Below are 54,641 nucleotides of genomic sequence, written 5' to 3' on the forward strand. Positions count from 1 at the left end.
GCCAGCCTTGTCCATGAGAGGACCACTACATTTGGAATGTGATCTAAGTGATGGAAAGATCCTGGTGAGAACAATACTGAGAAGCCTGTTTCCTTAAGCTTTTTTGCTAACTGGAGCACTTCTGAAGAAGTGGGAGAACCATCTCCTGCCCAGCAGAACTGGGATCTGCTAACCCACCCATCCTCTCGGGATTTTCTTACAGCATCTCTGCTCCCTGACCTAGTACGTGGAAGGTGAATCCAACCAATTGCTGGAAGCATGTTCTCATTGAAAGGACACCTGGAGTGCTACCAGCAAACTGCTTGCAAATGGCCTCTTATTTTGTAGGTCTGTTCTCTGCATGGTTGGGCTGTTCCTTGTGCCTTGCTGAAGTTGTGCCATATGGAGCAAATGCTTCGACGTCTGTCTGTGTGTCTGCCTGACCGTGCAACCCAAGAGCTCTTTTCCTCTCTGTAAGTGATGCTCTAATCTCACTGTCCTCATGATCTGGGGACAGCCCTGACAGAGGCTTTTCTGCGCTTTTCCCAAGACTATTTCCAGCTCTCCCAAGGCATAAGGGGCTATCACCAGAGCCCTGGAACTGGATAGCCACTGAGGGGAGAGAAAGTGGCTGAAATACTTGCAGGGTTACGCTCTGTGCTGCCTCCTCCTCTTGCCTGTATGAAACACTAGAATTTGGTTTAGCTTTGAGCAGTGCAAAGTGTTACAAGAAAGAAAGAAAAAAAAAAAAGTATCTCTCATCTGCCATTTAGGCAGCCTGAGTCTGCTGGCTTCTGGGGGGAGGGGGAAAGGGCAATCGTGGAGGATCTGAAATGAGACCATGGGACTGAGTATCCTTTCCTGCTGTGCTCCTGCTCTGCAGAGTGGAGACCTGGCTTCTGGAGGAAGGGTCAACTTTTTCCCTGTCTTCCTGAGAGAAGCCAAGACAAAATCTGTAGTCCAGATTGCTCCTCAGCACTGGCTTTCCTTACAAGTTGTACGCTTGTGAGCGTCTGCGTGTATGTGCCGGGCTCGTGTCGGTGAGCGTGTGATTCCTGGGTGGGTAACGGCACTCCCAGGGTTGTGCTGTGTGTCAAGTCGCACCTCATCCTCGCTGCCTTGTTTTCCTCAGGCTGATGCGCTCTTGGCTAATAGCAGTCACTGCTTCTTAATCAGAAAGCAATTTAAGGATAACCTTTTTTTAATTAACATTGAGGAGAAGAATGAATAAATAAACTGTGAGGCAGCCAGTTGGCTGCTTTGCCCCTAGCTGAGGGGTCTGTCAGGTGGGAGAAAATGGCGCCTGGGGACAGCGAGGGGTTCATGGCTGCTGCTGGGCGAGAGTTGAAGTAAAAGGTGGGAAGGGATTAAGGCGCTGCCCGGAGACTTTCACTCCAGCTACATTGCTCTGGTCGTCCCAGGGGAATTGTGAATCGAGCTATGCGGGAGGGACAGCTTGCTTGATGTATTTAAGCCCTGTGAATAATTAAACCTCCCGAGAAGCCTTTTTATTCAGAATTTTAAAAAGGATGCAAATAGTTGCTATGTGAATGTACTGCCACTGTTTTCCATGTGGTAACTCATGGACTAATTAATTTCATGCACTAACACATCTAAAAGCGGCACCCTTCTTCCCAGGCCGACCAGACGCAGGGGTGTGAGGACGCTACTGCACACGTGGAGGCCTGAAAGGCTCAAGGAGCGCAGTGAAGGAGTCCTGCCGCAGCCGTGCCGCACCAGGGCAAGGCAAAGGTAGCGTCCCTGCGCCCCGCATACTGGTACGAGCGGAGCCCGGGCGAGACAGGGGTGCTGCAGCCCCAGGCCCAAGCTCTCGGGCCGCGCTGCCCTTCGCGCCCGTAGAGATGGCGCCGGGAGGGAAAGACTACACTTCCCAGCATGCTGAGCGTCCTCCGCCCCCTCGGGCCCCATCTATTTCCCGGCGTGCCGGGCGCGGCGGGGATCTTTGGCCCCCGGAGCGGGGTTTGCTGGGAGTTGCAGTCCGCGCGGCTGCGCGCCATTCGGCGGGGATACGCGGCCTCCGACACCCCGTGGGTGTGCGGGCGTTTAGGGAGGGAGCCAGGCCGCGGCGGGACCCAGGCGGGCTGCAGAGGAGCCTTGCGGCGATGTGGTACACCGCGGCCGGCGGGGTGGACGCCGGGCCCCTGTGAGGTGCGGGGGGAGCGATGTGGGGTGGGCGCTGGGCCCCTGTGGGGTGCGGGGCTGCAGGATGGCGCCAGGCCCCTGTGGCGTGTGTGTGTGTGTGGGGGGGGGCAGGCTGCAGGATGGCGCCTGGCCCCTGCGGCGTGTGTGTGTGTGGGGGGGGCAGGCTGCAGGATGGGCGCCAGGCCCCTGAGGGATGTGTGTGGGGGGTGCAAGTTGTGGGGTGGGTGTTGCGCCCCTGAGGGGTGCGGGGGACCCAGGGTGTGGGCTGCCAAAAATATGAAATGTTTCCCATGCAAATCTGTTTGGAGATTAATTGCTTTGCTTGCATTTGCCTTTATGGGTGTCTCGGTGCTTGGCTGTTTTGCATGAACTGCTAACAGCTGGGATTGGGAAGCAATGGTGCTCCAAGCTGGCTTGTGAGTGCTATGAGGGGGGTTCTCCTTTCCCATATACTTTACCTGTGCAGGACTGCCATGCAAAACCCAGCAGTGGTTGTCAGCATCTGCTTGCTGGTGATGGTTCAGCGTTGGTCTGACGGCTTAACGGTTTTTGTCTAGGATCAGTTACAGTAATACTTGGTCATTAATATTGACAGAATTGAAAGTTCTCTTTTTGCTATATTTTTTGTAGGCTAGCTTCCAATCCTGTAAAGAAGCAATTGCCCTGTGATTAACTACTGATGCAGTTTTGATTCAGGATTATTGTTTGAATTGTTGAAGATGTCGTCAGGCCTTACAGAGGAGCAAAAGAGAAGAATTGAAGAGAACCGCCAGAAGGCCTTGGCTAGGAGAGCAGAGAGACTAGCAGCCCAGAAAGGTGGGCAGGTGGGGAACACTGGACATCAGCTGAGAGAGCACAGTCTACACAATCAGGGAAACGTGAAGCAAGAAAACAATCATGTCAGGTTCATTAGCGAGCACCAATGGAGTCCGAACAGCCCTATGGAACAGAAGAGCTATCTTCATAAAGATCATAATCGTTACACTGCAAACCAACAGATGGCTGGTTTACATGGAGAGCAACAAAAGAATTGTTCAGAGGACTCAGAGCAAGCAAGTGGCATCAAGCAATTCCCTACAACAATCCCAAATTCTCTAAGTTGTTCCTATCAACATAACTCAGATGGTGATGACCAGAAACACAGTCAACAAGCTTTAATTAATCTTGGTACATCCCAGCAGTCCAAGTACTACCCAGCTTTCAAAAACCCTACAGAACCATCCCAGCCTAGATTGATTGGTAACTGGCACCCTGATAATATTAAAGATTTACAAAGTCAGAGCAAATCTGCCATTAAATATGTTTTAACACCAAGCAGCACCACCCTGAGTGATTCAGAAATGCTGATAAACACAGGCAGATCAACAGAAAGAGAGGGGGGAGGTGGTGCCTCTCAGGCCAGTAGTAAGATGCAGAAGCTGACCAGCTCTGCTGGTGCAGGCTGTACATCTGAAGCTGTCTCTCACAAGAAAGCACACAATGTTACGAAAGGAAAGTGTGTGAAATATGGGGAAGACAGATTCCAGGTTGAAATAGGGTATAATGCTGAGCTCATTGCTGTATTTAAGAAGATACCAAGCAAAAGCTATGGTAAGAATTGGTTTTTGGCTTATATCTCTGTTTTACATTGAATCAAAGTTTCAGCATCTGCTGGACCACACTTGATGTATGTTTTTTAGCAGTGGATCTGCTGCTGGGGTAGAATGTGGGATATTAATGGGGAATTGGAAAAGTAAAGGCAGTTGAAACTGGAAAGAAATTCAAGGTCTAAGTAGCTTGAGCTTGGATTTAGCCAAGAAATCAGAAGTACTGCTTTATGAACCATATTCTGAGAAGTTTAGTGGTGCCAGCTGCTCAGGGTCTTTTAGGAATGATGGAAGAGAAGTTATTCATAATTTGGTGTGGGAAGATGGGTCTGTTTGACTTCATCTGTAATTCAGAGTGAATGGGCTGATTCTATTAAGTAGGTTACTGACAGTAGTAAAGCCTGAACCTTTTCTGATTGCTTCTGTTTTTTTCTCCCTGCTATTGTTGTTTTTATTAATTTGTTTTCCCCTCTGCGCATGTTGCTGCTTTCTGTGAATGGCTGCTGTATTCTTGTATTAGTATCCATGTGCTCTCTGGCTTTTTGGGGGACTATGTACCTGTAAACCTGGGCGTACTGTTTTTCTGATGTGTGTGGAAATGTTTGAATGGAAGAATGGAGTGTGTCTTGGTATAAACATTTCACAAGATTACTTTCTTCTACCCTAAGTGGTTCATATTCTGCCCTGTTTTAGATCCTACTACAAAAAGATGGAATTTCAGCCTGGAAGATTACAGCAGTTTCAGTAAGTAAATAGATTACTGAATGATAAAAGGATTCAAGCCTTGCTCCCTACTCTCCCTTACCAGTTACTATTTGGCTTTTTTATTGTCTGAAGTAATAAAAGAGAGAGGCATTCTGGTTTAACACAATGTTATCTTCTAGACATCTGGTTCATATCATTTTTCTGAGTCTTGGTTGTTGAATAAAAATAACTTGAATTTTTTGATCTACATGTCAAACAGATTTAATTCCCCCCCCGCCCTTACTGACTGAATATTTCAAGGTTCAACAAGCCTGATCATAGGAAAAAATCTCTGCTGTGCAGGTGCTTCATAGTTTGTTTAGAGAATTAAGAGTGTTCCAGTGGCTCACGCTTACTTTTCGGTCTGTTTTTTTAAAAGAAAAAAAAGTGCTGTTTAAAAAGAAAATGCTGCAGTTTTTGTTGTTAATTTGGGGTGTCAGAAGAGTTAAAAAGAGTAACTATGTAGGACACTGGATGAGGTTGAAAATGAAGTTGCCTTTGTTTGGCATAAAAAGGGTGGCTTTATATTTTTCTCTCCTGTCATCTTGTTCTGGAAAGATTGAGAGATGATACGAGGCAAATACTTCAAGTAAGCTTTTCAAAAGCCTGTCATATTGAAGCCTGTGATAAATCAATATTGATTTCAGTGGGAACAGGACTAGGCCTGTGTTGAGCACTTTGAAAAACCCGCAGTTGAGTGCTGGTATTTTAGCTTCCCATGTGGGTTGCCACACATTTATAATTTAAATGCTTCTGGATTATTTGAAGTGTACCAAGTACAGATGAGAGCAGAGTCTCTGCACCAAGGAGCTTGCAAATGAAGGGGATGGGTTTTAAAAATTGTGAGGCTTTTTTTTCCCTTAAAGCTATGAAAAGTGTGAGTTCTCTGCAGAAAATCCCTGATGACAAACATAAGACAATGTGATCAACAGTGGCTATCATTATAGCAGGGAAAAAAATTACCTGAGGGAAGGGTACTGATTTAAAAGAGTCTTGATCTGAAGTTCTTGTCAGTCTTTACACGTAAAAGCAATTATTTTTTAACTTCAGGCTGTTAATTTTGTTTCTCTGAGTAGTATCTTCCTATAAATTTATTTTCTTACACTACAGATGAAACATGCAGTCGAGCCTAGAAACAGATAATAAACTGAAAGAGTTAAAAATATGCATTATCCAGTTTCTTTCAGTAATAGCGGTTGTAGAGATGAAATCTAACTACATACTGTTAAAACAGTGTCACTCAAAATCATTTGTTTGGTGCAGTGGAAGTAGAAAATCTACTTCAGTGGTCTGCCAGACCTCTGCTAAAAACAAGACTTTCACTTGATGCTCTGCAACTTATTTTTGCAGTGGGAATTTCAAGTGACTAGGTTCAATCTGAAAGTAGCTTATTTTAAAGTAAGGTTTGATGAAATTCAAATAGTTTATTAACTAGCTAGGAGGAAATTGTCTTTTTCTTTCTTTCTCTTCCCCTCTCTCCGTTCCTTTTCCTCCCTCTTAAACGCTTCACCACTGGACTTAAGTGAATTTGTAAGTTTTTGCTGCATATCAGTAAGTTGAAGTATTTAAGAAGGAGAAGCAGGGTGGATCTTGACATACAATTCAGCCCACAAAGCACTGGATTCATCTGAGTTTTTTCTCATGGATACTTGGAAGGCAAGGTTATCTCTCTCTACAAATGTATGGATGTTGAATGAGTTCAGTGGTTGTCTGTTCTGAGTCTAATGGAATCTGATGATGCTAGTGAATATCTGTGTTACTGTAGTACCTATGAGTTGGAGTCTTGGGGCAGAGCTTCACTGTTTTTATGCTAAAAATACAAGACAAAAATAGTCTTGTTTCTAAGTTATCACAGTTTAGCTGTAAGGATAAAGACAACATATGCATACAGATGACCACAGAAGTGCAAGGAAAAAATGAGAGAACATTTGTTAGCATGGATATCTATGGTCTTCAATTAACAGATGTAAAATGCTGTGTCCCTTCTCTCTCCAAGCCTTAGCATCATGACAGAGGTTGTGTTAGTGATTAATAAGATAGGAATGCAGATGGCTTCTTGGAAGCATAAGTCCGTAACTGTGAGATACAGCAGGCAGGTACATAAAGGGTCATGGACTTATATTGTAACAAAGAAAATTTAGTGTTTGGACTAGTTGCTGCCTTGCAATAGTCCCTTCATCACTGTGAGTACAGGGCATTCCTCCTAGAAGAAATTGTGTGTCAGACACTGGCATGAGACAAGAGGCAAATATTCTAGATCTTTCTCCTTTTCTGCTTACAGAAGCATCTCCAAGCTTTTTTAAGCAACATGCCTTGGATTAGCTTGCCCCTGTGCTGACAACCTTTTAACTGAAAACGTTGTAGTGACTGTGTGCAACTTACTGCTGAATGTGGTTCTGCATATCACCTGCCCTGGCCTAGTGAGCCACAGTTTGGGATTGTTGACAGAGGGAGCGTAACACCAGGATGATCCTGGACAGGCATTTGTTCCCCTACTGTTGTGTGCTCCCCCTGTTCCTGCTATGTTCTCTGTGATGCATCCCACCAGCCTGCTACTGCAGGCCACAACTCTATTTTTTGTCCTTAAGAGCAAAAGCAGAGAATCATTGTTGCATTTAAACTTTGAGGTACATGGCTTGTCTGTTGTCTTCTTGTCCCTTCTCTTCCCAAAGCAGCCTGTGCATCTTTAGTCTGTCCATGCTCTTAGTTGTTCTCTCTTTCTTCCACATCCTGTGTTTTTTTTCTCCCTAGTCAAAGCAGCAAATCAACTTTCCTCGGTAATTCTGGTACCACTGGAAGGAGAAAATGCTGTGGACTTGGTGTCAGGCTCTTGTTTCATCAGCAGTGGGACTGATGTGAAATCCCTCTTGAAGATGTGCAACAACTGGAAGAAACCCTCAGCCCTTGTCAAAGGGAAATGTGTGCTGATCTCCCGCTCCCGGTTTGAGGTTGATATAGGGTATTCTGCAGAAGTGATTGGAGTATTTAAACAGATGAATTCCAGAAATTATGGTGAGTCTGTTGTTCCTTTAATCTAAGGAGGCTGTTTGGGTGCTAGAGTGCTCACTGCTAGAGTGCTGTGAGAGCTACAGAGGAGAGGGGTTGTGAGACCACGTTCATCTTTTGAAGTAGACACAAGAGGATGCGCTCTGGTGAAGGTTGTGATATGGTGCTGCACCTCTGTCTTGCACTTTACTCTATACCAGAACTTGTCCTCTTCTGAGCACACTAGCTGAGATGAAATTTCAGCCCTCAGCATGATTACACTTACTTCAAAAGTGTGATGTGTTGGTAACTGGTCAGCAGTACGAAGGCCAAATTCCTGTCTGTTCACTGTGTTACACTCAATCTTATTTATGGGTGAAGGAAACATGCCTTTATAAATGTGCATATATATGTATAGAGAGAGAGAGAGACATGTAAAAGTGAAGCCAAGAATTTATAGTTACTATAGCAGAAATGTTAACAGTCTAAGTGAAGAACTGTTGTTAGTCTAGATCTAATTATTACAGAAAAGAAAATTAATAAGGTAGTTAAAATATTTACATACTATTATTGCAACCTTTATCTGTAATATTGTAATACACAGACTTCTTAATTTCAACTCTTCTCATGGCATTATGCCCACCCTTCCACTGTTCCTCTTGTTTCTATCTCTCATTTCTAAGGTAGTTTCACTCTGTTGTTGGGGGTTGGGGTATTATGGTGAATTGTCACCACCTGAGCTCTTTGGGAGGGATATGGTGTTCATGTTGATGGTTTCTGCTTTCCCCCTGTCCTAAGATCTACTTGGTCATTTTTATGTTTACTAACACACATCTAAACTTTTCTTTTTCTTTGTTGGTGTGCTGCTCCAGGTTGCATCCAAATTTACATATGTTAGATACTGTTTCTTTTATCTCTTTATTGCCCCTAAAACCAGTTTTGGACACCTGCCTGTCAGTGTGTGCGTGGGTTTTTTTTAATTTTTTAATTTTTTTGTTAAACTAACCAGCAGTGAATTGTTTATGGCCATGGGGTCTCCAGTGCCAAGCCTGCGCCCCATCTGTTATCATCCCATGCCTGTACTCCTCTGTGCTACATTCTGTGTCCCTTCTCTTCAAGGCCTCTTCTATCATACCAGGCCTGTGTTTCTCTACACTATATCATTGTGTTAGTCATAAATATCTCATTCTACATAGAATAACTATAACTACTTGTTACTACTATCTACATAAAACTATGGTTGTACTACACAAAGATAAATTAGCCATAGACAACTAATCAGTTAGAAATTGCAGTTACAGCTAGATCGAGTATAACAAAGCTACAGGCAACTCAGGAAAACTTATGACAGAGCAGGCCTGACAAATCTCAGTCCTGAGGCCTTGCAAACTCAGTACAAAGCTATTACTGGCAATAGCAATGCTGTATTGCAGGGCTTCATAGTTCCAATTGTGCCTCCAGCTGACTCTGGTATCACTTTGCCTTTCCTGGAAATTGCAGGCAGGAGCTATCCAAGCCAAATCTGACCTTGGGTATTGACAGTTTGGGCAATTTCCTCTGTACAATGCTGAGAACATCCTTTATAGGGTATGGAGAAACAACTGAAAGTGATTGTATTACTAACTGTAATCAGAGTTTGTTGAATAATGGATAGGAACCTTCATGTGCGTCTTCGTGCCTTCCCATAGTGAAGAGAAAGTGGTTGCTGAAATCCTTGGGAAGGTAAGTTAATTATAGTGGCTTATTTGGGGAACTGACCTTGGCTTCCTCCAGTAATACCAGCACTTCTAGATGTATATCCATACTTTGTCTTCATCACGCTTTTTGTTTAACATGAAGACAAAGGGAAGAGAATTGATTACTGGACAGGAGAAGAATTATTTTAAAGCAATTCTAAAATGTAGAGGATATGGATGGATAAGTGTATTCTTATGGACAGAAAATTTAGTCTTTTAAAAAACCAGCTTTTGACAATGTTTGTTGTAACTATTGCAGATATGAAGACCAGAAAATGGAGTTTCCTGCTGGAGGACTATCCCAAACTAAGTGCGTAGCTGCTTTTTCCTAGCAAGGGCTACTTTCTGGGTAGAGAAAAAAATTCTAACCTAATTTGAGCTCACTTTTATTGAGCTAAGCGTTTTTACTCTGGGGAGATGAGCTGCTAATGAATCACAGAGCAGAAGTCTTCCCATTTTGTCAAATGTTTACACTGTTTGTCTGGACTCAAAACTTCATAAATGTGTTATTAATGGCAGTCCTTTAGGGCCCTCATCGGGGGATGACTCTGCTGTGTCAGTTTCAGCACAAATATTCATAGACAAGATTCGTGTCAGGGAATTTCTGTTCGATTTCTTAGAGCACATGCATGTATCCTTTTTTAAAAAAAATATTAAAAAAGTAATTTTAATTGCCCATAACTTACTGCAGCTCAAATTGAACTTAAGGGGTTGCAAGAAAACAGACTATTCTCTTCCCGCTTGCCAGATTTGAAGAAGTAGACATGGTGGCTGTCAGGCCTTCATGTCCTTGTAGAAATCCTATCTTACTGTCTCCTCAGTGCCAGGCTGCCTGCAACTTTTTGTTCCCTTCTGTGCATACATCAGTTCTGAAGCTGGCAGAGCCACTTCTTGCTCAGAAGAGAGCACAGTGCAAACACATGTCAGGCAGTTTTATTGCCAATTCATCTTTTAGTTTGCTACAAGATTTTAGTAGTGTGTACAGTTCATGCTGTTTCATTTCACATGCAGCAAACTTTCTTTTTCAAGTCAGGGCACTAGGTTTTCAAGTCTACCGATAGATGAACTGGTTGTTACAGAAATCACAGTTACTCTGTAGGTGCTCACTGCCTAGCTGATTTTGTTCAGCCTTAAGTACTACTGCTAGTAGTAATTGGCTTTGTAGACAGCACACAAGTATTTGGTTTTTAGGTGATGCGTGAGACAGGTTAGAATCAAGGTTGCTTTCCCATAGCTGATCTGATTGTGAGGCAAACAAGAAACACTACTTGTTTGTCTCATTGAAGTGTGCAGATCTGCTTGAAGCAGATGCTCTCTGCAGAATTTCATGTTCTTCTAAAATGCTTCAGTGCTAGGTTGGTAGGTGCTTAAGAAGCTTTGCAAAAAAATCTCTTTAGAGAGCATCATTTTCCCTTTTCAAGTGGAATCAAAGTGCTTAGTGTTGCTACAGTGTTCATTTCAGGGTAGAAGTAGAATAGTAGACTCCTGCCTTTTTGCATCTGTACAGGGCTGGTAAAATTGTGACTTACTGAAGTGAAACGCAGAACTGTGTTATTTTAAAAGATGGACGCCACTTTGCAGAACAATCCAATCTCAGCAGCATGCTCCCAGCACATCTGCTTCTTAGTTTTGTATGTTAAGTTAGTATTGTGCTTTGAGATGATAAGTGTTACATAAGTACTGAGTATTATAATTATTATTTACCATTCCAGCTGGCCTGCTGTGTTTATCTTAGTACTTGTGTGAGGATATGTGGCTGCAGAGTTTGATTGGGATAAACTTCAGAAAGATAATAGGCAAGATACTCTGCACTAGTTCTTAGTGAGCTGAAATGCTGTGGCTTGGAGTAGTATTGCTCCAACATTGGCTTCTGCTTTTATAGGATAATAAAGGGTGTTTAATAATTGAGTATCTGCATGCTCCTATGAGGTGTGCCTTAGGAATGCTAGTAATAGTTGTAGAGCTGAAAGCCATTCCGTGTGGCTCTGTAGAAAAGGCAACTCTATCATGAGGACAAGTGAGTGTGTCTTGGTGGAGACTGTTATGAAACTCCAGGATTAAGGATACTCGTACTCACTAATTTCAGTGAGAATTGATGATCTCATACACTTTGGAATAATGAATTTGTTTCACATGTAGTGGGCCTGATCCAGTAGCACATACTAGGCAGTCTGAGCAAACTTGCATCTCCTAGAGCGTATAACTCTCGGTCCCATTAGTGCAGCATTTTTCACGTTAGAGGAAATACTCAGAATCACACAGGTTTAAGGAAAACAAAAAAAAAAAAATCTCTGTAGATGTTTTTATGCGATCTAGTTGTGAGGGCATTTGAGGCTTCTAGCATGTGCCTTTTTTGAGAAACAGCATTAGCTTTGTGCCTGTTCATTTACCTACTTCAAAATAACATTTTTTAAAGGCTGGTTGCCATTTGCTGCAGTGATACTTGTTAGCTGGGAACTATTTGTAGAGGTTAATGTCTCTGCCTAGTTCTTCAGACATCTTTGTATAAAGGTCACTTCAGTAAAAAATGTCTGCTGGATGATTCATGCTTGTGGCAGATATATCTTAATCACTCTCCGAGCTCATGTACAGAACAATAGCAACAGAATTATCAGTGAGCAAATTGTAGCAATTATGCTAACACATAGCTCAGTCTGTGAGTGTAATAACAAGTTTGTGCTGTACTTCGGGTGGAGAGAGTTCCTGCTATTGAAGAAGTATAAATTAAACTGGAAAGTTTAAAAAGTTTGGACTATTGCCCAGCTACAAATTGAAATCTTCTCATATGTATATTTCTTAGAATTACTTTCCCCCTTCATATAGCAGGGGTCCATTCTACTGCTTTCCTTCTGGAGATAACTAAAATTAAAATATTCAACTGAATTCTGGAGATACGTTTACTGGTGGTGTAGTGAGTCCTTATTTCAGTTTGCATAGCTGTAGTTATTTTTGCAAAATGAGTTCTATCTTTCTAGCTTCATATACAAACTGTGCACTAAATAAAGCAAAGGTGCTTCCCATAGTAAAGGTTCTGCGCACATTCATTGATGTGCCTCGTGTAGAGATGTCTTGTTTCTCCTTCAGCAGCCAAAGATTGCTTACCAAATATGATTTCCTGGTCCCAGCTCACTTACTGCATCTTTTAAACTGGTGTTTGTTTTTGTAGAAACTTCTGTTTGGAGTAAGGAGAAATACTTTCATCCTTCCGGGGTGGGATAGGAAAGCTGTCAGAGGGGACTGAAATAAGATTGTCTAGAAGAAAAATTGCCCTGATGCTTTGCTGCTTATGATAAAAAAGAAAAAACGAGAAGATGAAGGCCCCATGTTTTTGCACAATGGAGATTCCCTTTGGTTTGACTCGAAAAGTTCTGTGCTGCAAATAACGGTGAGGAGCTGCCTGGGTGAAACCTCAGTAGCGGTAAGAGGTTCAGGTGGTTGCCTGTGGGCTGGTTTAGGCCTGTGAACTGATTCCGTCTGAGGGAATCCTGGTTGAGCCAGGAATTGCAGTCAGTGCTACATCCCTGAAGGATGGCGAGGTGGTACAAGAGCAGGTTTTGTAAACTGAGATGCTGCCTGTTTTCTTATCTGAATGTGATGAATAAGGGATGATGCAGTGGACAGTGAAACCTTTGTGAATTTGGGGAAAAATAGGAGAAAAGAGGTTGCAAAGCTGAATATATGTATGGCCTCCTTTAGGTGAATGTCTCAGCTTCTGATCACATGCTCAAGGTTGGTAGAGACATCACAGGTGTTTAATGCAAAATCCCAAGGCCAAGATCAAGATGCCTCTGCCTTCTAGGCACTGGAGAGCTTTTTGTTTAAATCTCTACTTTTATTCCTGAGCAAGTGTGCTCTAAGTTGTGCGCAATGTAAATAATCCAGCTGCAGCTGTACTAGCAGCAGTCATCTTTGAATGATGGTGTCAGATATTTTTAGTTTTTTATAGCTAAGCCTAAATACAAAGGGAGGAGATATGATTCATCGTGTGATGCTGAAATAGACTTCAGGGAAAAGGCCAGACTAACATTTGTGCATGATGCAGTGCTTTCTTGATCTGTTTCAGGATAAGAAATGTGTTGTTGATGAAGTCAATAGATGCACCATGACGCTGGCAATGTAAGCTGTGTTTATGTTGCCCCTTCTGATAATAAGCTGCTCTGTTCTTTGCAGTGGAAGCGGTACAAAGCCTTGTGTCAGTAGAAGTGGAGCCACTGCCCAAGGCAGTAATACAGACTTTCGCTACTCAAATAGAGAGAGTTACATCGCAGATGGTGGACTTTCCTGATGCTGACCTTTCAGTAGTGGACTCCAAAATTGTGACGAGCCTCATGCCCTATCAGCGGGAAGGTGTGAAGTATGTCCTGTGTGCATGCAGAGCTAGTTCTTTGCCTAGAACTTAGTACTCTTCGTTAGTGCATTAGTGCTCTGTTCTCATCCTCTTCTATGGAGGGCTTCACATTTCTACAGTCTCTTGGGTGGTTACACTCTGGGGCTTGGATAAGCTTTTGGTGGCTTTTTTTTTTAACAACATACCTAGTCACTTTTCATTTTATCCAACTGCTTGCTTGCTTATTTATTTATTTATTATTATTTTAATATTAGCTACATGTGGGAAAGTTTCAGGAAGTGGGACCCATGCTTTGAAAGATTTGAAATGATTAATTGCATGCAAAGAAAACACTTTTAGTGTGCTTACAATGTATGTTCAGTAGTTGTACCTACTGATACTAAAATATCATTAATATTATTAGTATTTTCTTAGTCTGACCAGAATGAACTCTAGTACATTCCTTCCATGACATTATTCACAGAAATTCTTAAAGTCTTGAGATTACTCCTTGATCAAAGTTTCTAAGAGCTGGACTGAACCATCCTGTTTAGGAGCTTCCAAGATTTGAGCGAAGACTTGTGTATGTGCATGTGTCTACATGTGTATGTCTGTGTGGCTCGCTTGGTTTAAGACTGAGTGAGAAGGTCCAGGTTAGCTGAAGAATCCAGATCACTTCCAAGAGATCCACAGTGTAGATTTAATCTGCAAAGGCATCTGTAGCTTTCTGGTACAATGGAATGGGCTTGTAGACCTTTACTACAGTTGACACTATTCACTATGGTGTCATCCATGGTTTGCAGAAGGATTTAAGTGTGTTCTTCCTTCCTTAATCACCTGCCTAGAGCAGGCATGGAGCTCCTTCTAGAAGAACTAACTGCAGGAACAGACTTTAAACCATGTCCTGACTCTTTCTTCTCTCTCTTTTTACCAGTTTTGCAATTTTAAGAAATGGACGTTTACTTCTTGCGGATGACATGGGTTTGGGCAAGACTATCCAGGCAATCTGTATTGCTGCTTATTACCGAAAGGAATGGCCTTTGCTGGTGGTGACTCCTTCCTCTGTGAGGTTTACATGGGCAGAGGTACTATCAGCTGAACTGTGTGTGGGTGGCCTGGGAGAGGAGGTGTATGGTAGTCATTCTGTGTTGCACTCTGTGTACAGGTTAAATAAATTTTAAAAAGTATGTTATGAGGCGAAAATAAAATATCTACCCATTTAGAAACTTGAGAGAGGGGGAATTCCTTGACATTGACTATGTGATATATATATATACTTATTGTCTTGTATTGGCTGATTCTTTTTGTGGTCCAACTGATTTGTTGGAAAGGAGGAAAATGGCAGCAAATGTCTCCTTTGACCCAATGCAGTGAAGATTTGCTTTGTTCCTACAAGTCAGCTGGCTTCAAGGAGGCATTTTACTGATCAGTGCCAAAGACAATAGATGCATGCAAGAAATTAGTGGTTGTATCCAAGCCCTTTAGAGCAGGACTTACCAGCACCTCGATGGAATAGAAGCCCTGATGCTGGGATTTTCCCTTCTGTTCAAGAGGCCCCATTATCATCAGTAAGTGTTGTCATGATACGTCTTTTGGCCTGTCCACTCTATGCTGCGAAGTCCTCTCAGTCCTTTATTGCTTTAATCAGAAACCTCAAAGCCCATAAGGATGGGAAATGTATGTTCCTGAAAGAAATCACCATGTCATGGTTTGTACAGTGAGGCTGCTGGGTAGTTTGTTTTGGAAGAAAAAGATGAACTGGAAGTTTTAGGTTAATAATTTCATGCCTGAGCAGGAGAGGATGGAAGATTATCTTTTCCTGGGATGTTGCATTGATGAGAAGTATATTAGTTGGGGGTTTGCTGTTTTTATGCTGTAACCTGGTTGTTAGAGTATCTTGACTTGTGTTTTCACGTCTAGTAATGCAACAAAGCTTTGAGTGACAGAAAAAACGTGAAAATTCCTGCAGTTTCCTGAACAAAGCTAACTATGTTTGAAATGTGAAGGAAAAGAGAGATTTCAAGACCTCTAAATCTCTGGATCAACACCTATACCAGAATTCATGGCTCCTATTGAATACCTACTGGGATCAGCTTGCAGCAGTTTCCCGAAATACCGGACACTTGCAGCTTAACTCCTACATCTTGCTCAAAGAGATTTTAAATAGTCCAAGGTGTTCTTTTTGAACAGTCAATTTTCTTTCCATCTTGCCTGCCCCAGGAGGCTGTTATGGGAAATGTTATGTTAGGACATTTGCTTTAAAATTATTTGTGTTCCTCTGTGGGTTTGTGAAACATGCAAGTCTTAAGTTATAGCGAGGTGGAAGTAGGTGATGTTTGTTATAGGCTGTAATCTGGGGTAATCTGTAGTAGGTTTTGGGAAAGATGTCCTGCTTGTGTGTGGGGAGATGTTGTTTTGAATAACTATCACCATATGTATTTCAGTTGCTGTCACAGAGCGGTTAGCTGTTGAGGTGTCAGCTTGATAGCTTGATTTTTTTTTTTTTTTTATTTATAGCGGGAGGGGTAGTAGATTTTTCTTTTTATTTATTTTTTTTTTAAAAAAAAGACAAAACAGGAAGAGTTGTATTTCACTGTCACTGTGGAGTAAACGCTGCTGCAACGTGAAGTATTTACTGCCTAGAAGTCTGTATCTCACAGCCTGAAGTCCCCTTTTGAATGGAAAAACTGTAAATGTCCCTGCCAGTAGTGGTCATCGCATTCCTATTCTGGCTCTGAGTATTGTGAGTAAAATTGTCAGGAGGTTACGCACATTCCTACTGCAGATCAGAATTCTTTTTTCAGTAAGAAGTAAGAATAAACATTGTTCAAGTCTTCTAGTTTCAAAAGGTGGATTTGGCTTTATAGCTTGGGTTTTGTGCTTGAGCTTCCTGCTACTGATGGTGTTGGTTTAGGAAGACTTTACCCCTTCTGTGCTCCTGGCTGATCTTTAATTGTGGGTAGGGGGCCCCATGTTCCAAGCATTCATCAGGGGGCCAAGTTATAATTTATGAAGGGTTTGGGGATCCTGACAGAGCACATGAGAACTGGAATGCAATTAATCACTCTTTTCTCCTGCAGGCATTTCACAGGTGGCTTCCATCCTTGAGTCCAGGTAGCACCAATGTCATAGTGACTGGCAAAGACAATCTAACAGCAAGCTTGATTAATATTATCAGCTTTGACCTCCTCAGCAAGATGGACAAGCAACTCAAAGGCACTTTCCAAGTAGTTATTATTGTAAGTATTGTACTAGAATCTTTCAGGTTAATTGCATGCTGCATGTGGAGTAACCTTGGTGTTGTACAACAGAGGTGCAAGGAGACCTTGCACAGGACTGAAATTATCTTGTAATTTTGGCTGTGATCACAACTCTGCTCATTACTAGAAGTAGTAGTCTACTCTGAAACCTTTTGAGATAACTAGTAGAGGCTATTTGCCTTTTTGATTTCTGAGGCTGTTCTCTTTTACTGGATATGATGCTTTTCTGATTTCCTTATGGTTGGGCATGTTCTTTGGCTACAGAAGAGAGTGCATCATATGATGTGTCAGTATAATAGTTTTGGAGTTTTATCTGTGTAAGGGGATCATACTTCAGACTGGTTTCAGTGTTTATTTGGTAAACCAGATAGCCACGTGCTTGATATTGAGAGGTTAAAGCATAAAAATCTCCTTTTACCTCTGTCTCACTGACAACATGCGATAAGCTTTATTTGATCTTTTGTATCATTTCTTTTATAAATGACTTTGAAATTCATTTTTAAACTTTTTTAGGAGCCATGGCAATAGGCATTTTTCTGGATATCAGTTAGTAAAGATTCAAGACATCTGGTATTTAAAATCCAGCCTGGATCAATAGAGACCAAAAGGGTCAACATAGTTTCTTGTGAGCATAGAATGTGCTCAGCCTGGTTTTCGGCTCACAGATGCACCTGTCTCCAAAATTATGATAACTGGAACTTAATAGCCCTTTTGTTTCTCAGCAGTGACTGGGACGATGGGAATAGATGTGACCGTGGAAACCAAACTTCTCATGAAGGGATGTTGGTTTTCCCCACCCACTCCCAAGACATTTTGCCAAGAGAGTGGAAGTGCAGATTGCTGTGTTGTGTGTGCTGCTGCTTGGGGTGGAAGAGCTTGGGTTCTGGGACTATTGTTCTGATTCTTCTAACCAGCCCTGAGCTTACAGATGTTCCCTCTGTGTGTTTGTATATTCAGATTTGGACCCTATACTTGGTTTTGATGAGAATAGTCCTATTGAGTGTTGTGCTTTCCTGCTTTTTCTTCCAATCTTTTTTTTGATGATGGGGCCATTAATGTAGCTTATTTGTTAACTGGGAGGGAGAAAGCTGTGCCTGGGAGGCTAAGCAGTTGTACTGTCTTGAATGCATGGTTGCTTGCTCATCCACACGTGGCAAGATGAGAGTGTACCCTTGGAGGGTGCCAATTACTTTTGTGTCTAAGTTCTGCCTAGCTACAGCAGTAGAAGTGGAGTCTGTTTGGGGGTGATGTCTCAAGTAGGAGGCTATTATCCACCTGGTGAGCCCTATCAGGAAAAACAGTTGGATCCTAATTAGATTTCTTTTTCATGTGGTTCTCATTAACCCTTTCATTTAGGGAAGTGGCAGTGTGTAGGCCTCCTGTGTTTGCTGCGTTTAAAGGACATGTAGTGGCAAATGAGTATCAGTGGTGAAAATGGTGTTTCTTTCTCCTCCTTTCTCCTCACCACTCTGCTCACTTGCTGTGATTGTTTGAGATTCATGACTTTAAGGTTTGATTTCCTGTTCTGTTTGCTTGCAGCTGTGGATTTTAGTACAGGAAGCCTGCTGCTCCCCTTGCTGTCTTCACGCTTAATTTGATATAACTGTCCCAGTGCTTGAAACCTCCCCTATGATGATAGACTTGTAATATTAGATATAGAAGGATGCTAGGAATTTGTTCTTTATCCAGGAGCTGGACTGTGGCTCAGAATTCTCTTCATTTTTGTGCCTGTTCTGTTTCAGGATGAATCTCATTTCCTAAAGAACATAAAAACTGCACGATGCCGAGCTGCCATGCCTCTTCTCAAGGTGCGTATGCTGTGTGCCAAACCTTCACTAGTTCATTTCTAAAGGCTCTGTATACCAGGTTTAGGAGTCAGCAGCTCAAATCTATTGTTGTGCCAATGAAAACCCAAGTAGCACTATTGATCCAAGAGTAGAATTTGTCTCTGCCTTAGCTGCCTCTTTCCATATGAATGCTTGATAATAAGGCCCGACAAAAAAGATCCAGAAGCTCCTTTGATCTAATCCTGCTACTGCCACTGACTTGTCTTATGGCACTGGGAGTTTCGTTTCCCCTGGGGAAAAGGGAATGCCAAAACTTACTGGATGTATTCTTGGAGAGTACAAACAATATAGTTGTATCAGCGCAGCTTATTTAAAGCAAGCAATCATCATCAATTATATGCAGTACTCAAATTGCTTCTGTGTATCAAAGTACTTGGGTTCCTTCTGTGACTTTGGGCTTGGGCTCTGCTGTGTTACTGCAAGTTCCAGTATACATGTGTGGCTGGAATTCAGGTGTGTTCCACTGGCTAGATGTACTGAAATGAAGGAGGAAGTGGGAGTAGCAAGACAAGTGGCCCACAGAAGGGTGGTGGAAGAAACAAAAATTTTAATGTTTGCCTGATGTCCAAGGATCGAGGATATAGCAGAGTCTGTACCTTAGAAGAGGATAAATCTAGTTCTTTTTCAGCAACTGCCAGTAAGTGTGCTTAAAAGAGAAGATCTGTCATGGCTTTATAACAACCAACTTTTATTTGGGAGATTGTTAATGTTAAGCCAAAGATGGTCGTCTTTGTAACGATAGCTTCATTGTTCTGTTTAAAGGCCTGATGCTTGTCCTCTGTTGGCTTTGGAGATGCTTCAGGCTTCTAATGTTTGGAAACTGAGTAGGAGGCCCAATTTTATGAGCAATTTGAAGTACGATATCTGGGATATATGTCCTAAAATAGTGGAAGGTAGCAACTTCATCTCACTACAGAATGCTCAGAAAGTAGCCTCATTGTTTCCTATGTGTAGCTTTGTAAGGATCATCTTCCCAAAATCATTTGTAGACTACAAGGTATAAGAGTGAAGGATGGGATCCTATTAAATGGAGGTTAATCACCTTTATGAACCTGCTGAGAATTTAGTTTTATGCTGTCATATCACTGGTCATACAGAATTGAGAGCTGGTACTTCTAAAACTGAGTTTCAATCTCTTGAAACTGTTAAGAGCTTCATGTTTGTGCCATGCATTTTCTCACCTGTAAACAGCATGCAGTAAGAAAGGACTGGAACTTTTTAAGAACATTTGCTATTAGATGTCCAGGAAACTAGGCCATTTGGCAGGTTTCTCCTCAACTACTAGCAATGTAGTACTCACTATTGGCACAGGGCATCACAGCAATACTTTCTTATATGAAAGAACAGCCAAGATGAGAGAAGTTTGTCTGAATGCTGAATTTAACTACTGTGTCATCTGTATCAAGATAGCAGGGCAATGTGACAGTGTAATAAATAGTCATATAGTAAAAATGGGAACACATCAGTGTTTTGCAGGATACTTTGAGGTTGTTGAATAACAGCAATTGATAAATGTACTGCTCTTAATTGTTGCTAAAAGCTTGAGACTTGAGGATAATATTCTTGCTTCTACTTTCCTTTCTTTAAAAGGACTGGAGCAGTACAGAGGAGCACAGGGTAGGAGGTTGGAAGATTCCAGATAAGGCTGTGTCTCAAGACAAGCCCTTCAATAGGGACTAGTATGCCAGAAGCAACATGCCTGCCTTAAAGTTGCAATGTGAAGCTATGCCAGTGCTGTGACCAGTGTCCTTGAGCTGACTCAGGCTGTGTCTGCCTTCCAGGCATTGCCACTCTTAACTGTTGCTGGCCTTAATCTGCTTTAAACTTTCTTAAATTTCCATAGTTGCCATAGTTAGTCCTATGAGATTCCCAACCTCCTAAAGAAATGAAAGCTAAGTCAGGTGCATAAAAGAATTAGTCACAGGAGTTCTGTCTTTTTCCAGGTCCTCACTGATGAAAGCCGTGCAAGTGAAACTAATGTTTTTTGGGTTGATCAAGCCATTTTTATGCCAAAATCTTCTCTAGGCTTAGGAGGTTCAGAACCTTTCCCAGGCTGTGGTCTTCCTGGCTTCAAGCCTCCTTGATTGTTATAATGCAAGCTTTATGAGATACCCCTAAACTCTAACCAAATATCACATGGGATGCTTCAGTAGCTTTCTAAAATAGCAGGTAGTGATGTGTTATTTGAGCTTGAAAGTGTAGTCTTGAACTGCTTATGGGCAGGGAAAAAGAAGAAAAAAATATAAGAAATGTGATCTTTAATCCTTAGTTGCTACAAAGATTTGTAAGTCCATAACAACACTGGCCAGGTTTAAATTGAAATGTTCAAGCCTGATAGTGTCCCTTCTATTGATACTTAATGGACTCTTTTTATTTTGGTAGAATCTAATCTTGTGGCTTCTCCATTTGAATATTAACTGAAATATGAAAAGTGTTATGGGTGTCTGCACAACTGCATAATTATTGGATTAAATCAATAAATTCATAATAAAGATGACTTGATGTGGTTGTTAACTTTGAATCTGCCTTGTTAAATAGCCAGACTGAATCTCCATCACTGAAATATTTAGCCTGTGATTACAGCATTTTAAGCCTAACTTTAATCTTTCATATCTGAAGACATTGATAATTGTTCAAAACAAAATGATATTTTAAACCTCTCAGTTATAATTCATCTTTTCCTGCTGTCTTGCGTATATTGTGGAGGAAGTGCAGTATGGCATTGTCAAGCAGAGCTATGTGTTAAACCTGTGGTCTAAGTCCGTTAGCTGGGGACTCGTAGAGGTTTTGTTTATATTTAACAAAAATGAAACTTCTTAAAATCTGTGTAGCACTCTGACTTATGACAGATTTTGCTACCGACATGACAGAGATTTGGGAAAGTTTTGCCTAAGGACAGTGGGAAGTGAGATCAGAAAGACTTTTTACTGTGTCTATATAACAGCTGCATGTATGCAATGCCATGTTCCCTACTTGGTAGCTTGCCCCAAATTACCATCACTTTAGAATAAGCATATGATGTGTTGTGCCCAATTATTTTTTGACTAAAACTCAGGGCGGGGGGGGGGAGGGGGAGGAACTAACCATTACACAAGCAGTGCAGTAGATTGAGCTGAAATAGCAGCAGCAAGATTTCTTATTCCCTTCAAGTTCCCTGTGGATGTGCAAACTCGTGAGTGTGCCAACTTGTTCTTTGAGGAGAATGCTTCATCTGCCTACGCCAAGTCAGGTGGTAGAGTTTGTACATAGCCTGTATGCATCCCTCCAAAAATATGGAGGTGGATGGATTGAAAGCTGTAGTAGAAAATTGTCCTTTGATGTCTTGGCATGTGTTAAAATCCTGCTTTCAAACTCAGCCAGCTTTCACGCTGGCCAGTCTGTGCCAGCAGCTATGTGAGATCTGTCCCCAGCTTCATCATCTCTGATAGTACTCAAGGGGGAAGAAGTTTGTGTTCAAAGGGGTCCTATTCTCTTGTTTCTATTCGTATCAAAGTGAGTATAGCTTCATGTTGTTGGACAATGGCAGCTCAGCCAGGGTTGTGTCTGCCCTAGTCCCGAGGTGTGACAATCAATAATAAGATCTACTTGTCACCTTGCTGGTTTTCTTCAGTCTCATGGTTGGGACTATGTTCTCTTGGGCTTTTTGTCAATACTGGTTGTTCTCTCTGCCCTGCGTGTCCCCCTCTGAGGCAAAAAATGTCATGGTGTTCCAGCTTTTATACAAGTTTTGGGTTTTTCCTTCAAGATTAGACTGGCCTGCAGACATGAGCATTGAGAGGGATTATGTGTGCTACCAGTATTCAGAAAACAGCAAAGCCCAAGGGGAAGTAGATGAAGAAGAAACAACAAAGTGCAAGTTTTTCACTGATCTGTGAGGAGGTCTCCTGGGGACTTGGGTGAAAAGAATTCTACATCCTGTGACCGGCTAAAATGCTGCATGGTCTTTGTTCTTCTGTAATTGCATGGAGTATCGCAAAGGCAATGGAAACTGGGGAATGTCCCAATGGAACTTGGATGAGATATTGGAAGCCTTATAGTAAGTTTATAGTGTAAAACTGGATTAGAAACTGATAAATAAAAGTAATACCTAATTAAAGGTTCCAGTGGTATAAAATGGACTTACTTCCATTGTATTCTCTATGAGCTTTGTTCAACAGCATTTGGGTAATGTTACTCATGTGAGCATTCCTTTTGAGCTGCTGTTCAGGCTAATAGCATGATGCACGTCCTGATGTAGGCAGGGTTAAGGGTCTTTGTTTCTATTAAAGTCCAAAGAGATTGTGTAACTGGAATCTGATACTCTTTGAATGTACTTGTTTTAACAAAGAGACACTCAAAAAGAGGGAAATAGGTCAATGCTGAAGGTGAAGAGTGAAGGATCTCCCTTTCCAGTGTAAAATAAATAGCTGCTGTCCTTGGACATTAACATTCCATAGGGACTGGATAGAGAAGCCTTTGCTCATTGTCACACCCTGAGAAAAGGAACTCTGTCTGAAATCCTGCACCTTTAGCTCTGTTCTCAATTTCCTATTTCCCTGCCTTCTTGAAATAGAGAAGTCATATAGCTTACTCCAGTTGTAGGTGATCATCACTGGACACACATTCTGTGTTTGTGTTGCTTAAGAAAACAAAAAGGTGTTTATAGTTTTTGGATGCTATGAAATGTGGGTTACTATCTCATCCAAGTGCAGAAATAGACTCTCCAAAACAACTAGAACCCTTTCCCTCTATCAAATCTGCCATTTCATCAAGTGATTCTCTGTTATTAGTGGTCCCTCTCAAATTTTTTGTTTGTCAGGATTATATGTTCTTCTTAGGCTAAGCAGCTCAAAATCACAGGGGAAGCAGAAATTGGGAACACAAGTAATTGTACATCCAGAACCAACCACACTTTTTTTTTTTTTTTTTTTTTTACACTAAATGTGTCAGTCTCTTAGCATATGGCAGAGCTCATGCTGTGAAATTCATTTAAAACAGAAAGAGTCATTGTATGTTAATGTGGCTCTTTGCATGTTTAATTATTTCTTTGTGGCATAACTGCTATAACTCACTCCCCTGGAATCAGCTGAGTGCTGGGTTTTGACCTCTAAAGTAAATGTCACTGGGGGGTACTACCTCATAAATTATTCTTTGACTTTCAAAAGCAACTTTTGTAAATATTGTCACAGCTGGGGAATTAAACCTTGGCTGATGTATTGCATGTGCAAGTGTGGTGCCACAATATCACAATTGTCTTGCATTGCTCCATAAATGAGGGTTACAAAACAGGTATCCACTAATCAAATCATCATCTGAGTTCCCTTAGGTAATCTAAGAAAGTAGCTGTAAGAACAGTCACAGGGATACACGAGGGAGAGGAATGCTGGTGGGGAAGATGGCAGGGCATGCCTAAATGCTGATGGGGAGCTGCTGTTAGTTCTGTGTGGAGATACGTAACTGTTGATGACAGATCAACTCTTGCTAGAAAGTCCGTGCTGGATGCTGAGATCTTATTTTTGCAGCTGCTGTTCCATATTGTTATAAACCTTGGAAGAAAGAGGGTAAACTGTCACTTCTGACACCACAGAAGGTTCAGGAGGAAACAAGAATAAGCAGTGATCAGCAGAGATTTCCCTGCAGAAGCAAATCCTTGTTGGCATCTATTCAAAATGAGTTGCCACTAGCAAAAGAAATGTGATTCAAACCCATGTCTTTCATCCAGGATTCAAATAAGTCTTGAACACTTGAAACCTCGTCTCCATAGGAGTGTTTTACTCTCTTGGACCCCTTCTTTCATGGGTTTTAAGACTGAAAAGGACAACTGGAATAACTAGACAGACCACCTATGCCCAATAGGATTTTTCTGGAATTAATTTGGAATTAATTTTTTTTCAAATTATTCATAGCTTTTGTGAACATAGTGTCTGCTTTTTTTTTTTTAATTTGTTTGATTTTTGTTTTAACTTCACATCTTGATTTTTAAAATGGTTAATTTATAGAAGATGTATCACAATCCTGGTGAAGTTCATGCAGTGGTTAATTACCCTAGCTGTTCAAAAAATTAATTTGCACATAGAGAAGCAGCAACTGGACGAGTATAGAATCCAAACAATATGTAAATAATTCCCTTTTTCGGTGCCTGTTTAGGGATAGGGGAAGAAACAAGAACTTCAACTAATTGTTTTTACTACTGAGGAATCACTATTCGAACCTCATCTCACTTTCCAAGTGGAGGAGCTTTGGAAATGGTATAAGACGTTTTAGTACAGTTGTTTCTTTTTATATTGCATTTAGTATGTCCTGGTCAGTTGTGAGTGAATGCTGCTTGCTTTAGCTTGATCCAGGGTTATCTGAAGTGAGCTGACTTGTTCACTAACTACTAAGCAGGTGTCTGCATCATTGTTGAACTGAATTATTTCGGAATTCAGTCTTCCTCTAACTGCATGACTCTAACATAGCCCTGTTTTAATGTTACTACTCCTAGAAACTCCAGCTGAAGTGGAGCTTTTCCCATTGGAGGCACAGAGACTGAATTCCCTCTGACTTTTAGGAACTGAGGCAGGGAGTGGTGCGGATCATGGTGCTGTGAATAGAGCCATTGATGTCCAGGCAGTTAACTCCTTCCTGATGGGAGTGTGGCTCTCAGGAGTCTTCACTCCACCCTTAGGACAGCAGTTCATAGGACTGGGGATGCTGGCAGGAGCTGAGGCAATACACAGCCCCTCAGTGCCTGTCTCCATGCCAGTGTCCCTGTCTTCTGCTGTCTCTCCCAAGAGCTGCTTGTGAAATTGCAACTATGCTTTTCCCTCCTGCTCCATCTTAAACTTGGTCTCTTTCTCTGTGAGCAGATAGTCAAGTAATCTCCACATTTACTTTTTGCTAGCAGTGGCCTTCCGCTAGTCTGGGAGGAAGAAATTTAATTCAGAATTTTTCTGCTAATATGGGCTTGTCTTGCCTTTCAAAAGATTTCCCGGGGTGGTGTCAGTTAACTTCTCAAAGATTCTGCAAAGCGTTGGATATTTTTCAGGCTCTGCTCAGTTGTGCTTCTCTGTTAGCTTCATTTTAAAAACTGACTCTTTCTGCTTTATCATTTTGTTCTCTCGTGAGATCTGATAATTCTTGAGCCTCTCCGATCTGTCCCGTTTTTGATTGGGATAGGGACTCCTGTCTTGTCTGAACTAACACTTGCCTTCTTGCATGTGAAAAGTTTTGACCTCTTCTCTTACTTGGTTTAATAAAAATACTGCTTTTTTTTTTTTTTTTTTTTTTTTAAAAAAATGAGATCTGTCTGATCCTGATGGTGACCATATTTCCTGATCTGCTTGGACAGAGGGGGAAGGGAAGTCCCACTTTGATGACAGCCTATATATAAGTATCTGATAAAGAATCCTGAAATTAATTTCCTGTAGCTGATCTGTGAACTTTTTTCCACAAGATTTGGTTGGCGAGTGAATGAATTGACTGAATAGATTTGGGTGACTGGTAGATCTCAGTGAAATGATAAGAGAATTTCATTTTCTTTTTCATTTAAATGTGAATGAGCTGTTGGTAGAGATGTCACTCAAATCTCTTTGTTATTTTAATGATCTTGCATTAAACCGTGCAGGAAATTACAAGGCATGTGTAATTTAACCATTATATGTGAATTTACAGCAGTAGGAATTCATAGCTCTTTTCTAATAATAGAATTATATAATACTGGAGGGAAGAGGGCAAAAATACCTCCTGGACTTTTTTTTGTGTACTATGATGTAATCTTTTCCCACTTACTCTTTGGGATCACCTACTTTAGATAATTTTTTTTTTGGCCTTCCCTCCTATCTCCCATATAAAGCATTGTAAACAGATCTTATACGGTTCTTTTTTATTAACTCACGTTCTAGTGTCCAACAAGCAGTACGTAGGTTCCCCATGGCTGCCAGGTAGACATCTTCTAGCTCTGTTTCAGGCAGCATTGTCTTTTGTTTCCTTGCTGGTAGAATTTGAAAAGAAAAAAGAACTAAAAGCAAGAAAAACAATCCCGCTTATCTAGATCTCTTCTGCTTTGGTGAGCAAGACAGTTTGTTTGTGGCTTGCTTTGGCAGACTTACTATGAAAGAACTTATTCTGGAGGTGGGGATGTGCCTGAGAGGGGTGTGTGTCATATTTCAGTGACATTTGAGACCAAATGAGTCTTGGCTGTAGCCAAGTGTAAGATATTAACGTGTCTAGTGGGTAAATGTGAATTCTCAAAGTAGTGTCAAAAGTAGAAGTCTTCTTCACTTCCAGCATGTGGAATGATGAATAAGAAGCAATATAGTTTGTTCCTTTTTCTAAAAGTTTAAAGCACTGTCCTTGAGTGAAGCGTTTTTACACCATGTTTTTTGGAAGGTGACATATTCTTCCCTTCGACTGCTTGAACAATGGTTCTGGGGTTTTCTCTTGGAGCAGGGGGGTTCTTAGCAGGTGCTGCTTATGTTAGAAGCTGTATGATGAGGATGTTCCATTTTGCTTTCCTAGGCTGCTAGGAGAGTGATCTTGCTTTCGGGAACCCCTGCCATGTCACGGCCCGCGGAGCTCTACACGCAGATTGTGGCTGTCCAGCCAGCCTTCTTCCCACAGTTCCATTCCTTCGGCCTCCGCTACTGTGATGCCAAGAAGGTACTTCAGTGGGATGGTGGGGAGGTGTCAATCAGGGACACTGCAGCTCTGTAAACAACTTGGTTTCCCTGAAGCAGAGGTTATTCCTCCCTCTCCTTCTACTGTCTGATGTTGCATGTTCGTTTTTTGAGAAAGGTCTCCTTTTCACTCTACAACAACATCTTGAAAGCTCTCAACTCGAGAAGCTCTTAGTGTTGCAAATAAAAAGTGGACCTGAGACATAGAGGCACTAAAGCTTCTTTACAAAATCTGCCCTGGAAGGACATTGAAGTAAAAAGCTACATGACAAATTAGAAGGGAATCTGATCTGAGAAGAGCTTACCTCTACGGTGCTTTGAATGGGCAAAGTCACTGTGGGCCCTTTGAGCAGCTACAGGATTGGGGGCTAATTGTTAAACAATTGCTAAACCAGACTAGAAACTGTTGCTTTAATCAATGTAAGGCCTTTGTTGCTTAGGAATTTGGATTTTATGCCTCCAGGTAGATAAAAAATGAAGATTCTAGGCCATCTTTGTATTCTACCCTCTCCTAGTTCAGGCCATGAATGTGGACCGCAATAAAATTTTAAAATATATTAACTTCTCTCTGCCAGCTACTTAACTGTAGTTTTAGCAGAGCTGCTAAGTTGAGGCATTGCAAGATTTCAGCTTTGCAGGAAGCCAGAAATAGCAGCCATGATGGCAAGTCTCTCCTTTGCTCTAAACACATGGGTAGTTAATCTGTGGTTGGATTTGCCTTCTCTAGGAGTGCTGTGTGCATTGGAACACACGCTGCTAGGAGCAGAGCTCTTGCTGCTGCCTGTTGTACATTGAGTCTCTGAGATCTTTTTTGTTGATTATATAGACACAAAGAAGGGAACCAAAGTCACAACTGAGCTCTAATTTGGAACAAGAGCCCTCTAATCTGGCCTGCCCTCTAACTCCTCCAAGACAAGCGTATAGTGATTGGCCTGTAGCGTAGAGTGGCTTGGCAATGCGACCATGGGCCTGCAGTGCACAACCTTGGCTTGTTCTGCTTTGTTCTCAAGTAAGCCACTTCATTTTTTGTACCTCATTTTCTATAAGATCAGGCAGTAACTCAATGGAATAATACTGGAAATGCCAAATGACCACATAAATACACAAAAATATTTTCAGAAAAACTGATTATCATCAATATATTCTATAAAAATAATTGTGTTTATTTGTAGGGCTTTTGTGTGTTTTCTCAAATTTTCTCTTTGGAAGCTAATGCATGGCAAGCTTCCATTAAGAAGACTTTATAGCAATCCCATCTGAAGTTGTTAGGTTCCCTTTTTCTTACATCTAAGTGCCCACTTTTCCTTTCATAGCTAGCTTACTGTTCTGTGTACATCTAGATGTGCAAGATACATAAGCAATTCATTGGCTTTAGTACAGATATACCATATCCATACCATGACCATAAAGTAAGGTCATTTAGCATGCAGAATCACAATACAGAGCTTCAGTTCCGGAAAGTGATAGCATTCATGCTAGCAATGCACTACTTTCCCGACAGAGAACAGAAACGTCTTACATCTCCATCCGTAGTAGAGATCATATGGAGGAAAAGCGGAGAGGGACGGCTGCATGTTCTACTGAGTTTCATTATCTTTATTGAAAGACTCCTGACTGAGCAGTGTCCAGAATGCCTCCTAGAGGGAAATGAAGAGATGCAGTTTAACCTCTTTCATTTTCTTCAGTAAAAAGAAAGGTTGAATTGCAGTGTGTGAGTCTGAATAGGTTTGGAGTCCCATAAACTCCTTGAGGGTAAAGTTCTGCATGCCTGGCTGTTGCTTCAATTACAAGGCATACAGACTTCAGGTAGGATGTTGAATTGGTAAAAAAAAATAAATAAAAAAAAAAAAATTGTTCTGCACAGTTCAAGTTGTAAGCAGTGTATTTTGTATAAATGAGTTTTCAGCCTACAGTGAAACTCAGTGTGGAGGTCACAGTCTGTATCAGCTTCCCTTCAAAGGCTCTGCTGGGCTGCTAGTACATTTTTTGTTTCTCAGTTTGACCCAGCTCTACTAGGCAGTTCAACATTACTGGTCTTCTCAGTGCTTGCTTGTGACATTTTACTACAGTTAGTGTCAGGAAATGGTAGAGTGAACTTAGAATTTTGTTATTTGGAGAAGAGGAACAGCTGGAAATGGAGATGTAGGGCTAGGATTGGTGGGGGGGGAGAAGAGACATCTGAATATTGGGTTGTCATAGATCCACTCAACTAAGAGTGAATAAAATGATATTTTGATTGTAGTATCTCCTTCATTCCTTTGTGGCTCTAACCTGAAATGGTGTCAGAGTTGAACTCTGAAGAACTGTTGTGGTACTTTTGCTTCCATTATTTAGATAGGTTCTTCCTTCTATCCTGAAAATGGCTGGAGGGAATGGTTTTGCACAGAATAAGAGAGGTTTTGTAAAGCTTTTTAAAATCTATCAAGATGAAAGGTGCTATGGAAAATGTTTTGGTGTTGATAAATTGATGGCATTGTAAGATTAAATAAAAATTGACAAACCTGAACCATTAATTTAAAACTAAATCCTGTTAATTTTCCCATTTGAAAAGAATGGATTTCATGGTAGAAAACTGCAAATATCTGGCAGATGTGATTGGAAAAAACATTAAAGTTTATCAGTTTGCTGTTCAACCTCTCAGCATCTCTGTTAAAAACGCAGCAACTGAAATGTCACCTGGTTATTTACCAGATAATTCAAGTCTGTTTCTCAAAATACATACTATGAATTTATTTTTCAAACTGGTAGATGTTAGCAAATATTAAATTTCTATATGAGCACATGCTCTGAATTTGTAAGAGTTTGGGAGCTTCTTCTAACACTAATAAGTTTAGTGACTCATGTAAGATGCTGTAACACTTTGGTAAGAAAATCACAGTTGGATGCATTTGTTCTAGAATGTTGCAGACCAAAGTCAGATGTGTATTTTGGCAAATAAATGTCCCTCTTCTTTCTCTTTCTCCCTCTCTCTCTCTTTTTTGGTAGGATATACTAATATATTGTAATAGGTTTCAAGAACAACCATTTTTTTTTATCACTGGTTAGGCACAACTCAGAACAAGCATGTTCCCTGTTTGCAAATTCTTCAGTAATGCAGTTGCCGTAAAAGAAATACGGTAATTAGAATATACTGTTGGGATTGTGCCTCTATATACTTTTTAATATGATAGTAGGTAGTATATGTGTTCTGTCTATGCCCTGTTCTTTCAGTTATGATGATGTTACCTTTCTGAAATGAATTGTGCTATGTGGACACAATCACGTGCATTGCTTGTCTATTAAGCAACTGAAAAGTGAAAAAAAACTGAGCTGCATGAGTAAAATGAGGTGCGCTGGGGAGAGTGGTGCAGACCCCATAGCAGGTCTTGCTCAGCTGCCTAGTGGCCCTGCTGCTTAGTTCCCATCCAGTGATCACTGCATGCTGCCTGCACTGAGGAGTGTGGGCAAAGGCTTGTTAGGCTGAGTGTAGCACCAGGTCCCAGCTGTTTCTCTACATCTGTTGACTCTACAGAGCTTCAAGAAATGCAGAAAGAAGGCATAGATTGTGGCTCAGCACTGTCAGCTTGCATGTGGCATACCTAGAGCTAATAAGTCCAGCTAGATTTAAGACAGCTTTTTGTGGCTCAGAGGGGGACGTATCTGTGTCACACTCCTGGTTTCAGAGAAGCAGTAGACTAATACCCATACTGGCTTTTCAAGAGCCTGGCTTAGATCCAAGTGGGTTTATTTCCTCTAGCTGTATAGCACTCTACTGTTTCCAGAGCCAAATTCATAACTCTACAGGACTCAAACTGGCTTTGTATCAATTGTTTGAATTGTTTCTAGCTTGAATGAACCAGCTACAGATATCTGGAAGGTACTGTAATTGTGTAGGAATAAATTAAGTCAAATGACTTGCAGTGATGGCTGTAGATGCCAGAATCTGAAGCTGTTCATGGTTCAGACCAGTACAATATGGAAATAGCCTTGCAGATTTTCCTGTTATATCTCAGCCAGAAGGAAGGTTCACTTTTGAATATCAGAGGGATCTTAATTGTCTGTGACCCATTTGATTCCTATTCTTTGTGTGTCTCATAGCATGTTCTCTTCCCTGTTCCATCAAAGCACCATTTATTAATAAAGTCAGCAATGTTACTAACCCCTAATTGATATTAATTATGTTGTCTCCTCTGTTCTACAGCAGGATGGAGGGTACAGTGAATGTTTCAGAGTGTTTTCCTATTTTACTTCAAACTCCATGTTGTAGAAGGTTTCTCTTGGGGAAAACAAAAAAAATATGAAGGATTTTTAAGGTTAAAATTATGTTGGCAATTAATGTAATGTAATAGGAGTAGAATAGCAGATGAGAGTAGTTGGTGCTGAGGCTCCTTGCATTTCTGTTTACGCAGTTCAGGAGCGTGTATGTGTATTTATGCATGTATAAGGGTTACTTTGATTGTTGTTCCAAGATCAGAGCTTGTATTTTGGGATTTTTTTTGGTGATGCTGCAAATAAGGCTTAGAACTAGAACTATGAGGAAGATACCTTTTTTGTTGTTGTTGTTCCTTGGTTTTTCAGTTTTACTGTAGTTTTGTTTTATATGTTTATTCATGAAACTTCAGTAAGAAGCTACCCCTTTATCTTTTAAATCAAGACAAGTTGTTGAGAGATGTTTTGGTAGGTAGGGGCATGTACTAATTTTGGTGCCACTGGTTGTCAGCTTAGTTATTCTCTTTCTGGTAACCTCACAGTCTATAATTTCTTCTCCAGGAAAGAAGTGATGAACTAAAATTAATGCAACAGATATATCCTGTCTATGCAAAAAATAATGGAGCATAGGACAGGTATGGAAGTGAGTGCTTTAAGATAGAGAAAATAAAGGGGTTGTTTGGAGGAGCTTTGACGTGATGATGCTTTGAATGGTATATTTTGAGCCAAAAATTGTTTGTTTTTCAAGAGTTGGAAACCTCTGAGACAAACATGATAGCAGTAGAAATGGAATATGTCAAGAAGCAGATTAAGAGACAGACCACAGTGAAAAGCAGTCAATTTCGATCCAACATTTACTGGGCATGTCAGACAAATATAGGGTCTTTGTGAAGGCATTTGGGTTCAGGATCACAGAATCACAGAATGTTTGAGGTTGGAAAGGGCTTTTGGAAATCATCTAGTTCAACCCTCCTGCTCAAGCAGGGTCACCTAGAGCATGTTAGACAGGATTGCGTCCAGGCAGGTTCTGAATATCTCCAGAGAAGGAGACTTTACAACCTCTCTGGACAAGCTGTTCCAGTGCTCCGGCACTCAAATTGTTTGTCCTCATGCCACGAGAGAAGACTTTTGTCTCTGCCTACTTAAAATCTGTTTTTAAAAAAATGCACCAAGTTCTGTAGGCCTGCCCACAGATAGTGGAGAGCAGAAACATCTTCCTGTGAGGTGAGGATGGATACCAACACAGTGCTCTGTAGGGATCCCTACCTTTCTCCCCTTCTCTCCAGTTTCTCTTCCTGTACCTTCCTGAATACCTGTAGATAGGGGAAAGAGAAATTGCAAGTTACCTTCCCATTTTGGAGGGATTAATTTATATCCTTCTATCTCATTGCTATTTTTGTCTATAAAAATTCCAGGGAAGCAACTAGACAAAAGTCATATCCATCCCATAGTCTATGAGTACTTTTTGTAAATTGAATACAATATTGAAATCCATGCTGGGCCTTTTAGCATCTCCAGTCCTTTTCCTTTTAAATCTATGTTCAGACAGGGCAACTGGTTTTTGTTTTGAAGGCAGTATTAATCATATGTCCTTTTAGAATGAAAAAAATATATATATATACATATATATATGTATATATTTTTTTTTAAGAGAAAGTTTTTTATACTTTCTAGTGATCCGCAGGTTCTTGCCTTGTTCAGTTTTCCTGGAAGTTTATTCAACTGTCAGATTGCCTCCAGATGAGAAGACTCGGTCTTTTTAAGTTTGATGCTGATAACTGCTTTGATCTTTGCCAGATGCCATGGGGTTGGGACTACTCTGGATCATCCAACTTAACTGAACTGAAAGTTTTGCTCGAAGAGTCCATCATGATCCGACGTCTCAAATCAGATGTGCTTTCCCAGCTTCCAGCAAAGCAACGGAAAATGATTGTAGTGGCTCCTGAAGGCATTAACACAAAAACCAAAGCTATTTTGGCAGCTGCAGCAAAGAAGATGGCCAAAGGATATGAAAGTGTAAGTCAAATTATTTTCATAAGGAGCCATTGGTTTTTCAGGTGCCTTCGTTTTTTCAGGTTGGGAGAACTTGCTTTTTTTTAGATTTAATTAAAAACATCAGTGGAAAACAGTATCCCCTGTTCCAAGGAAGGTCAGAGCTTTACCCCACATGAATGCACAACTAAAAGCTGTTGAGAGCGCAATTTTAAATGAATATGCAGCACAATCAAAACAGATCGGCTTTATTCTCCCCTTTTGATTTAAGTGCTGTGCTTTTTCCCTTTCAGTCAAGTACTATTTGCTCTCTTCTTTCCTCTCTTATTAATCCTTTGTAATTATCTTTTATGCTGCTTTTGCCTCTGTACTTACTCTTCTGTCTTGCCTTGTATCTCATTCAGCTTACAAAGCCTGTTGAAGCTGCATTGTGGAACACAGTTGTAACTAAAAATGGGATGAATGTCTTTTTACATTTACTTCTCTTCTATGGATGGCAAACGCATGTCCGAAACTCCTAATGCAGATCTATAAGGACTTGTTAGTGTTTCATACCATTTTAGTTGGAAAATGCTTTCCCAAGTAAACTATATTTGTAATATGCTTGTCATCCAACTTGTAGGAGTTGGGTTGGGGGTAGGGAGGGAAGTGGTCACAGAAGCATGAGTATGTGAGTATCTGCTATGCCCAGTGGTAATAGAAGACTTCCCACGCTATGTGATTTTCAGGCTGATTTTTCCTAGCACAGTGTTTGTTAGCAATGTTAGACATCCCAGATCTTTAAGCAAGAACAAGAAACAGCAATTCTGAGACTCACATAAATTTATCTTCCTCTCTGCAGAAACAACAGGAAAAGGAAGCTCTTCTCCTCTTCTACAGCAGAACAGCAGAAGCTAAAGTCCACTCAGTCATGTAAGCTACATGTCTGTGCTTCATTCTTACCAAGTAAAATGTATTTTTCCCCTGAGAACAGGAAAATGGTGCCTTAGAGATAACAGTGCAGGGATGTGAAGCATAGTCTCAAGCCAGTTCAAAAAAAATTTTTGAATTACAGTGTGCTAAATGTTTATTTCTCTGAGTTCCTAAGCTGAATGAATCTTCTGATTTCATTCCAGATATGGATCTAAACAGTGTCATTTGAGCAGTCTGAAATTACTCTGTGTTTGGGTCTTGGATCAGGTTTCCTGGTGTTCAGACCCTATTTCAGTTTAAGGATGGATGGAATAATGAAACTGAAAGTATCAACAGAATTTGAGGAAAACGAAGACTGCAATCCTGCTGCAGCAGAAACTCTGATCCAAGAAGCTAATGAGTCAGATTGAGCTTTAGTTTTAATGTGCTCTTAAGATATCACAGCACCTCCTGAAGTGCTTAGCTCCTCCATGGAGCTTATATGGGACCTTAGTAAGAAAAGTTTTCTTCCATAGGTGTGCTATGAACTCTCTCCTCCCTGGTAATAACTTTCTTCTGTGACTTTTAATGCCCTTTCATCCTTACTCTTTCTGCTGGGACTGTAAAGGAGTCATGTTAGGTCATTTTGGATGATTTTTTAATAAGAAGGATGCTGATAGCATGCCAACAGTTTACTTCTCGTGGCCCTCTGAATATTAGGACCTGCCAATGTGCACTGTGTGATTTCACAGTCTCAGACTTTGCTGCGGAATCTGTCTGTTTTGGCACAAAACTGCACTTCAGAGTCCCAGGTCTCATTTCTTTAGAGTTTTTTCCTTTTATGTTAGTGAACAGTTCGAAGAGTTTCTGCCTTTTATATTCAGTTGCAATTGTGAACTGAATATAAAACTGAAGTGGTGTTTGCTTGACTCTGGACACTGAGAGGCAGGAGATAGTCTACTCATTTCTGGGGTTTTAGTAGCATTTAAAATACTATAATCTGATCATGTACAATGCCATCTTACTATTACTTTCTTCTGATCGTCAGCACTTCCCATGTCTTGCTCTTGACAGTTTTTTACAGGGCTGCTGTGCACAGTCACTGAAACGACTGGCCATTTGTTAAATGAGGATGTTATATGAAGATGAGGTATTGAATAATTGTGATGTCTTGGCATCTGGTTGCTACACTGAATGCTCATTTGGGGATTTGTTTTGGTTTAAATGCAGCAGTCCTCCTCTTTTCCCAGATTTCTTTGTTAAATGATACTATCATAACTGGGATCTGAACACGACAGAACCCAGGGAGTTGGCTGCAAAGCACTGATCTATCTTAATATAGTGCTGGAAATCCCACTTACTGTTTTCTGCCAGTTGCTGCTGACCTAAGCTGTGTTGTATTTAGCAAAGAACATGGTAATGCTGATTTTGGCAATAGCTTTGCTGTTCTAAAGAGAAGATGACATTTGTATCATCTGCTCTGATGGCTGTCACTATACTTAGTTACAAATTTTAGGCTTTTAGGTGTTTTTCAGGCTCCAGTTCATAGCTGACCTGATTACTTCACGAGTTACTACATATCAGCTGAACTGCAGAACCCATATATAAGTATGCTATTACACTATTAGTCCACAGCAAATACCAAATGTTTTAATTAACCTTGTTTCATTTGATTTAAAAGGAATCTTACTACCTCTTGTTTGTCATTGGCTGATATGCATATGCATAACTTCTAAAAATAGCTGATGTATATAGCTTGTTAAACTGTGGTAAATTGTCAATTTGAAGAAAAACGGCTTTTGGGATATCCTGATGCCATGTGTTTAGAGGCCTTTTCTAGAATGAACACCATCCTAAGTAATTATAGGAAGAATAGTTGCCTGCAGATTGCTATGCAGGAGTTAAAAAATATAGAAGAGTGAAAAGAATGGTCAAGAAAGTATAGATGACTTCCAGTGGATTGGTCTGCGAAGTCATTTTTCAATGGTTTTTGGTCATACACAAGTACAAGTACAGGCAGCTGTCTATCTGTGTTCCAGAAAATGAGTGGGTTTTCCTACAGATTTTTTTAATTTTTAGAGGAATCATATGCTGCTTGCATATTAATGCAACCTTTTATGCTAACCTGTTTCCTGGTTTCTGTATGTGGATGAACAGTAACTTTTAAATTTGCTGTGAGCAAAGCCTGTATTCTCTTAGCTCATAATGCAGAGTTTTGTTTGTTGTTTTTTTTTCCCCTCCCCTCTTTAATGTAGAGAATACATCCTGGAGTTACTGGAGAGTGGGAAAGATAAATTCCTGGTGTTTGCTCATCACAAGATAGTGTTGGATGCAGTAGTTGCAGAGCTGGAGAAGAAAGTAAGTGCTTGACTGAGACTTACGTTAACTTCATCACTATTCCAACTTCAGAACTGTTTAAGAGCTCCTCAGGGTTATGGCTGATCAGTTAGGTTATGAAAGTTAGTGGCACAGACAATTTCTGCTTGTTGCGTTTCTGAATGTTCTCTTCACATTCTCTTCTGAATGTTCTACCAAGGTAGCTCAGAGTGAAAATGCCTCATGGGAGGCCATTTGTATTAGCTGAAGGGCTTTTGTTGTATTTAATGTTCTTTGCTGATCTGTCATCTGGCTTGGAGCTTTTGACTGTCTGGAAAAGTGTTACCATGTGTGGCCATCTGTGGTTTTCTCAAGGCTTTCCTCAGAGGGGGAAAGTAATAGCAACAGAAGCCTGACAATGGCTGCCTTTCTCTGACACTGTGGTGCTTTTACATTTTTGAATTGGACTGCTGTGGGGAGACTGCACAGATCTGAGAGATGATCTATTGGGGATTATAGGTCTCTATGGAGTTTCCCTGCTTATCTCATCCGATTTGTTTGCCCTTTGAAATCTCTATGTAGGAATTGGTGTGCTCATCTGAGACTTGGTAGTGGTTATAGCAGACAAATGACTTGAAAAATGGTTTGGCTAATGATTCATGAGAGAGTTCTTTGGATGCCCCTAAAGATCTCTGGGTTGTGTTGGGACACTGTGAAGGATGGTTCAAATCAGTACTCCAAATTGTAAACCACAGTGGCAGTGGTGATTCTGCTGCCTTTATAGCAGCATCCTCCAGTAGATAAGAGGTTGGACAGTGGAGAGTGGTCCTGCATCATCCAAGTTTTTCACACCTCTCCTGAGGGTGCGACTAAGATGTCTAGGTTCCCATGTCCTCATGCTGCAAGGTTCAGCTTATGTCAAACCAGTTCCCTTTTCACTGTATTTGAGTTGCCAGCTTGTTGCTGTCTTTTTCTATTACTTGGGTCTGGTAGGGGAGCAGTAGGGTGCAAAAGTTAATCATACATTGTGAACAGAGGGGAGATACTGAGCTATAGTGCCTATACTTTAAAAATAGGGAAAAGTCTTAAAACCCTTCAATTTGTTGCCTTTTATTATTTAACTTTCCTAGCCCTGGCATGAGGAAGAGAAGGAAAATTCTTCTAAAACATGGAACAGGGAGACAGTGAAGAGAATATGAGGCAGCTAAGTGACTTCTTTCTTTGTCTTTTTCTCAGCATGTTGAATACATTCGCATTGATGGCTCCACCCCTTCAGCTGAGCGACAATCTCTGTGCCAGAAGTTCCAGTTCTCAGAGAAGCAGATTGTGGCTGTCCTGTCCCTTACTGCAGCAAACATGGGTCTGACGTTGTCTGCTGCGGACCTGGTGGTGTTTGCAGAGCTCTTCTGGAATCCAGGGGTACGGCATGTGGAGGGAGGATGGGCTGGATGCTGTCTGCTGAGCAGAAATGTTGGAGCTTGGGGAGCAGATACAATGGGCAGGGGTCTTCCTCTGGTGTTTTCTTTCTTTCCATGATGCTTGTCTCTGCACACCCAACTGCCTCGGCTTGAACCAGCAAGACTGGTTAAACAGCTCACTGGCTGGAGAGGATGACCTGAAAGGGAAATAAATTCCTGTTTCTCAACTTGGCAGAGCTGTCATCAGCTCCTCCTGCCTAGCCAAGACCTGAAAGGGCCTGTCATCAGTACTGACCCTTTGCTTTTTTCTGTAAGCAGAAGGAGCATGGAATTTCCCAGGGTAGTTAGCAATTTGCCTTAATAGCAGCAGCATACATCTGTCTTTGCATCTGGCAGCAAATACCTAGGGACAAGAGCTCTGTGAGCGAATGTAGGTTGTGGACAGTCAGCGGAGGTAGTGCCCTCTGTTCAAGAGAGTTCAAGTTATCTCTTCATAATCTTATGTTACTCTGCAGTTTCCTGGGAGTGAGTCCTACATGAGGAGCTTCATTTCCTGAATTACTGAAGCCTTGCTGACTATAGGGAGGATGAGGGTTTAAACCAGCTTGTGAGAAATGCTCAGTACTTTTTTAGGGGCACTACTGCACTGGGTAACTTCTTGGCTTAGTCTGTATTGGGGTTCCAGGTGTTAGCAGTATCCAGACAAGAAATAGTCACAAGCACAAGAAAGGAGAGCTCTGAGAGCTCCCTGTTATATGGTTCTTATGTTATTTCTGTAATGTTGAAGTTCTCGCTTCATTTTCTTTGTCATATTTTTACCTAAAGATCTTGATTCAAGCAGAAGATCGGGCACATCGAATTGGACAGACCAGCTCTGTTAATGTTCACTACCTGGTGGCTAAAGGCACAGCAGATGACTTCTTATGGTAGGAAGTGGAGAGAGCCCCTTTTAGTTCTCCCTCTACCTGTTTTCACTGTTTGTCGCATAATGTGACTTCTGTTGCTTAATATTAGCATTGTTTTTCAACTCTGTGAGGGGAGGAACAGTAATTACCAGCTTAACAGCAGGCTTAGGTGACAATGGCCAGACCACCATGGACATAACTAAGTGGGTGACAAGCAGGACAAAGGCCTGTTGAGAGATTTTGGGGAGTTGATGTATTTAAAACCTTCATACTCTCTGAGTAAAGAGAAGGAATGTGTCTTAGACACATCCCAGAACTTTCATACGTTGGGATACTGTGAATAATTTCCAGCAAAGTTAAAAGGGACTGGGGATCATTTGATGTATCATGGATCAAGTCTGAGCAGCAGTCTGACTACAGAGTGCTTGGGCAGGGAGCTGTGGAGGAGGGCTGCATTACTGCTTTCCTCTTGTTCCTTGGTGAGCCCTTCAGATGAATTCAAGAAGTGCTGCTGACTTGTCTCTGGGGAAATATGGTCTGAGCTTCATGGGCTATGATGAGGGCTGTCAGAGTGCAGCAGTTGTTGGGGCTAGGGAATCTGATATCCTGAGGAAGTAGGAGATCTGGGGAATCCTTAGCGCTGCAAGGGAACTGACCTGCAAATGATGAAAAGAAATTATCTGCCAGCTGGTTCATTTAAAGTCCAAAATTACATCTTTATTGCCTCATTTAAAAGAACAAACAGTCGGAGTGAACTTGTGCAGTTCCCAGAATATCATGATGGCAAATAATTATAACTCTACAATGCAGAGATCTGGAAACTGATGCACTGCCCACATTTCACAAAAAGTTAATGACAGTAATTCTGCCTTTATTTGTGAAATGCTGTCCATGCAGTTGTTAATGCTTAACTGGAAGGAAAATAGCTTTTCAAAGGACAGTGGCATCCTTTTAAAAGGAGAGAGAGAACAAGAAGACAAGGCTGTTTGGTGAATGTGTTAATTCTGTGGGTATGCTGTGACCTTTGCTTCTTTTGGAGCATCCAGAGATGCGGTTGGGACCTCTCTAGGCCTCTTGGGCCAGTGTTATCTCTTTACTGGCTAGAAGCTAGCTTCTTCCCAAAGTATATTGGGAAATACCCTAGAAAGGCTGATGTGGCTGTTGATATGGATTACCTTTGTGTGTCTTGGAGACTGAACACGGCCTATGAAGACTGCCTTTAACTGCATCCTCTTGTTTTGACTTCATGTCATTAGTGTTGCCACGGTCAACTGCTGAATGTGTATCCCATGCAAATAATTGTTGTCTGAAATCACATTCTCTTATTCTTACTTATTGGATTGATCCTATATATCCTAGGGCAGTACAGTCGTCATAAATAAGATCAGGACAAGTTAAGAAGCTAACTAGTTCTTGCAGAAAAGTTATCTTTTATACCCCTGTCGTATCTTTCTTCATCTGCTCATAGTAAATGACTGTGTTGTTCTGTCTGGATAATAGTATCTTGCATGATATTTTCATTCTTTTAGTAATACCTGTATTTATTACTCCTAGGCCAATGATTCAAGAGAAAATAAAAGTGCTGGGTGAAGCTGGTCTTTCTGAAGCCAATTTCTCTGAAACAGCTGAACCCACTGATTACTACCCTAAGGTAATTGAAAAAACTCCTGAAAGAACAGTGGTACCTGGGAGAGGCTGAATGGGCTTTGCCTTGTGTACATCTAGACTGTCAGGGGATTTACAGGCTGACCTGACGTCTGTTCTGCCTTAAATGTCACAGACCAGATTCTCTAATGCCTTCCTTGATCCATACCTTCACTTGGACTCTCCAAACTGTTCCCAACTCTGCTGTGGGGAAGAAGTCTTAAAATAGAGCCTCTGCAGCTGCTGTCTTCCCCATAAGAGTCTGTGGAATTTACTTTGCACAGACAAGAATTATGGGATGAGAAGATGGTGTGGGGATAGGCAATTCAGAGCAATATGATGCCCCTCTCTGGATCTGTAGATCTCATGCTGTTAACATAACTGTAGGCTGTATTATCCTTGCTGTCAAAGCCACTTTCTGCAAAGATCTGGCAGGGTACAACCAGACACAACCTCTGGCAGTGAGGCCTTCCTGTAGGGATCTCTGGCTGCCTGCAGCTCTCCCAAGGATGTTTTTTGAGGGAATGAGGATCTCTGTACCATGAGGGGTAAGCCCTGCTGTCAGTAATCACATGCGTAGGGTCATCTCAGATGCAGGGATTGTTGCAGAAGTTTATATAGAGAAAGTGCCTTCTGCAGGATCTTTCATTCTCTTTGAAGATACTGTGGTATTTTGCATATCTACCTTTTGCTGGCAGGAAGGTAAAAGCATGTGACTTTGTATGGGATTCAGATTCAGCAAGGACTGAATTCCTCCTGCATCCCTGCAGCCAAGTGTAGCCATATCCCCTCTGGGCTTGAATTCTCTGTTGGCTAGTGAAGCTGAAAAGGGGCTAGGAAAGTAGGAATGCTGTGTTATTTTCACTTTCTATGTTTTTATTTGACAATGCTTATGTATATTTTGTCTATTCTAATTTCTCAGTCGGATCCAAAGCAGAAGACCATCTATGATCTTTTCCAGAGGACCTTCTCTGAGAACAGAGATGACACTGATGAAGCTTTGCTTTTGGAGACAGCTGATGCTTGCTTTGACTTTGATCCTGAAAGTGCCTTACAGGATATGGAAGGAGAGAGATGCTCAGTGAGTCCCCCTAAAAAACGGCGTATTGAAGAGTTTTTTAAAGTTTAGCGATGGCAAGAAAAGGAAGGTGGTCAAGAGATTTTTATTTAAAAACAGTATGGGGAATCAGTGTATTATTTTTGAGTGTACAGAAATAAAATGACTTTGAGTGAGTTCTCCTGCATCTCTAGTGTGTTTCATCTCAGAGGATTAGGAGAGAAGGTAGTCTGACAGATAAATGTGTGGCTTGCAGCCTGCAGGTTTTGCAGTCTTGGTTTTGCTGGTGAGTGGTTGTGGGCAAGTAGCATGCTGCTTTGTTTCAGCACCTCAGCTTTCATAGCTGTTTTGTTCAAAAAGCAAATGGATAATGGTCATTCACATGACAGAGCTGTTGCGAAGACTAGTGTCTCAGCAGCTGCAGAGTACTTCGAGGAATCCAAGTCCTCTGCGAAGGGTCCCCTCAGAGAATTTTAGTTTTCATTTATAGGAGTCAGTTCCCTGGAAAAAATTTGGCCCTTATTTGGGATGCTCACAAACTGACTGTCTGCTATTTGTTGTGTCAGTGAGCAGAAGAATTTGGATCCCAACAAATCTTAATGTTTTGTGAAGGTGAGGAGGAGGTAGAGCCCTAGACTTTTGTGTGTGCAGAGCAGTCAGTACCTTGAAGCCAAGTTGCTGAACTAACAGCAAATGTGTATTGCCAGTTTGGCATGCATGTGCTTCTGGGCACGCTGACCTCTGGCCTCGTCTGCTAAATCTTACCCCAAAGACCTGCTCTAGGGTGCATGCTTCTTGCTTCTGGGGAGGATGAAGGCTGGGCTGACTGCCAGTGATTCAACTTGGCTGCCCAGCAAAGGGATATATGTTTTCTTTCTTTAAGATTCAAGACTGTCTTCCACAGATGAGTGAGGAGAGGGAGGCATATGCAGACTCTTTTTCTCTTTTTTTAAAAAGCAGAAAAATTCTGAACTAAGCTGCTTACATTAAAATGTCGTTTTAACTCATAGCTCCCAAACCTTGGGTGCTTTTTCTATTTTATAATTTCATCTTCTCCTCGGACCTTAAGCTTGAGACATACATACTAAGTGTTTATCTTAAATATATACAGTGACTACAGGGTTGGACTCTCTAGGGATGTTTCCATTTGGGCTTTCTAAAATGCACCAGCCTTCAAGAAGGAAGCTCCTGTATTTGCTTATAGGTGAACATGACATTTAGGCTGGTACCCTAGGACCTGTTGTTCAGTCTCTTTACAGATCTGTGCCGGCTCTGCTAAGAATGCTAGAAGCAACACTGTTGCTTAATGCAGTGATTAGAATGCCTATATTTGATTTGCAGTAGTTTTCATTGTTCACAGCATTGTCAGTGCTGTGAACTGTGAAACCTGAACTCTTGGCCTCTGTGCCACCTTAGCAAACCTGCTCTTTTTTTCCTTTCAAAATCCCTGTCCCTTGTGAGTAGCTGATTCCATCTTACCACAGTGATGCCTTTGCAAAACTTCTCAAGGCCACTACTGATGTAAAGACAAATGGCTGTGTGTCATGACTAGTCTTTTGAGGCGTCTCTGTGCAGTCATTTTTCATTTCTTGTATACTGTTGCCAGTGCAGTACAACATGATCCCAAATTCATTTTTTCCTTCTGGTCTTAGTGCTGGAATATACTTGGTAATGGGCTAGTGTCATGCAAACGGAAATAGGGAGTAGGGGAGAAGATGTAATTTCGTGGAGATCCCAGTTATCTATATTTTATGGCCATAATCTCTGGAGGGGGTAGGGAGAGAGGGGGAGGCAAAGCTCAAGGCTTGCATCTAGCTGGAAGTCAGGAGCTAACATGCTGGGTAGGTAGGTTGCTTGATTGTGGGCAGATACTGGCAGAAAGCCTGCTCTTTCACTGTAGAGGAGCAAAAGCTTTGTGCTACAAGATCAATTTGATAATAACTGGGATATTTTTTTCCTGCATTAAAGGGTTTGATTATCCCATTTACGGCAAGTGCAGTCATGGAAATGCCCTGCAGACTGTGCATGCAGTAGTACTGGCTAGAGACTACTGCAGTTCATGACTGTACAAAAGGTATTTTGATGTGTGTGCAAGCGAAGAGAGAGTAGGAGCAAAGAACCTATGACTGGCCAATTGAGGGAAATGCTTTATTTCTAGATTTGAGAGTTAAAGCTAAACATCATTTCTCTTGCTCCAACAACTGACCAGGAGATAAATGTTAACACATTTATCTTAAGTGTTTCTAAATGGCTTTTTTGGGGGCATGAAGAATTAATCTGTTTCTAGGAGATGGGATCTTTCCTCTTTTAGGGAAGGTTGTTCTGAGCTAGGGGTGAGAAATGTTGCCATCTGCCTACTGGAAAAAAAATGAGAAGACCTTATTTGTATACCCATATTGTCATCTCCTATAGGAAAAATTCTTTTCCTCCTTGTAAAGTTACATCAAAATAGTATTTTCTTTATGAATTCTGCTGAAAGTACCCTTGGAGAATTCTGCTTCTCATAATTTCATTTTGTCTTATCCATATATTGATAAATCCTAGCGCCATTAGAAAAATATTAAGTGTACCTCTTTTGATAATGACCCATAAAATCTCAGCTGGATTGCTGCATAGTTACAAAAGCTCTTCAAGTACACTTGATTTCCTTTATCCATGCTAGATTAAAAAGGGAGAAAGACTATCTTACAGAAAAGTGCTTTCAGTCATTACAGCAAGGAATTGGAAAGATTCTACATGCTTTCTTTAGCCCAATTACACTATAAGTCCCTCATCGGTATGAGGAGGAGGTGGTTGGGATGCAGCCAGCAGGCTCACCTAGGATCTTCAAGGCTTGCTGATAAGCAGTTGTACATGGCAGTCTGCAGGTTGCCGGTAAGGCTCATGTGTAGACTCAGGAACATGCAGTGCTCTTGGGGCCTCCTGCAGCTGCCCATCAAAGACAGTATAACCATAACTTCTCAGCATTGGCATTGTCTAAAGCCCAGTGAAGTCGATCAAAGGACCTGTGGAAAATTCCATGACACCTGTGGTTTCCTCTGGGTCTCCATTCTTCACCTCTTAAAAAGGATGCCTTTTGGAGTTCTTTCATCTTACTTTGTTATTCTGTATGCTCTGGGAGCTCTTTGAGACAAGGCTGTTTCCTACATTACCTAGTGCATTAGGGTATCTTGATGCTGTCACAACACAAATGAAAAAGATTATAAATATGTTGATCAGTCTGTTATATGAGAAACACTATTGGGGTAACCACAGCATTGTGTAGCCTGAGTGTGTTTGAATTTGGAGGAACTCAGAACTGCAGCCATTTCACTACTGTATTGGAAAAGAACTTGGGTCTCAGAGCATCTTACCAGAATACTTGCTTGTACACATGTGTCTGTGTTCTCACCCGCTTAATAGAAAGACACATTTTAGGAAGGATGCGCAACCAGAAAAAACGGGTAACAACCTCAGCAATGAAATGGAGCAGTTTGAGCTACTGCTGCAGTATGTATGGCCAGCCAGTCTAGGACATGCAGAAGGGTGGCAAAATGACAAGACAAGGATTTTTGGAGCTGTGCTGGCCTATCTGCGTTTATCCCATCTTCACAATTGCTTGGAAACATGCTTTTACTATGGTAGTGCTAGGAGATGGCTGTTGTCTGAAAGAGCTGGATTTGGTTGAGGGCAGAGCTGTCTGTAATATTGGAAGACGAAGGATATGACAAGGCACTGTATTGGCACAGAAAACTAATTTTGTAGATACAGACTGGAGAGTAGCAGTAGATTCTTTGTCCTGGATGTGTTGACTAACAGACTACCAAATAGCCAAAGGATTTTTTTTTTTCTTTTTAATATGTTGGTATTTGAAGATGTATCCTGTGAGTCATCATTATGACGAGCATCTGAAAAGGGCAGATATGCTCCTAGGTTGTATTGAAAGAGAGATTTCCACTCAACAGAGGGAGATATAAATACCATTGCCTAAAGCCCTGCAGAGCCCTCATCTGAAACACAGCCGCAGCCCACCAGCTCCCAGAAAGACTCACTCAAACTGGAGAAGGGCTTACAGGAATAATTGGAGCAGCAGGGTGCCCATTGCATGAAAGGAATTAAATGCAGTATTCCAACCCTGAAAACAAGAGCCAAGAAGGGATATGATGTCTCTCCATGGGCACTTCAAAAGTACAAACACCAGAGAGAGAAGCTAACGTAGTGCCAGGACTCCGAGTATACAACCAGTCATAAATATGCCATAAATAAGCAGAGGCTGGGAATTAGGAAGGGGGAGTGGACCCAGCAAAGGTGCGTTGTTCTGCAGGCTCCTCGTCGGAACTGCTGGGGTGAAGGACCTGGCTCGCCTAGATGATGAATGAGCCGGGGGAGGGTCTCCACCGTGGCTGTGACAGTGGGTCATTGCCCCCCCCCCCCAACTCAGAAGGGGGACCACAGCATGCGTGATCCCATCACCATCCTCCAGCACAATGAGGTGAGTGTTGCTACTGTGCAAGAAATACGGAGTGGTTTCAGCAGGTGGGTTCGGCAGTCCTCTGCTCCCTCTTTATGCTAGTTTTGAGCATTAAAAATCTCTCAACCTAATGAGATTATGTCTTAATGGAGGTTAATGGTTGTCAATCCTGTTAGGAGCATCGCAACTCAGAGCTGTCACTCAGAGGCATCACTCAGAGGCGTTTCACTTGTGTAAGTCTGCTCCTCTCGGTCTGACTGACCGAGAAATCCCTCCTGGATTGCACCACCCAGACTGTGCTTTGTTTCAGCATCTGACCCTGCACTTTCGTATTTATGGAAAAGGCACATACCATTTCTTGGGTGTCTGTGGGGTACTGTCTGCACCCCGGGAATCAATCCACTTTAGAGCCTGGGGCACAACAAAGTTTTCTGGCTGTTTGGCTTGATATTCAGTGACCAAAAAGGAAATTAGATTCTGTTGCACCCTACCATGTGTCTATGTAGTTTAAAATCTTTGTTTGAGGGGCTAGTGTGCCTTAAGATTGACAATTTATCCTCAGTGGTTTCTGTTTCCTTCTAAAGCTGCGGACTAGTTTGCTGTTCCTTTTTTATTCTAACATCTGCCTGCCACTGATTTTTTTTTAAAAAAGAAGAGAAAAAAAAATATAAAGAGTGACTAACTTCTCTAAATTCCTTGGATAAAAAGTCAGAAATCTGTATAGTGAGGCTAAGTTCCCAGCCCAATAAAACCGGGGCTGATACGGATGAGTTTTACAGCTGGAGTGGTTGCAGTATCCTGCACGGCTGCATGGTGTTTTCTGAGCGATGCTCCTTCCAACTCGAGCAGCAGACAAATTCCAGTTTGTGAGTCTGGAGGATGCCGATATCCCCGTTATCGGGGGATAAACTTGCAGAACTGGGAAGGGGAAGCTGCTGCTCGGTGGGGAAGTTTTTCCCCACTCGCGCCACCAGCAACGCTGCAAGGGAGGGGAGAGCCCTGCTGACCATAGAGTTGCGCCTCACCCCACATTACAGAGAGACTCATTTTGAGTCCCGTCCTCTCTATGCTCAGCCGCCTTCCCCACCCTTCCGGCGGCAGCGGCTCATACTGCGCACGCGCAGCGCAGCCTTCCTTCTCCGCCCCGCCGGCAAGATGGTGAGTGGCGTCGGGGGCGCCGCGGCCCATCCGCCGCCATCCGCGCCGCGGGGCCGAGCGGGGCTGGCGGCGCTGCGCGCGTCTGTGCGCCCGCGGGGAGGCCTCGCCCTGCGCTCGGGGTGCGCGGCGGAGGATCGAGCGGGGCGCTGCGGGGCGGCGGCGAGGCTGATGCCGGTTTGTCTCGCTGCAGGCCAAGCGCACCAAGAAGGTTGGGATCGTGGGTAAATACGGGACCCGCTACGGTGCGTCCCTCAGGAAAATGGTGAAGAAGATCGAAATCAGCCAGCATGCCAAGTACACCTGCTCCTTCTGTGGCAAGGTGAGAGACCGCCTGCCCCAAACCCTGCTGCGGCGGTTGGCGTGAGAAATGCAGTTATTGCTTCAGTAATTTTTCTGCTGGAAAAGCAATAACGCCGCTCGCTTTGAGACAGTGACTGGTTCTCTGAAATCTAGGCTGCTGTCAAAGCCTCTTCTGGCTTTTAAAGTAAAGAGACTTTAACAGACGTTTCAGGATTCATGGTCTGTGGTAGTTAAATGAAAACAAGCTTAGATTATTTTTCATTATGCAAAGGAGTGAGAAGTGTAGACTATACATTTTAGATACCTAATAAAAATACCTGACAAAACTAAAATAACGCACTTGTTATACGTGGCTTGATTTTTTTTTTCCATTAGCTTTACAGCTTATTTGGGGGAAGCAGAGAGCTTACTTCTTCCCCATTAATTTTTTGACTGCAGGTTGTTATATAAATATAAAAGTATTTGTGCATTGTATAGCTCTGGGTAGGGAGGAATGACTGGATAAAATTATCTTATTTACTCTTGCACATGACCAAATCTCAGTTTATAGTTTGGGTCTTGACAGTTTGAGAGGTCCATCAGCTTGTTCTTTATCCAAGTAATTTCTATTAATATTGCTAATACAGGTGTTCTTAAGTGTCTGGAAATTGGAAAAACTTTGTCTGTTTTTTGTGTTGAAGATCTTTCAAGTGAAATGTATTGGTTTGATAACCCTGTTTTCAACTATAGCGTAAATCTGTTACAGGCAAACCCATTGTCATCCTTGCAATATAATGGTCTTCCATAGGTGAAAAGAATTTGGGACCTATCTCACTCTTCTGATGTTCTTTGTAGGGATTCCAGTCTAGAGCAATTTGAGAATGTCCAGGTAAAACTAGTAATATGGGTGCCAAATTGGTGGTAGTAAGCTAGAAATAGCACCAGGTGAGAATAGCAGTTAATTCCACTATTTTTTTCCCTCAGAGAGCTGAATTGATGATAGTGTATTTCTAAATACACTTAGTGTTTTGTATCTGAATGAAAAAACGTTTCAGAAGGACTTCTTTTTTTCTGTTTTAAGTGATCTAAATAAAAGCATTTATCTTTGTGTGTTCTAAATAGGCTTATAGTCAGGGCTGTGGTGTGATGCTGAAATCCTCATCTGAAGTTTGTTTTTTGAAGTAATTCTAGAACATACATTGTTGTTTTTCTAGGTGATAGTGCATAGTTGTGTTTTGTTTTATTACAGACTAAAATGAAGAGGAAGGCTGTGGGTATCTGGCACTGCGGATCTTGCATGAAGACAGTTGCTGGTGGTGCCTGGACTTACAAGTAAGGAAATGTGGTATCTTCTTTGTTTTCATGTAGCTGATATGTTATGCAATACTTTATTTACTTTTCTTTTTTTAAAGTTATAGCTATTAAGGAGAGCTGTCTGTCTGACTTAGTGACATGTGCAGATTTATTTTCTCTTGCATTGTTAAAATTTGATTGGAATTTTATGTACTTCAAATTTTTGCCAATATCTTTTGTCCAGCTTCTGTGAATATTACGTTTCATCTACGATATTACTACTTCTGTTTTTGGTGGGTCCCTCCAAAGTTTCATCACCATTCTGGACTTTTCCAGAGCAGTTATTTTACTTACAAAACAAAACAAAAAAAGAAAAAAAACTTAAGTTGTGGATCTTCCCCAAAGCTTCAACAAAACAAATCCAGGCATCTGCAAAGGGTGAAACAAATGTTAATATGTAAGCGGTTTCTCTTCTGCCTCAATAATAGTAGCATTTCTTACTGGAGATGTGACAACTCTTACTTGTATGAGGTATTATACTTGAGCTAGTTTTTTGATGACGTTGGAAGAGCAGAAAGAATGATTTAGCCTGTCCAGCCATCTCAGGGCATAATGAGTTGTACGGATGCCATCAGATACCTATTTGACCTATTCATAAAGAGCTGCAAGTGCTTATAAGAAATTAAGCCTCTTACCTGGGGATTATTTTTCCTTCTGATTCTTTTGACTATAGATAAGTTTTTTTGTTTTTTTTTTTTCTTTCTGTTAAAACCATTAAATCATTAACTTCGTGATGTCACCCTTGCTTATATCCTTTCTTTACTCTCCACCCCCTTAATTCTGGTAGGAAACACAATTAGCCCACACATAGTGTCCTTGTAAGAAAGAAGTGAAATGCATAGAGTAGAATTGGTTCTATTTCGTGTGGAATTTGGACATCAAGCTTTGCAGGTAATTGTGGTTGTATGTTCCCCTTTAGATTTGCTGCAGTGTTGTGTCCTTTTGTACTTCAGTATCACATGATTTGTGATTTCTTGTCTGTGTCCACAGTTTGAAATGTGTTGCTGTGGCTAAGGATCAGAGCGCACGTCCCTGTGCACGTGGTCCATGCATATGCCATAATTCGAGTTCAAATGCAGCTTGTAAAATTACATGTGCTTAGACACAGGCCTACACTTTGTCATGGAAATCAAAGTGGAATTATGCTCTGTCGATAATGAAATCAAGCAATATTTGAAATTGTTCTGTCTAAAAAAAAAAATAAAAAAATGCTGGGGTGGGATGTTCTTCTATTGCAGCGTGCAAATAATTCTGCTTCTTTTTCCAGTACCACCTCTGCAGTGACAGTCAAATCTGCAATCAGAAGACTGAAGGAATTAAAAGACCAGTAGAAGCTGCATCCTGTTCTTGTGAAATGTATTTTTTCAACACTCTCAAGATCTGTGCTTTTACCAATAAAACATGGATTGAAACTATGTTCATCTTTCTGTAAAAAGTCCTGTCTTTCTGGCTGCTCTGTGTTTGTAGGTATAATTTTAGAGGCATTGATAGTTTTACCTGATGATTGAATAGCTCTTGTTGTGGATTAAGCTGTTTTAAAAACAAACAAACAAAAACTTTTCAGTTAATTGTATGCTCTGGTTCTGTTGCCCAAATCTGTGAGGTGAATTGGAGGAAAACTTAAAACAGCTGTGAAGGAGCCTGGGGAGCTTTGATATATGCTCATCTCTGTGCCTTGAGGCCTGGTGGAGCAAATGAGTAGAGGAATGGACAGCTGTGAGAGGAGGGAATATGTTTGCCTCTTTCTGTTTTATCCTTGGGGGTTAGGGCGTGTGCTGCAAGATGGAGAGAGGCAAAACGCTGTGGCTGGCTTTGCGAGACTGAAATCGTACAAGAGCAACTCTCTTTCTCCATTAATCCATTGCTGTCACTACTTCCTTGCTCTGTCTGGCTTGCTCTTACACGAGGCTGCTGTGTCTGCCTGTTCAGGTTCCTGAATCCATATTAAACTGAAACAGTAAAAGCTTCTTGCTGATCCAATTACTGGGACATTCAGTCTTGAGTTAATAATTGTCTGCAAATCACCTCTTCAGACTCAAGATAACGAAACATTTTTTTACAGTCTGCTTGTCAGGTGAGTTTGGATTCAGTGTGAGGTTATGGGTTTGTTTTTGTCTGTTATTTTTGGTGACTACAGCACCTTTTCTGTCCTTAGCAGTACAGGTCTTGATAATAACCTTTGGCCTCTGGAGGAAGAACAGCAAGCGGGTAACATAGTGGCTGCTAACTCTTGCTCCAGCATTGTCTTTAAATGGGCTTGGGTTAGTGCTGAGCTACAATGATGCTGTTAATGAGCCTGATATCTTTGAAAAATATATTCAGAACAGATTTTGGAACAGAAAACTACCTTCAAAGCTGGAAAAAGCCTGCCTGGGGCTCAGAGGTTTAACTTCAGTGTTCCTGAACTTGTTTTCTAAACCTTTTTTTTTCCAGTGCTGTAAATTTTTTTTTTTTTTTTTTTTTTTTTTTTTTTTTTGTGAAGTAAAATTAGATAATCAAGTGTCCAGTGTCCTTCATACTAAGCTGTATCTCCTACACATTGCCTTGTAAAGGCAGAGGCAGGTACTTGGGTAACTTCTATCTCTAGTTACTTCTTTAGAGGCCAGGATATCAAGGGTTGGAGGGAGGAGCATGTGGCAAGGGCAGCATACATACAGCCTTCAACGTCTGTCAGTTGTGCTTTCCAGGAACTTTTTAGAGATGCTGCTTTTAAATACAAAGCATTTCTGAACTATAAGAAAAACTAAGTGGTTTTAAATCGGTGCCTGAAGGGCAAAGCGAAGTTGTGTGGAAAGAAGCTGGGAGGGTAAACAGTAGTCTTGCATTTAACTGGTGGGTTTGGAGCAGGCGCCTGGGCAGGGTGCTCTGGGGAATGAGACTGGAAGGAGGATGGGTAGAAAGGTGCTGGGAGGCACTAGTGGATTCTCAGCTGCCCCCTCCAAGGCAGCTCTTCCTTCCCTGGCCCTGCTGGAGGGGATCGTGCAGCAGCTCCATCGGAAGAGATGCCCTGTGTGCAGGGTAGGGGGTCCTCCTCCGCGGGGAGCTGGTGTAAATCCTGGGGGAGAGAGCACTTTGCACACTTCTCACCATGACCTGCTTCATTTCTGCCTCAGCGCAGGGTGGTGGAATTGTGTGGTGGGTTTAAAGTGCTGTTGGCAATGGGTGGATCCCCTTTGAAGCATTTTCATATACGTAAGTGAACATACATACATGAATGAACACCACTGTGACAATCTGCTTTCAGATAGGAGATGGTCCATAAGTGTGTCCTCTTTGCAGGGTTGCTAAAGAAACCTGCAATTTTAAGAAACTTTTAAACTGAAGTCTGTCTGCTGCTGCTATTGCTGTCACTGCATGGCATTCCTGCAGGAGCTTTCCCTAGGTACTTGTCTGGCATTCTGGTTTAGGCAGACCAGCTGCCCTGAGCGCTGCTCTTGCTAGTACTGGTTTGTGTTGGCCGCAGCACAAAGGTGTGGCTTTGGGGTGCTGCTTCCAAACTGTCTTGAACTTTCTTTTCAGATGCAAAGAAGCTTCTGCTCCCTTGGGGGTGGCTTGTGCACTGGCAAGTGGGTAACTGGAAAGCACTGGCCTTTTTCCTGTTGGCTCCTCCCGCTGCAGAGAGGATGAATGGTGTGTGGGGTTGCTACAGTCTTGGAGCTGCTATGAGAGTATCTCAGCTCTCTGAATAACAGCTATTGACCTGCCTCAGTGAGTTTGTTAAGGGACATTGCCCCTAGCTTTGGGTTACACACGTATAGAAGGTTATGAAGTGCTGTAGTCTGGGAGCTGATTTGAACCATCTTTCAGGGGGACCTCTGAGAGAAGGAAGGGCTGGGGAGTTGGCCTGAAAGCCCTATGGGGGCTGATGTTGATGCTCAGATCTATAGGCTCTAGATGCTAAGAAACAGCTCTGTGTCCTCCTAGTACCCCAGGAAAGGAGTGGAGATACCAGATGCCAGCTCACCTGGAGATGAGGGAACTCAGAGGATTTTGGCCAAATGTCTGTGCATCATGTTGGGAGAGTGCTCTCCAGAAAGTTTCTGAGCAAGGACAACACTGCATGCTAGGAACGTGAATCAAAATAAATGCAACTCTTGCTACATTAAGGATATATTTGATTGAATTGTGAGCCCTTTTGTGCACTGCTGATTTTAAGTTCATCATATGAAAGTCTTCATTGGTAAAACAACTGCTGTGCTTGGGGTGGAAGCAGTGCTGTTGCTGCAGTTGTACAGCTCTCGTGTTCACTCTGCAGAGGTGCTATGTTTCTCTATGGAGGTAATGTACAGCTAACCGAGGCAGAGGGAGACCCAGTAGCTCTGAAACAGCAGCCCAGTTTCCTGGGCAGCAGGCTTGAGGACAGGAGGGGGAAACGCCGTATTTTCTTTAAAGCTGAAGGGGAGGTCTAATGCCATCTGGATCAGATACTCCTACTGGAGCAAAACTTTGCATGAATTTGTAGCGATAACAGGATCATGGGATGTGATTCATCTGACACAGGAAAGTCAGTGCTATACCTTTCTAGTCTGCCAGAGGAAAGTGCTACTCTGTCCTTGGAATAGATGCAGATCTGCTTAAGAGTGTCCCATTCTCTTCTGGAGTTCGAAGGCCACTGGAATGAGTCCTTGAGTGGCAAGCTGGTCATCATGCTCCTGGGGGGTTCAAATACACTTGCTGTCTCTAAGCCCGCAGCTGGCTATGAATAGCTGTTGCACAGAGTTGTGTGTTACCAGATCTCATGGCTCCCAAAATGAGGTATCTCTACAAGGTGAAAAGCGTTGTTTTGTATTTTGCCTCTTGTTTTTGAATTAGTGTTCTTGGATTGCACTTCCATGCCTTTCTCTTTCCAGCTCCCTGAATGTGGAGATCTGATTCTGTGCTCCTTGTGGAGTCTTCATTAATGCTCTAATTACAATATGGGGCTTCTCATTAAAGCCTATCCAACTGCTATGAAGTAGCAGCTTATTAGCTGGTGCAGAGAGTATCTTTACTGCCTTGATAACCCAGGTGATTTCACAGGTTGTGTTTTATTTAAGGTGACTTCTGTTCCTGCTGAGGAAGATATTAACTCTCTTTCAGATTAGTATTTGTAGAGGATGGAAGCTTGGTGGGGCAGAAGTAAGAACAGAAGATCAGGACGGAGTTTGGCCTCATGCACTGTGCCTACAGTGCTCCTGGGGCTGTCACATTTTGAGTGTTGTGATACCCTAGTCGTCTCTCGAGTGTGGGCTTTTGTAGCAGTCAGCCTTAAGGGCTGCCAGTAGGATAGGATATAAGACAGAGGAGGGAGGAAAGATGAAAGATGCTTGTGGTAGGAGCAGTGTTTGCTGGCAATGCTGCAAGCAGCCAGTGGGCGACACTGCTGCTCTGTTAGTCAAAGTTGCAAGGCTGCTTTTTTATTTATTTATTTGTTTCTTCTTCATTTCCTTTCCCATCTCTGTTCACCTGTACACCTGCTGCTTAGTTTCTTGGCTCAGTATTTCTTTCACTTCCCTCACCCCCTGCAACTGAACACAACAGTACTTTTACACTGGAACAGGAGTCTGTACCGAAAGACATCAGGAGATAGTAATGTGGAGATTGGGGCTAGGGGTTTTGTTATCACCTCTTAAGAGTTGTAGTTGTCTTTATTCTGTTAACCCTGTATCCACCTTAGGAGATTTTGAAATATCAACTGCATGATTTGGCCAGGTAATCATCAAAAATTTATTTCTTTTGGAAATCTAG

At 41.8% G+C, this 54,641-nt stretch overlaps 2 protein-coding genes across 4 annotated transcripts; both read left to right on the forward strand.

Moving 5' to 3' along the window:
* Positions 1-2,007: 2,007 nt before the first annotated feature.
* SMARCAL1 (SWI/SNF related, matrix associated, actin dependent regulator of chromatin, subfamily a like 1) lies at positions 2,008-41,850 on the forward strand. 3 transcript variants are annotated; one of them, XM_062579159.1, is made up of 17 exons: positions 2,008-2,148; positions 2,773-3,732; positions 4,422-4,472; positions 7,224-7,484; positions 9,453-9,503; positions 13,364-13,547; positions 14,455-14,605; positions 16,601-16,759; positions 18,523-18,588; positions 27,106-27,246; positions 33,249-33,467; positions 34,285-34,355; positions 36,590-36,692; positions 37,887-38,069; positions 38,894-38,994; positions 40,528-40,624; positions 41,540-41,850. In XM_062579159.1, the coding sequence occupies exons 2-17, from the start codon at positions 2,862-2,864 to the stop codon at positions 41,744-41,746; spliced, it is 2,916 nt and encodes a 971-aa protein (XP_062435143.1). In that variant the 5' UTR covers positions 2,008-2,148; positions 2,773-2,861; the 3' UTR covers positions 41,747-41,850. The 3 variants fall into 3 exon arrangements, 2 of the variants coding, with proteins under 2 accessions (XP_062435143.1, XP_062435144.1); XM_062579160.1 differs by having other exon boundaries at positions 2,773-2,958; XR_009958813.1 differs by lacking the exons at positions 36,590-36,692; positions 40,528-40,624; positions 41,540-41,850 and having other exon boundaries at positions 38,894-38,983.
* A 4,259-nt stretch (positions 41,851-46,109) lies between these two features.
* RPL37A (ribosomal protein L37a) lies at positions 46,110-50,329 on the forward strand. The gene is made up of 5 exons (XM_062578892.1): positions 46,110-46,145; positions 47,199-47,282; positions 47,452-47,601; positions 48,811-48,893; positions 50,182-50,329. The coding sequence occupies exons 1-5, from the start codon at positions 46,110-46,112 to the stop codon at positions 50,243-50,245; spliced, it is 417 nt and encodes a 138-aa protein (XP_062434876.1). The 3' UTR covers positions 50,246-50,329.
* The last annotated feature ends 4,312 nt before the right edge of the window (positions 50,330-54,641 follow it).

The sequence above is a fragment of the Rhea pennata genome, chromosome 6 (assembly GCF_028389875.1).
Source record: "Rhea pennata isolate bPtePen1 chromosome 6, bPtePen1.pri, whole genome shotgun sequence".
NCBI classification, from domain to species: domain Eukaryota; kingdom Metazoa; phylum Chordata; class Aves; order Rheiformes; family Rheidae; genus Rhea; species Rhea pennata.

Coding starts and splice junctions, on each gene's coding strand:
- SMARCAL1 (XM_062579159.1), top strand. CDS start 2,862: ATGTCGTCAGGCCTTACAGAGGAGCAAAAGAGAAGAATTGAAGAGAAC. Junction 9,504..13,363: donor GGAGGACTATCCCAAACTAA/GTGCGTAGCTGC, acceptor TGTTCTTTGCAG/TGGAAGCGGTACAAAGCCTT. Junction 34,356..36,589: donor GCTAAAGTCCACTCAGTCAT/GTAAGCTACATG, acceptor TCTTTAATGTAG/AGAATACATCCTGGAGTTAC.
- RPL37A (XM_062578892.1), top strand. CDS start 46,110: ATGCGTGATCCCATCACCATCCTCCAGCACAATGAG. Junction 47,602..48,810: donor CCTGCTCCTTCTGTGGCAAG/GTGAGAGACCGC, acceptor GTTTTATTACAG/ACTAAAATGAAGAGGAAGGC. Junction 48,894..50,181: donor GGTGGTGCCTGGACTTACAA/GTAAGGAAATGT, acceptor TTCTTTTTCCAG/TACCACCTCTGCAGTGACAG.